This window comes from Lactuca virosa, chromosome 3 (assembly GCF_052849685.1).
Source record: "Lactuca virosa cultivar CGN04683 chromosome 3, Lactuca_virosa_CGN04683_v6, whole genome shotgun sequence".
Taxonomy (NCBI): Eukaryota; Viridiplantae; Streptophyta; class Magnoliopsida; order Asterales; family Asteraceae; genus Lactuca; species Lactuca virosa.
This window is the reverse complement of record NC_136428.1, coordinates 326,438,129-326,510,217: the sequence shown is the minus strand read 5'-3', so window position 1 is coordinate 326,510,217 and position 72,089 is coordinate 326,438,129. Positions and strand designations below refer to the sequence as shown.

At 40.1% G+C, this 72,089-nt stretch overlaps 1 protein-coding gene across 1 annotated transcript; it reads right to left on the bottom strand.

Moving 5' to 3' along the window:
• Positions 1-46,619: 46,619 nt before the first annotated feature.
• LOC145167387 (3beta-hydroxysteroid-dehydrogenase/decarboxylase-like) lies at positions 46,620-54,062 on the bottom strand. The gene is made up of 12 exons (XM_079086581.1): positions 53,540-54,062; positions 51,520-51,609; positions 51,290-51,423; positions 50,631-50,801; positions 50,037-50,153; positions 49,829-49,908; positions 48,708-48,906; positions 48,481-48,598; positions 47,577-47,772; positions 47,329-47,464; positions 47,179-47,245; positions 46,620-47,029 (listed from the first exon to the last, which is right to left on the bottom strand). The coding sequence occupies exons 1-12, from the start codon at positions 53,784-53,786 to the stop codon at positions 46,857-46,859; spliced, it is 1,728 nt and encodes a 575-aa protein (XP_078942707.1). The 5' UTR covers positions 53,787-54,062; the 3' UTR covers positions 46,620-46,856.
• Between the last annotated feature and the right edge of the window lie 18,027 nt (positions 54,063-72,089).

Here is a 72,089-nt window from a genome sequence, read left to right as displayed (position 1 = left end):
CCGGCATTCCCTTCTTGTCCTTTGGATTTTGATTCTTGGCCTTCTGCGCGTTCCAGTCATCATGGTCTGAACGTGACCTTGAGGGGTTTCTTTTGAAGTATCTCCCTCTTGGCGCGTTCTGCCAGCCTTGTGCATAGTAGGGAACGTATGCGCGATTTGGACAATGTATGGCAATGTGTCCAGGTGTTCCACAGTGAAAGCAATTCCTTTTCTTCACTGGGAAATTGTTTCTTCCTGCCCCTGGTGGCGTATCCTTGCCTTGTCTCTTGCTTTTCCCACACGCACAGTTACAACAGACACTCTGTTTCACTTGAATTGGTGGCCTGTATTTCTGAACAGCAGGTTGATCAGAAGCAACTGAGTTCGAAGCAACCGATTCAGAGTTCAAGGAGATGTTGGTTTGTTCAATGGTGTTCTCCTTGTTCTCATCCTCTACTACTTTACCTGCACATGTAACAGAAACATCAGGAGCATCAGGATTATCAACATTAATAATGCCTCCTGATACAAAACCAGCTGGTTTGCCATATTGAAGATTTGCCACCCTGTCAATTTCTTCCTGTGTCGAAGGGATCGATGTGTAGTTATGATTGAAAGGTGGAGGAACACTATCATACCCTAGACCCTTGTTTTGATTATCTTTGAATTTTAATTGGTTTTCAAATAAGGAGTCGACTGTCTTACTTGACGCAGTATAATTTTTGAAACTAACATCAGTTTTTCCACACTTAATTTTCAAGGCGTCAAGTTCTTCGGTTACAGCATCAAGTTGTCTCTTAATATAGTCATAATTTTCACACTTGTTGCTGAATTCTTCCTGAAGCTTCCTAAAGTCCTTTATTTTTGTTTCTAACTGGGCCTTTAGGGGTTTCTGTCCTTTCCTGAGTTGATAACCTTCATATCTCAGGTCCTCAACTTCTCTTTTTAATAAATCATTATGTTCACGAAGAAGTTTAATCGTGGCTTCACATGATTGAGAACATGAAACTTCACATGATTGAGAACAAGAAACTTCATTGACCGGAAGGTTTGTGGAACTCATTGTTTTTCGACAATTCAAAGCGTCAAGTTCTTCAATTACAGCAGCAAGACTAAGACGATTGAGATCTTTTGTCTTCTTGATGTCAGCCACGTTCATATCCCATGATTTCGGAAGTGCATTCAATAGCTTTTTGTTTATCTCAGATTTGGTCAAGAAGATCCCAGCTATATTCATCTCAGTAGTGAGTGTGGTAAAACGCTGCAACTGAGCTTCCAGGGTTTCTCCAGGGATATAATCGAACATGTTGAAATTTTGTCTTAACATCTCCTGACGACTCTCTTTCATGTCTTCAATTCCCTCGTAAACTTCAAAAACTATTAAAAGCACAACTAGAACTTAAAAGTCAAACTTAAATTTAAAAATGTCCTTTGACTATAAACTTCAAAAGTCAACCTTGAAAGTCAAATTTAAAAAGTCAAAATCAAAAGTCAAACTTGAAAAGTCAAACTAAAAAGTCAAACCGAAAAGCTAAATTTGAACATTTAAAAGTCAAACGAGAAAGTCAAAGGTCAAACTTTAAAAGTAAAAAGTCAAAAATAAAAGTCAAAAGTTAAAAATAAAATCAAAAATAAAAACTAAAATTTTTTGGGTTGAAAAAGGAATTTAAAATTAAAGGAAAATCAATTTTGGGCTAAAAGTGTAAAAAATGCGAAAGTGGCTGCGACAGGAAGTGGTTAAGTTTAAAATTTCGAAGAGAAGTCACAAGGGATTGGCTTGCTGAGTTGGTTAAGTACGCTGACTTGATACTAGAGGTCCCGGGTTCGATCCCCGGCACCCCCAACTTCGCGTCCCCCCCTTTTTTTTTATTTGAAGCTGCTGAACGAACCGGATGCGAAGCGAGGACGAGGCTGCGAGGCGAGGCTGCTGCGAGGCGAGGATGAAGCGAGGCCGAGGATCCGAGGCGCGAAGGCGAGGACCTGGTGCGAGGTGCAAGACCGTAAACACTTCTGACCGTAAACGCGAGCCGTAAACTCCGGACCGTAAGCTGGGACCGTAAACTCCGGACCGTAAACACGTTTACGGCCGTAAACTCCGAACCGTAAACTCCGGAAAACCCTAGCCGCCGCCGCCGCCGACCGTAAACACTTCGAAAATCGCTGTTCTTGACGAAAAACAGCGTTTTTTGCCCCTTTTTTGCTCCAAAACTCGATCAAAAACTCGTTTTTAGGAAAAACGCGAAGAAGAAACCCCCCTTATTTTGCCACGATCTATCCAAAAACGCAAAAAACTCTTCAAAATAAGATCACATAAGCTCCAGATCTGAAAAAATTGACCGATACAATCCAAGCTCTGATACCAATTGTAAGTCCCTAATCTGTCTGTGTATCAATCAGATCCGTTTGATGGTGCGGAATCCCAATCAAACGGATGATGTCAGATCAAATAGAAGAGAAGGAGAAGAAGAATAATATGAATCTTGTATAGTATTGATTAGAATGAAGATCCGGATACAAGATTCACACACACTAACACACACTCTCTTCTCTCTCTCTTTCTCTCTCTAGAACACCTTGAGTTTCACACACTTAAGCTCTCCTAGTCTATGTGTTCATCAATCTACTCCTCACACCCCTCACCCCTATATATACTCGACTGGGCCGCAAAATAGGTTTACGGCCGTAAACGTGTTGACGGCCGTAAACTCTGTTTACGGTCGTAAACTCACAACACATTACAGAAAAATACAATTTCTTAGAAAAGCAAAGTATAAACCATATTTTTGACCCAACAAAATCCTCTACTCCTTCTGGAAGGGTGAGAATCGGCGCCTCGCACAATCTCTGCCTGAGGGTCTCAAATGCTGCCTGCTGCTCAGGCCCCCAGTGAAACACCACCGACTTCTTGGTCAGTCGGGTGAGCGGAACTACTATCTCCTGTAGTACCCTGCTAATCCTAGGAAGCTCCGAATCTCAGTTGGAGATCTCGGGACCTCCCATTGCATCACGGCCTCTATCTTGGCCGGATCCACTAGTATACCCTTCTGGTTGACGAGGTGTCTAAGGAACTGCACCTCGCGCAACCAGAACTCGCACTTGGAGAACTTCGCGTAAAGTCTCTCCCTCCTCAGTGTCTCTAGCACCTCTCTCAGGTGCTCCTCGTGCTGCTCCTGAGTCTTGGAATAAACCAAGATGTCATCAATGAACACTATCACAGACCGATCCAGCATCGGTCTGCATACACGGTTAATGAGATCCATGAACGCGGCTGGAGCGTTGGTGAGCCCGAACGGCATCACCACAAACTCATAATGACCATAGCGGGTCCTAAAAGCGGTCTTCTGCACATCCTCATCCCTGACCCGCATCTGGTGATATCCTGACCGTAGATCCATCTTGGAGAACCAAGATGCTCGCTGAAGCTGGTCAAACAAGTCATCTATCCTCGGAAGTGGGTAACGGTTCTTCACTGTTACCTTGTTCAACTCCCGGTAATCTATGCACATACGGTGCGACCCATCCTTCTTCCTCACGAAAAGGATCGGGGCTCCCCATGGTGAACTACTCGGCCTGATGAAACCCTTGTCTAGCAGCTCCTGCAGCTGCGTAGACAACTCCTGCATCTCTGGAGGAGCCAACCGATACGGTGCTTTGGCTATCGGAGCCGCACCCGGGAACCAGGTCAATCCGAAACTCGACCTGTCTCTCCGGAGGTATTCCATGCAAATCCTCTGGGAATACGTCCGGGTACTCTCGTACTACTGGCACATCGTCAACTGTCGCCTTACCCTTCTCCCGGGCATCTATGACATAGGCGACGTACCCTGCGCAACCCTGCTGAACGTAGCGCCTCGCTCTCGCTGCTGAACACAGTATTGGTCCGCATTGTGGCCTCTCGCCCTGAAGCACTAACTCTCCCCCACTGGGAGTGCGAACCCTCACTAACTGCAGCTCACAATCAATCACTGCCCCATTGGGGCTCAGCCAATCCATACCCACTATAACCTTATTCCCTCGCAGGGGAATGGGAACCAAGTCCACTGAAAACTGCTCATCGAATAACTGTAGCGAACACGCCCTATGAACTCTCGCGACCCTGACGGTCCTATCATCAGCTATCTCAACCTCTAGTGGGCAATCCAGCTCCCCCGGAGCTCTGCTAAACCTCTTGCTAAGCGCAAGAGACACAAATGATCGGGTAGCCCCCGAGTCAAACAATATTGTAGCTGAAATGCCGTTCACTAAGAACGACCCTGTCACCACATCAGGAGTCGCTCGCGCCTCCTCTGCTGTCATCTGGAAAGCTCTACTCTTCGCCACTGGCGTCTCACCCCGGCCCTGACGGCGGCCTGTAATCCTCAAAGTAGCAGGGGCAGGTGCTGCCACCTTCCCTGTTGCTGCTAAACTCGGGCACTGGGACTTTTTAGGTCCCCTCTGATTGCAATGAAAGCAAATCAGATCTGATGCTGTGGTGGTGGTAGTAGCTATACAGTCTCTGCTCATATGCCCAGTCCGGCCGCACTTAAAGCAACCGGGACTCCCTGCCTTGCACACCCCATCGTGCACTCTCCCACACTTGCCACACCGACTGTGGCTCTGCTGTCCTCTAGGTCTGTGATCTGATACCTTGGGCTTTTGCCCGAACTCCCTGTACCAGAAGCCACCTCTGGCTTCCTCTTCCTCTCCATCTCTAGATCTATCTCCCTCTCCCGAGCCCTCGCAATCGTATCATCCAGCATCTTACAGCTGGACCGGCTCACAAACTGGCGGATATCACTCCGCAGCATCTCATGATAACGGGCCTTCTTCATTTCCTCATCAGCTGCGTACTGAGGAACAAGAAGAGCCCTCTCCCTAAACTTGGCGGTAATCTCCGCCGCTGTCTCTGACGTCTGAGTGAGATCCTGAAACTCCCTGGCTAACTGTTGCACCTCAATAACCGGTGCAAACTCGGCTCTGAACCTGGTAGAAAAACCAGCCCAAGTCATGGCATCAAGCGTTGCGTCATCTCCGATGACATGTCCGACCTCCTCCCACCAATCTCGTGCCCTGTCCTTCAGAAGACAGGATGCTAGTCTGACCTTGTCCCCCTCGGGACATCTGCATGTGCGGAACCCATTGGCGACATCCGCCAACCACCTAGTACTCGCAATGGGATCCCGTGCCCCATGGTAGTCTGGAGCTCCACAAGCCCGGAACTACCTGAAGGTGAGTGTGCGCGACCCCATCATAGCCGCCACCTCAGCACGGAAGGTGCTCAACCTCTCGTCCATCAGCTCTAAAATACCCTCCTTGATCGAACCGAAGATCACAGGAGTCTGCTCAAGTATAGTGCGAGTAATCTCTGAAGAGAGAAACTCCCTAGTCTGCTCGTCCAACGGCCCAGCCTCCGGGCCTGATCTTGATCCCTCCCCGGCACCTGAACTGTCGACGTCTAGTCTAGGGAGTAAAACCACCATTCTGAAAACACATCATGACAAACGTCAGAAACACTGATATATCTCGAGGGATCGCTACTACTACTAGTTTCCTGGTCTCATCTCAGCTTCCTTGGTTCAAGTACGGATCCTCTGCTTTCAGTAGTACAGGCCCATACTACCTTCCACATCTATCCGTACTTTCCTCAAGTACTGCCTCGACTCCACCAAGTCACTTCTACTGCTACTGATCTCTGCTACTCTCATCCTAGGCTTGCCCTAGGGAAATCTCTGACTCCACCCAATCCAGTCCTCAGCTGCTGAAGGCCTCCTTGTAATGCCAATTAGCCATCACCTGAATACCATCACATGTGGCGAGGCTCAGATAATCCTTCGAGTAAAAGACTCGTTCCTACAACGTTAGACTCAAACAAGAGCTGCGCAATAGGGCCAAATCTAGCACTCTGAGATTATTCAACCCTGTTCATATGTGACGTGGCGTATTCACCTAATGGCTAATTCCCATCACTCCGAGTCCCACAAAGCACGAAGCAAGCAGCATTCAGACACAAGAGACTACTCAAGCAATTCTATCCTCATAACAAGAAACTGTACTAGCATACAATGCTAAGCTCATACTATCAGGCATAACCTAAACAAGCTATCCTACTGCTGTCTACTCAATACTGGCATGCAATTCTCATAAAGTTGAAACACATATAGCAGGCACATAAGGCATCCTCCTAGATCCTTAGTCCTATTCTAGCATGATGTTCTACTGAAACTGGAACTGATATACATAACATAAACTTGTATGGGTAATTTGGGAGTACTTACTTGAGCTCGGCTGATCGCATGCACCACACCCTTATCCTTTTCCCAAAACTCTTTTTCTTTTTAAGTTTCTTTTTCAAAAATTTCTTTCGAAAACATTTTTCTTTTGAAAAATCTTTTACCGTTTCCTTAGTTTGAGTCCAGTCATACCCGAAAGTGTGCCTGAATCCCTCATACCAAGGCTCTGATACCAACTTGAAACATCCCAAAATACGACCCAAAAATTTTTGTTTTAATATTACTAAAATCACATCATCCAATGTCATACATACTAAGAACCATAGAGTGAGTAACTCAAAAGTCAAGTAATTGTGTCAGAACAAATACTGTATCAATCATATCGAAATATCTGAATAAAACTCCCAGGATAAAACTGAAGCTGTGGTGTGTGCCATGCCATCATTCCGAGCTCTTCCCCTTACTTGCGGAAGTACCTGAAACCAAAAAATGAAACTGTAAGCACAAAGCTTAGTGAGTTCCCCAAACTACCACATACCATACAATGACATGTAAGCAAATACTGGGCCCCGCCCACTGTATCGGGCCCCGCCCGGCATCAGACTGAAATCCGGAACTAGCTTTGGGCCCCGCCCACTTCATCGGGCCCCGCCCGGCATCGGACCGAAGTCCGGAACTAACATGGGCCCCGCCCACAACATCGGGCCCCGCCCGGCATCGGACCGAAGTCCGAAACTAGCTTGGGCCCCGCCGACTACATCGGGCCCTGCCCGGCATCAGACCGAAGTCCGGAACTAACTGAGCATAGCATAGCATAATCATAACTACTGGCATAAACACATATACTGCATACTGCATCGGACCGAAGTCCGGAACTCATATCACAAAAACATGCTTGAATCACAAAGACATCAAGCCCACTGAACTACTGCATCAGACCGAGGTCTGGAACTACTGCTAACTAAACGGGCCGGCATTGTGGCCGTAGACCCGTTCCTACTGGAAGGAAACTCACCTCGTAAGCTGGATGCTGAAAAAAGCTACTCGGGAACTGTCTGCTACAGCTCCGGTATCTCCCCGGCTACAATTCCCATAAATATACTCAATCAAATACTGATAACTAAACTGGGGGTGAAATGACTATTTTACCCCCGGTCAAAGTCAACTTCCTGGTCAAAGTCAACCTCCAGTTGACCGGACTCGCCGAGTTGGGCCGCCAACTCGCCGAGTCCCTTTCATCCGTTCTAGTCCTCTACTCGCTTCTACTCGTCGAGTTTGGCGAAGACTCGACGAGTTCTTCTTCGATACATACATCGAGTCTAACTTCATCCGACTCGCCGAGTTGTATGAACACTCGTCGAGCCTGAAGAACAACTCACCGAGTCCCAAGCATGCTATTACTATACAGTCGATTCTAATCGATTTCAGTGCTTCCAAATCATAGATCTAGGCTCTTAGGGTTGGTTTTACACGTAAAGTTTCCAACTTTACGTGCATGCATGAAGAGATGAGGCTAGAACATCAAAATAAGCTAACAATGGGGTCTTAGGGTTTGGAACTCGACCTTGTGTGCATAAAGGCAGCTACTTTGAGCTCCTACAGCTCAAATATACTCAGATCTATGATCCATTTCCTTATAGGAGTCCAAATCTCGAGTTTGGATCCAAAAAGTCCCAAAAAGAAGCACATCTAAGCATACAAGACTATCAAATGGAAATAACAAGCAAGGTACAAGCTTTAGTACCAGAATGTGAGGCTAATGATCAAGAGACTCTGGATCTTCTTCTTCTCCTTTGGATCCTTCCTTCTTTCTTTCTCTTCCAAAACCTCCAAACTAGCACAAACACACTCAAGCTCAACAATGGGGGCTAGGATTTAAGGGGAAATGCTCTAAAGGTGCTGGAGGCTGGGGTGGGAGGCTATAATGACGTTTATATAGGGTACAAACCCTTGAAATTAGGGCTTCATCCAGACAGGCAGACTCGCCGAGTCCTCTCATATGGACTCGCCGAGTAGCCAACTTAAAATGCGTGAACATCCCGTCTCTACTCGACGAGTTGGGCTACAGACTCGTCGAGTATCCCTTAAGAAAATGAAAATTACTTTATTTAAATCACATACCAGAAATGGGGCGTTACAACTCTCCCCCACTTATCTTAGACTTCGTCCTCGAAGTCTGCTGCTGCTGGATCTATAAACAACTCTGGATAATGCTCCCTCATTTCCTCCTCGGCCTCCCATGTCCATTCTGAACCCTTTCGGTGCTGCCACTGCACCTTCACTAGCTGGACTATCTTGTTCCTCAGAGTCTTCATTTTCCGATCCAAGATCGCAACTGGTCTCTCGATATAATTCAGGCTGCTATCAACCTGAATATCCTCCAAGGGTACAACCGCTGACTCTTCCACCAAACACTTCCTCAACTGAGAAACATGGAAAGTGTTGTGGATCTGGCTAAGCTCTGCTGGAAGATCCAACTGATAGGCGACCCGACCTACTCGGGCCAAAACCCTAAAAGGGCCAATGAACCTGGGGCCCAGCTTGCCCCTCTTTCGGAACCTAATAACACCCTTCCAGGGTGATACCTTCAGGAGGACCATATCGCCCACCTGAAACTCCAAATCCGAACGCCTTCTGTCGGCGTAACTCTTCTGCCGACTCTGCGCAGTCTGCAGTCTGCTACGGGCCTGCTGGATCAACTCTGTGGTCTTGAGTACCACATCTGTACTCCCCATGACTCGCTGACCGACCTCACCCCAACAGATTGGGGTTCTGCACTTCCTCCCGTAGAGCATCTCGAAGGGAGGTCGGTCTATACTGGAGTGGTAGCTGTTGTTATACGAAAACTCCGCTAACGGAAGATACGTATCCCAAATGCCACCGAAATCTAGTACACATGACCGAAGCATGTCCTCGAGGGTCTGAATCGTCCTCTCGCTCTTTCCATCCGTATGAGGGTGGAAAGCGGTGCTGAAGTGGAGACGAGTACCCATCTCGTCATGAAACCGCTTCCAAAATCTAGAAGTAAACCGGACATCTCGGTCTGACACCACCGAGACAGGCACTCCATGTCGAGCCACTACCTCGCGCACATAAATATCAGCTAGCTTCTCGGCCGATATACTCTCCTGAATCGGTATGAAATGCGTGCTCTTGGTCAGCCGATCCACTATGACCCAAATCGAATCAACTCCACGTGCGGTCCTGGGAAGCTTAGTGATGAAATCCATGGTGATATCCTCCCATTTCCACACGGGAATGTCTAACGGCTGCATCTTGTCGTGGGGTCTCTGATGCTCCGCCTTGACCTTCCTGCAGGTCAGGCATCTCTCCACGTACCAAGCTACGTCCCGTTCATGCAGGGCCACCAATAGTCGGATCGAAGATCTCTGTACATTTTCGTCGCCCCTGGGTGGATGGAAAACCGAGACTTGTGGGCCTCATCCATCAGTACCTGCCGTACTCCTCCCCAGTACGGTACCCAAACTCTCCCATGAAGGGTCAACAATCCTCGACTGTCATAGTCAAAGGAAACTACTCGGCCCACAATCCTCTCACACTTCTGTCTCTCCTCCTTCAGGCCCTCAACCTGTGCCTCTCTGATCTGCTCCAACAATGGAGTAATCACCGTCATCCTCAAACAAATATCCCTGATTGGGGCGGCTACTGCCTTGCGGCTCAGGGCGTCGGCCACTACATTGGCCTTGCCCGGATGATAAAGGATCTCACAATCGTAGTCCTTTACCACATCTAACCATCGGCGCTGCCTCATGTTCAGACTCGGCTGATCCATAAGGTACCTCAAACTCTTGTGATCCGTGTAAATGATACAGCGGACCCCATAGAGGTAATGTCTCCAAATCTTGAGGGCAAACACTACTGCCCCCAACTCTAAGTCATGTGTCAGATAGTTTGCCTCGTGAGGCTTCAACTGTCTAGAGGCGTAAGCTCTCACATGCCCTCGCTGCATCAACACTGCTCCCATACCTGTGATCGAAGCATCACAGTAGACTACAAAATCCTCTACTCCTTCTGGCAGGGTGAGAATCGGCGCCTCGCACAATCTCTGCCTGAGGGTCTCAAATGCTGCCTGCTGCTCAGGCCCCCAGTGAAACACCACCGATTTCTTGGTCAGTCGTGTGAGCGGAACTGCTATCTTGGAGAAATCCTGAATGAATCTCCTGTAGTACCCTGCTAATCCTAGGAAGCTCCGAATCTCATGGACGACTGGATAACAAAAGACTCAAAATGGCTATGTTAGAAAAGGACTTAGAGTTAGAAAAAGATGTAAGAATGTTGAGTGAAACCCAATTAGAGATAGCTTTGAACCATAGAGATTTAGCTCAGAGTGAAATTGTACGCTTAAATCTCTTAATCGAAAAATTGTTTAATGAAAGTGAAGCTATTGAAAATTTGGTAAATAATGGAACCGTGGACAATACATACAATTGGGGTTGGTCAAATGGATATCCTACCGCAATGGATTCCTCACCCCGGTTCAACAAAGACAGACTGTATGTCCCTCCAGACTGAGAATTTCATTTCCCAGTCAATGACAAGACCTTTCCCGAAGACATCAAAACTCACTTCGGTAGGCTGCATAATCTAAGCAATAATTGTGTCATTGAGGAAATTGTGTCTGAGGTTTCGGGTCACACATGTGATCAAATTCCTATCTGTGGCACCATTTACCCAAATTCTCAAACCTCATCCGTAGTTGATGAAGAAATTGTCATTGAGGGCCCCAAAGTCTCGAAAGACTTTCCATCTCTGCCCTCAGACCGCAGTGTTTCTCACTATAGCCAAAAGTCCCACAAAAGTCCCACTGCAGTCCCAACTAAGACTTACTCTGCGGTAGTCAAGTCATCCCTACCGCAGTCTTCGAATAAAAGTTCTGCCACTCTTCAAACAATTCATCATGAATTACCCATAGAAAACTTTGAAGTAGGTCAATGCTCTCAAATCCCTGAATCTTCAAGTTCTGATGACTCAAGCCCTCGTTTTCACAAATCTTCAAAGGGTTCTAGGAAACCGCAGTTGAACAACAAAGACTGCGGTTCACCAAAATCCTTAGCTAAAAAGGCTTTTAAAGAGGAAATTCGATCCCGTGGCACAAATAGACAAACTTTCTCGAAAAACAAGAGGCATGTCAGATTTCCAAAGTCCAAGAGTCCAGAAAAATTTGTTTTCTCACACTACCTTTCAAAAAACTCTCCTATCAAGAAAACACTCAAAAAGGAATGTCAAGTTTCATCAGTCATTCCTAATTCATCTGACAAAAATCAAAAAAATGTAAAGTCTTTTCAAAACAATGGTTTTCATGTCTATTCCTCAGATGATCCAAAATGGAAGGGTATCTTACCCACTCCAACACTTTTAAAGTCAGATCAAAATTTTGACAAGTGGAAGGGTATCCTACCAAATCCAACAAAAAGAACACAAAGATCTACACGTACTAAACCTTTTTCAAAACAAACTTTTCAGAAACCAAACAACACTCATGTCAGATCTTTTCAACCTCGGTCCCGTCACAAGCCCAACTCATCCTTTAAACCGCTGACCAAACGTGTTGTCAAAACAAAAGACAAAATCACTTTTTGTAAATGTCAGTGTAGCTGTCAAAAGGATTCATCCTATGTCAAATCTAGTCGGAGTCAGAAACCTCATACCTTTTCAAAAACTCACAACACTCCAAATCTACACAAACACCAAGGACTAGGATTAAAAGGTGACAAGAGACCCGTCCCTGCAACCTCGGTCCATGCATCATTTAGAAATTCACAAATTGCCCCAGGCTCCAAACTAGTTTGGATGCCTAAACTAATCGTGTAATTCTCAGGCTTTGTGCAAGGAGGAACAAGAAGAAGAATGGTTAATTGACAGTGCCTGCTCCTTGCACATGACCGGAAGGTTAGAATACCTTCGGGATTTCAGGCCAATATGCAATGGTGGAAATGTTACATTCGGCAACAATGCGAATGGGATCATCCGAGGTTACGGTGTTCTCACTACGGGGAACATCTCTATTCAAAAGGTTGCTTATGTAGAAAGCCTTAAACACAATCTCATCAGTGTTGGCCAACTATGTACGGCAGGCCATCGAGTTGAATTTGATGATCAATTTTGTTATGTAATGACAAGTGATAGGAGCACATGTTTGATCAAATCTCGATCCGAAGGTACCATGTATCCTTTGGATGTCTCTCTGATCATTGGTAGACTGCAGTTGTGCTAACTATCCAAAGCCATATCCGAAGTCAGCTGGCTATGGCACCGCAAGCTAGTTCATCTCAACTTCAGGTACATCAACAATTTGGTCACCGGAGAACTAGTCCGAGGTCTCCCTATTCTCAAATTCAGCAACAATACTCTCTGTCCGGCTTGTGAATGTGGAAAGCAATCCAAAGCAAGTCACCCCATGGTGATTGACTCTTCAATTTCTGAACCACTAGAACTCTTACACATTGATCTCTGCGGTCCATCAACCGTAGCCAGTCTCCATCACAAGAAGTACATACTGGTTATTGTAGATGACTTTACATGTTTCACATGGGTCTTCTTCCTTAGACTCAAGTCATAAACACCGCAGATTCTCATCAATTTCATCAAGGAAATAGAGCTTCAGATCAAGCTTCTAGTAAGACGTATCCGCAGTGATAATGGAACCGAGTTTACTAATCATCTCCTCAATAGTTTCTTGGTTTCCAAAGGCATCACTCACAACTTCTCAGCTCCCTACACACCGCAACAAAATGGAGTAGTAGAGAGAAGGAACCGTACTCTAGTAGAAGCAGCCAGATCCATGCTCAACTTCGAACACCTTCCTCTCTACTTCTGGGCTGAAGCTGTAGCAACTGCATGCTTTGTTCAAAACTGTAGCATTGTGTGCAAACGTCTCAACAAAACACCGTATGAGGGCCTTAACAACCTTAAGCCAAATGTTCGCTTCTTTCATATCTTTGGGTGTAGATGTTTTGTGATCAACTGTGACAACCCGAAATTTATTCCGTCACTGTAACCCTTTCCGTTAATAAAATTTATTTTATTATTAAAAATTGTCCATTAACTTTTAAGTTAAATAATTCATCTAGGGTTACTGTCATAATTTTCTACGTGTAGGAAATCAATAAAATCACATATAATACCCTCGATAATCATTTGGAAAAATTTCTAGTTTACGACTAAGTCGGGTTACGGTCACTTAATCGGGAAAAAAAATCTTAAACTCCGTTTAATGTCGGGATTGGGTGTGTCCCCACCTGGCCACTAACTCAAGGCCTATATAAAGGTAGAGTGGCCACCATTTGAGTCCTTTCCCACCTTAGAACTTTCTCTCTCTACACTCTCTCTCTAAAAATCGGATTTTTGCTCAAGAATCACTCATTCAAGCTCCAAAATCGTAAGTAATCCTTCCTAGCTTGTTGTTTAACTTAACATGCATACACTCTCTCTGCAGTTTGTTTCCCGATTTCCGATTCGTCTGACATAGAACATAAATGAACACATCAATTTAGTTCTGAACAGGCCTGACACATAAGTCAAAACAAATCATCGATGGGCCCAAGATATCGCTTTTAATCCTCTTAGGATAAAAGGAACAAATAAACTTCGACATTATATGCTTGTACTAACTACTCGTTAAATCATGCACAACGATACGTTTTATAACATTAAGTTACTGATGTGTTTTTGTATCATTAATGCACAACCAACTCGTAGTCAACAACTCATATATCTTGGTTTGAAGATTATATGATATTATCGTCTCACAATCACTCGTGATAAATTCCATGAAGTGATTCAGGTGAGTGTGGGTTTAATCCAATACTCAAATCTTATTTCAGGAGCACTCATGAATGGTGTAGCAAACTTTTGCTATGTCTAACACCTTAGACAATCTACAAGCCAACTCATGACATTCTAGCCTCATAACCTACTTCCAAAGTATGATCGACTGTGGATAGTTTGAATAATCTTATTATTCTGGAAGTCAAAACATGCAAAAGTGAAACAATAGTAAATAATTGACACAAGACAGTAACTTTACTTATAAACAAAACTCATTTTATTTAATCATCAAATGTCAATTTCAGTTTAGCTACTACAAGTTTCAAATATTTATCTAATCACTAACACTAATATCGTCCGTTAGCCCAATGCCCCTTGTATGCTGCACGTGCCTAACCCTACTCAGTCCCTTCATGAGGGGATCTGTTGGGTTGTCCTCTGACGATATCCTCTTCACAATGAGGTGTGCTTCTTCTACTTAATGTCTTATAAAGTGGTACTTTATGTCGATATGCCTGCATCTACCATGATCTCTCGGTTCCTTGGTTAAGGCAACCGCCCCTTCATTATCGCAGAAAATCTCCACCGGCTCCTTTATGGATGTCACAACTCCAAGGTCTCTGATGAAGTTCTTCAACCATATCGCCTTTATCGATGCTTTGCTCGCTGCAATGTACTCTGATTCACACGTTGAATCAGCTACAGTCTCTTGCTTGGAACTTTTCCATGTTACTGCTCCACCATTTAGGGTAAACACCCAGCCCGGCTGAGATCGCAAATTATCTATGTCGGTCTGAAAACTGGCGTCACAATTTTTGGATAAGGTGTCTAAGTCCATAACTATATTTGGTATGTACTTGACCCGATTTAGCATGGTCCATTTGGGTTGCACTTCGCCAGAACAATTTGGACTTTTGAGAAGAGGATATGTATGATTTATTAATATATTATAAGTTATAATATATTAATATGAAATCATATTATTTAATTAGTATTGATCAAGAATTAATTTTGTGGTCAAAAAAGACTAATTAAATATATAGGGATTGATTGTGTAAATCATTCATTATTATAACGTGGGCTAATGATCCATAATTCCTTATGTTGGGCTTAACCCATGTGGTGACCCATGGATACTCCATGGAGATTAAAACCCATGGATCATGAGGAATGTGGAAAGTCATGCACATTAGGGTTTACATGGTGTAACCCTAATGTAACCACACTATACAAGAAGCCCTTTGGTTCAAGAAATTGGCACCTAGAGTATTTGCAAGAGTGTGGCCGATTTTTGTGAGCTAGAGAGTCCCCTTCCATGTTTCCAAGTGTTAGTGGTGATTTATGATTCCACTTGAGGCATTCACATTATTGGTGTCAGGCTCTTAAAGCTCCAAGCAACAAGCTACAACAAAAGGTATGTTATCTAACTTGCTTTATTACCCAAGTATCAAAGTTTTGTATGCTAGCTAGGGTAATACCTTGGAAAATTAAAGTTTTCATGTATAATAGAGAAAACATAGATCCAAGGTTTTTAGGGTTGCATGTACACCTTAGTAGTGTTAGAATGCTCAAAACCCTTTAGTGGTATCAGAGCCTAGGCTTGTTTTCAATAATACTTGATGCTACTTGTTGTTTGAAGTTGGAAAAATTGAATTTTATGCATTCTGACTGATGAACTCGCCGAGTCCACTGATGGACTCAACAAGTCCATGTACAAAAGGAGCTACTCGACGAATCCAGTTCATGGACTCGCCGAGTTGGCTGGACAGAGTGCAGAAAGTCGATTTTTTGGCCATAAATAGATAGGATCGTTACCCCAAACTATTTTGAATCATAAAAATATGTTTTTTAAGATATGGTAATGATCATGCTCATCAATCTGAAATTTGATTGTCAAAATTTCATGTTTTGTATTAGTTTATATGATTAATATAATTACATGGAATTTTTTTGATTTGAATTATCTTGTTCATATGAGTTTAATCAATAACTTGAACATGCTTGTTAGTTTAATTGATGATCTTGATGATTTTGAAGGACTCCATAACTTGTCCTCAAGTTATGGAATTCCAAAAGTTTTTCATTTAAATGAATCATTAAAAGTCATAGGTTAGAGAAAAATGAAGAGTCTCATTTTAAAAGACCATTAAACTCATATGTTATGAAATTGAAAAGTTTTGAAGAGTTTCAAAACTTGTCCTCAAGTTTTGGAATTTGTAAAGTCACACGTTAAAACTTTAATTCCAAACCCTAGAATTTTAAAAGTTTAAAATTCAACCCTTATACTATTATAATATTATAAGTTTAACAATAATATATATATATATATATATATATATATATATATATAAGAAAAAGTCAGTCTTACCGTTAGTAGGCCTCATTCACGAAGCCAGTCTATGAGGGGGTATAAGGTTACTGCCTATAAAATGGTGGTTTAATGGGTGTCCACTCTCACCCACCGCTTCCTTGACTGGTGTAGGGTCGTTAGTCGAACGGGTAGGACAAAGACTATAATTCTCATTAAAAGTATAATGATAGATATAAAGTAACTAAATGTTTTATAAATTCCTAATCTTAGTTACTTTAGGAAAATGTGAAATTGATGCTAACCCATGAAATTACACTTTGCACCTTACCAAGTCATTAGTGGAGCGTGTGTGGTTAACCGGTACACTAACATGGACTAGTAAGGGTGGAAAAGGGTAGCTTAATGAGCGTGTGTGATTAACCGGCACATCGATTAGGTGATAAATGACATTAAGAGTACCAAGTATATTTGCATGGTTATTCACACCTTGTTTGTGATCCTCGGTATCCCAGTCACAAACTTGAAGGGCATAATCGAGATTTAAACATGCCATTGAAAAGTTCAATGAATCTCAAAAGAATCTAGGAATTTCAATTCATCTAAAACCTAATAATCAATTTCGTTTTTCATGGTGGAAATTGGTAAATCGTCATTTACCTACCTTCAAATATTTTGCAACTTGGATTACGGCATCCCTCTTCCAAATTGTTAAATATTGTGTTGGGTCCTAGCCTTAATATTTCAATTTGGGTGTTATATTAAGGACTCTATATCAAGTCTAAATTTTGTCTTTCTTCTTTTTCAGATGTCTTCCAACAATGTTGCTTCTGGCTCAAACCCTACCGGCTCCTTCTCTCTCATGAACCTTTGTGGGAGAGTCATCTTTGATAGATCTAATTTCAATGATTGGATTAGGAACATAAGGATGGTCACTCGTTATGAGGACAAGGAATATGTCCTCGACAAGGAGCTGAAGGAAATTGATGAGTCTGATGCCACTCCTCAGGAGATTGCTGATTTCAGGGAACATGAGAAAGATGCCACCAAGGTAGCTTGTATCATGCTTTCCACCATGTCTCCTGAACTCCAAAAGTCCTATGAGGACTTCTACCATTTTGAGATGCACCAGGACCTGATGGAAAGATACCATCAGAGTGCTCGTCAAGAGCGGTATGAAATCATTTGCTCCATGATTACAACAAAGATGAAGGATGGTGAACCCATCACGGGCCACTTGCAGAAAATGCAAAGGTTTATGGACCGTCTGCTCAAATTGAATGTGAACTTTGATGAGGAGCTGGCTATAGATATAATTCTACACTCCTTACCTTCATGTTATGATCAGTTCCGCATGACTTATCATATGAACAAGGAGGAAGTCACTTTGAGCAAGCTTTAGGGCCTGTTGAGGACTGCCGAAAGTGGTCTCAAAGGTAAATCTGTTGTAACCACTCCTACTGCTACTGCCCCAGTCCTGGCAATCGGGAAAGGCAAGGGAAAGAAGAGGAAGACCCCTTCCAAGGGTCACAAGGGAAAGTCTCTTGATGGGTCCTCTTCTAGCAAGACTAAATTCGGTCCTGCTACTCCCACCTCCAACCCAAAAGAAGCAGAGTGCTTCTATTGTCATGATAAGGGGCACTGGAAGCGAAGCTGCCCAAAGTACTTGCAGGATGTGGTGGATGGGAAAGTAAAACCCACCCATGTAGGTATTTACACTATATTGTCTAATAACTCACCGCATACTAATTCTTGGGTCCTTGATACAGGTTGTGGTATTCACATTTGTTCTGATTTGCAGGGTCTAAAAGGAAGTGAGGATGTGGAGCACGGGAAGATAAACTTAATCATGGGGAATAGGAAAGCTTCACCTGTCACCAAGATTGGAGTTTATTCTTTATTGCTTTGTAGTGGGTTAAAGTTAGATTTAAATAATTGTTGTTACTCGTCTGAAATGGCGAGAAATATTATGTCTTTTCATGGTTTGTACAAACAAGGTTTCACATTTTCGTTTGATAATGAAATTGGTGCAATAAATGCTTATTTTAATGGTGTTTCTTATTTAAAAGCATTACCTTGTAATGGTGTATATGAAATTGTGATGATTGTAGACAACTTAGGAAATAATGTATTGCATATTGATTCTTCCACTAGTTTGGATAAAGCATCCTTGTGGCATTGTTGTCTTGGACATGTAAACAAGAACCGCATAGGCCAACTCCAAAAGGCTGGAGTCTTGCAATCATTTGACTTAAAGTCAAATGATAGTTGTGAATCTTGTTTGCTTGGAAAGATGACTAAATCACCCTTCACTGGTTCTTGTGAGAGGGGTGAAGGTTTGTTGGACCTCATACACACAGATGTGTGTGGACCCTTCAGAACTGCCACAAGGGATGCTAACCGCTTCTATGTGACTTTTACTGATGATTATAGTAGATATGGTTATGTCTACTTAATCAAACATAAGTCAGAAACCTTTAACAAATTCAAAGAGTTTAAGCAGGAAGTGGAGAATCAGCTAGACAGGAAGATAAAGATGCTCCGATCCGATCGAGGTGGTGAGTATCTTAGTATCGAGTTCCTAGACTATCTTAAGGAATGTGTAATTGTTTCACAACTGACACCTCCTAGGACACCACAACTTAATGGTGTGGCTGAGAGGCGCAATCGAACCTTGAAGAAGAAGGAGTGGGATTCCAGGCTTTGGATCTGAGCTTATCTAAGTTGGAAGCTTCATGTTGAGGTATAAAGCTCCAAGCTTTCTCACTCTTTTGATTTGTGCATCATTTTAGTGTATTTTAGGGTTTTAGTCCCAAAGTTGGAGACTTTATGAGATATTGAGCTCCAAGGTTTATTATCAGCTACTTTGAGTATCTTAAGTGGTGTAGAGTCATAAAAACCGAAACTTGGACGTTTGAATCAACCCATGCATGAGATATGAGCATTTTGAGATAAGAGGGTGAGAGTTTTGGGTGTTTGTGACTTTATCAGCCATGCAAAGGCTTAAAGTCACAGACTTTATGGAGTAAGAGCCTCTAGGGAGTCCAGATCTGTGATATGAGCTAGGGTCTTAATGCGTTAAGACCAAGAGAGTGAGAAAAGTCATATTGGATGTACGCCGAGCGTAATCCTAGTACGCCCCGCGTACTGGGTTGGTGTCCCCGATCAGGATTCGTGCATGCTTTTGTACGTTGAGCGTACCAAATGAGGTACGCCCCGCGTAACCTCGTTGTAGGCTTTTTGGGCTAAATCTTATATTGGGCCTTCAGGGTTAGGCCTAGATTTTTGGGCTTGTGTACTAGAGATTTTGATCAGAGAAATATTATATATATGTGCCTTGGGTCCTTGTGTTGGGCTTGTCACTTGGACTTGAGAGTTGGGCCATGGGAGAGCTCATTCATTATTGGGCCTTAGTGGGCCCAATGAGTTTTAGGTTATTGATGGGCTAGTTAGTGGACTACCTTTAGACCAAAAGAGTGAGGGTTTGGACTTGGATCTTAATTGGGTAATTGTGGATTTTGGTCCAGTGTTAGAGGCCGGTGTGCAGCAGCAGCATCTTTAGGAGTTGTTCATCATCCGAGGTGAGTCTTCTCACTATACTTTACCTAGAGTGGTAACCTTTGTGTGACCGGAGGGTCTTATGTGCTTATATTGAGTATTTTGATATCATGCATTATGTCTTTGTGATTTATGTTGTGTATTATTCTGAGCTTACTGAGTTAGGACCGGAGGGTCCACCCGAGTTGTGGGACCGGAGGGTCCCACTGAGACACATTGACCGGAGGGTCTTATCTGAGTATAGCCATGAGAGGCTAATGAAATATGTGTGGTATTTTGGGGAACTCACTAAGCTTCATGCTTACCGTGTTATGTAATATGTGTTTCAGGTTCTTCTCAGAATCAGGGGAAGGCGTCGTCTTGATTGTACACACAAGACAAAGAGTTATGTTTTGAGGATCCTGGATTATTAATCAAACAATTATGGAGTTGCGTTTTGTAAATTAAATAATTCGGATTTTTGTGAAATGTGTTATGAGAATTATGTGATTTTAAAATAAAAATTTGGTTTGAAAATATACTGTGTTACATTTTGCAAGTGGGTCGTGATGGACTCTCCATCCATCATTTTGGTTGTGATCATGGAGGCAATGATCTCATACCTCTCCTGCCGAGCACTTTGATGGTACCTTTGTAACGCCCCGTTTTGAAAAGCACTTTGTTGTGGTCTCGGAGGCCCAGGGTATAAGTAATTCGGTCTTTTAGGGTCCCAGGATTTGTTCGGAAGGTTTAAGGCTTGGGTATGTGGTCAGGATCGTAGGGCTTCTCGCCACCTTTTCGTGGATATAAAATTCTTCGGAAATGGACATAGAATGAAGAACTTATAGCACTTTAAATAATTTGGCATAAATGGTCCCTAATGGAAATGTTTGGCAAGCAAGTCCCATTCATGCAAGGGAAGCATGCACGTGTCCGGCTGGGTACGCCTAGTGTAAGCTGGTGTATGCCCAGCGTAGTGGAGTAAATGATCGCGGGTATGGAGAGAAGTACGCCATGCGTACTATCAGAGACCCTAAACCCTAATTTTTGGGGCTAACCTCTATATAAAGAACATTATGGCTCAAACCCTAGCCTCCTTATCAGCCACCCCAACCTCAGAGAAACCCTAAAACGCCTCACTTCTTCATCTTTGGGTGATTTTGACTTCAAGAAGCTCATTTTGGGTGGTGTAAGCTTAGAAGAGGAAAAGAAGAAGTTGGCAAGGAAGAACTTGGGAAGTTGGAGCTCATAGATCTGGAATAGCATCATCATTTGGAACTCTGTGGAGGTATAAAGTTCATAACTTTACCTAAGAATACTTATATTTAGTGTAGTTTGGTTTTGGAGTCATTTTGGTCCCAAGAATGGACCTTTATGATGAAATCTCGTTTTTGAGCTTAGGGTTGCCACCCTCAGAGCTAAAAGGGTCCCATAAGCAGTAAAGTCTTCATCTTGAATGTCTTAATGGGTCCATGCATGAGATCTAGCCCTCTTCATGGAAGTAATGCATCATTTTTGGATTTTGGGCTTGTTTGGGCCAAGTAAGTCACCAAGTCAGTGACTTTATGGATTAAGACGTGGAAAAGGATCAGGATCTGTGATTATAGCTTCTAAAGTGGAGTATTAAGCCCTTAATAGGAAAAGGACTTAAAAGGGGATTTACGTTGAGTGTACGTGCAGGTAGGCCCAGCGTACGCTCCTTCTAGCATGTACGCTTAGCGTACATAGATGTACGCCCCCCGTAATCTGTCAGTATGGACTTTGTGTTATTGGGCCACGATTTGGGCCATGATTGGGTAATTGGGCTTGGATGGGCCATCAAGAGTCTGTTATTATGGGCCAAGAATATGTTTGCGCTTAAGGGGATTGGGCCTAATGTAGCAAATTGAGCCATTAATGTGCCACTAGTGGGCTTGGGAAGCTTACCTAGTGTTGGGCCATTTTATATTGTAGTTTTGGGCCTTGGAAATGGACCAAGATGGACTAGGGGTAAAATGGTCATTTTACCCTAAGGAGGATTATTGTTTTGAACTAAGTGATATTTCGGTATTGATAGCTTTGCGAGTCGAGAGCTCAGTTGTTCGGGATTTTGGTGAGGCAGCGATTCAGGAGTTCGACCCTTCAGTTCAAATCGGCAGTGCGAGGTGAGTTCTCCTCACTATATCAACAGGGTCTACGGCACCAAGGTCGGCCCTTTATGATTTGCATCCTGGTTTTAGGATGGTTGCTATGTGACTGATCTGTTAGATTTCATCCTGTTTTTAGGATGGTTTCTATGCTAGTAATCTGTTAGATTTCATCCTGGTTTTAGGATGGTTGCTATGCTAGTAATCTGTTAAATTGACATCCTGGTAGTTAGGATGGTTGCTATGTTAGTGATCGGTTAGATCGGTATCCTGGTTATAGGATGGTTGCCATGATTAGTGATATGTTAGATCTGTATGTTACTTGTTTATATGTATGTGCACATGTTTGTTGGTTTGGGGGAAAGGGTTGAGGCAGGTCCTGCTGTGTGTAGTAGGCCAAGACACCCTGGGCGGACCGGGTAGACTGCAGGCCCGGGCCGGGCAAATATAGTCTGGTCGAAGGCCCATCGAGCGGTCCGGATAGGCTGAAGGCCCCGAGGAGGGCGGTCCAGACGTGCCGAGGGCTCGGAGAGCGGTCCAGATAGACTGAGGATCGGGATTCGGTCCAGTCAGACTGATGGCTCATTATGCATGATGTTTGCTTATACGTTTATATGATATGGTATTATCTGTACGGCATTGGTATTTTGGGGGTAAGTCAGTAAGCCTTCGAGCTTACAGTTTCAGTTTATTGTTTCAGGTTCAGCGGATGACCGCAGGAAGGCGAAGGCATGACCGTACACTTCCTCGATTGATGATTATGATTTCTAGGAAACTCTGATGTTTAAACTATTTTAAAAACAAATTGTAATAACTGAATGGTTTTATATTATTTAAAAAGTTTTATATGATTTAAAAAGTTTTAAATTGGCTCGAATTTGATGGATGTTACAAGTTGGTATCAGAGCCTTGGTTTGAGTGAATTGGAGGAACACTCGTGTGAATCCAGTCTCAAACTAAGGAAAATGTTTTCAAAATAATTTTCAAATTTTTTTTTCAAAATAATAAAGGAGGATGCAAGTGTACGATAAGCCGGAGCCAGTAAGTAGACCCCAAATATCATACAAGTTATTTGATATTATACGATTTGTTAGAACAGCATGCTAGTAATAAGATAGGGATCCTCAGGAACCGTATAATAGAATTGCCTGATCTTTGATGCCTTATCTTATGTAGAGTACCTCATTGATTGTTGTATGACTCTTTCGTGTGTGAATTAACTATTGGATGAATACTCTAAGTCACATGCTACATGGGTTAAATGGTCTTAGGGTAAGGGATTTGGTCCTGCTGCGCAGCTATTGTCTGAGTCCAACCGTTGTGAGATTAAATCTTTTAGTCTAAGATTGTTTAAGCCGTGCGGTATGTGATTGTATTCATGTAATAGTTAACTGGCACCAATGGAGGGTCGTATGGCAATTGGTGGATGGGTGGGTAGTGAGAGGCCGGGAGGCCAGTTATGAGATATTTAGTATTCCTCTAGGAGTGAGGATTTATCGCTCGCTATGTATATGTATATTTTAGGGTGTTGTGGTGATACTTGAGACAAATATGGGTAGGTGTGGAAGGTAGTATGGGCCCGTACTACTGAAAGCACATGACCCATACGCGTATCAAGGAAGTCACAACCCCTAGGGTTGGTTGGGAGTAGGTTCCCCATCGTGTATGCGGATTATCTAATAGCTTCCTGGTATATGTTCAATATGGTGATGGCGAATCGATTTGAGGCGGGATCCAAATCAGGATCGGGAGCGAGTGGTCAGGATAGGCCGGTATTGTCCGTCGATCAGATACGGGAGATGATTTCCGTGGAGGTTTCTCATATTTTGCGAGAAGAATTGTTCGGTGTCGTGGACCGGGTCACCGGCAGGGTGATCTCCAAATTCGAGGAGCAAGTTGCAGCGTTTCAGTCTGTGAGAGATGTTGTTACCGGAATGGCTACAAGGGGAGTGTCGGTGGCGAGGTCACGACAAGGAAAGAGGAGGAGGGACTTTTCAGCAGAGGACGATGATTTGGAGACAGCCAACCAAAGTACTGGAAGTCAGGAGGGTCCGGAGGTGTGTGGAAAGTGTGGGGGAACCCACGGATTTGCTTGTCACAAATTCAGGTGCTACAAGTGCGGGGAGAGAGGGCATGTGCAATGGGATTGCAAGAAGGATCATATATGATTTCACTGTCACCAGCCAGGTCATTTCAGGTCCAGCTGTTCTGCGTTGAGAACGGAAGGAATTCAGACTCCAGTGGTTATCGTTCTTCAGGAGGTCAAGGTCGAGCCGCAAGAAGTCTCTGGTATGTAATTGGAAAACCCCCATTCTGTATTAATATTGTGGCCAAATTGTCCGTGATCGGTATTTATTTTGTCCTGGAATATTGTTGCGTATGGATAAGCAGTAATTTCGGGTTAGTTGCCTGTTCTGTATGATCTATGTCTTGCGGAATTTCATGAGTTGTTAGGCTATTGGAGGTGTCAGGAGAAATTTAATATCATAGGATTGTAGGTGATTAGAGTTCAAGGATTCATTAGAGGATGGGAAGTAGAGTGGTTGATTAGAATTTTATCATCTATGGCAAGGGTTGTGCCCTTCAGTTCTTTTCTTTCGAGCTCGAAGGAGTGAGCAGGCTTGTGACCCCAGGATCAGGCTGTATTCCAGCTCGGGGTCAGTTGGTTGTAGGGATTGGCGATATTATTTCAGCGCCGGTGAGCGCAGGTGGGTCGATGTGGCATAAGTATTTTGTGAGGTCCGGCTTGCCTTGAACCTCTTGTAACAGGCGGAAAGGATTGATTGTGCGGCCTATTGCACTTTTAGGATTGTAGACTATGTTTGGGGAGTAGTCGTCGCCCGGTTTAGGGCAGAGGTTGCTTCAGCTACTACAGTTCAGCTGTGGACGTTTGAGCGGGTGAGTGAGTCCGGGTGCGAACCCTGAATGGAATAATTTCTAGAGCCCGAGAGCGGGAGACTTGTTTGGAGCACCTTTGGAAAAAGGGGTATTATGTGGGAGGTCTGCGGACAGTATTCCACAGGATGGTTATTCAGCATTGCCAGGAATCAGTGGTTTTAGTAGTCGTTATTGATTGGCGGATGAAGGCGCCAAAGGAAGTAGCTCGTTGCTGAGGTATCAGTTCGGAGTGTCTCAAAGGATTAATCCTCTTGGACCAGGTAATGCTCCAGTTGGGGACTGGGAGTAGATCTGAATGGGTATCCGTCAGCTTTAGGAAGGCTTGGGATTAGAATGTCTTGTCTTTCAGGTTCTGGGAACCGGGTTAGATATTTCTCATGATCATCTATGGCGTTTGGATAGGGTTGAGGCGGTCCTGCTCTATGCAGTAGGCCAAGATACCCGGTACAGGCCAACGGTGAGTCGTAGGGTCAGGGGTTCAGTAGATTATGACCCATGGTTCTATTTCGGGTAGGAACTTCAGGTTCCCAGGGCTGTATAGTTTGTTAGTAGTAATGAGAAGAGAGCTAGCGATGGATAGTATAAGTGGTCGGCCAGGGAGTCAGACCGAATCCAGGTTTCCAGATTGTGGAATCGTCTTCTCTGGAATGAGTGTCCGTGTTCATTAGTGGATTAATCATGTGTGATATTTTGGGAGCTGAAGGACGCTTTATCCTGTCAGCACCAAGGATTTCCAGTCGTATCGAAGCACCATGAGAGGTTGCGGGGTAGTTGGCCATAGCGGACTTCGAGGGCGAAGTCTAATTTAAGTGGGGGAGAGTTGTAACACCCCGTTTTGAAAAGCACTTTGTGGCGGTCTCGGAGGCCCAGGGTATAAGTAATTCGGTCTTTTAGGGTCCCGGGATTTGTTCGGAAGGTTTAAGGCTTAGGTATGTGGTCAGGAGCGTAGGGCTTCTAGCCACCTTTTCATGGATATAAAGTTCGTCAGAAACGGACTTAGAATAAAGACGTTATAGCACTTTAAAGAATTTGGCATAAATGGTCCCTAATGGAAATGTTTGGCAAGCAAGTCCCATGCATGCAAGGGAAGCATGCACGTGTCCGACTGGGTACGCCCAACGTAAGCTGGTGTACGCCCAGTGTAGTGGAGTAAATGATCGCGGGTATGGAGAGGAGTACGCCCAACGTACTATCAGAGACCCTAAACCCTAATTTTTGGGGCTAACCTCTATATAAAGAACATTATGGCTCAAACCCTAGCCTCCTTATCAGCCACCCCAACCTCAGAGAAACCCTAAAACGCCTCACTTCTTCCTCTTTGGGTGATTTTGACTTCAAGAAGCTCATTTTGGGTGGTGTAAGCTTGGAAAAGGAAAAGAAGAAGTTGGCAAGGAGGAACTTGGGAAGTTGGAGCTCATAGATCTGGAATAGCATCATCATTTGGAACTCTTTGGAGGTATGAAGTTCATAACTTTACTTAAGAATACTTAGATTTAGTGTAGTTTGGTTTTGGAGTCATTTTGGTCCCAAGAATGGACCTTTATGATGAAATCTCGTTTTTTAGCTTAGGGTTGCCACCCTCAGAGCTAAAAGGGTCCCATAAGCAGCAAAGTCTTCATCTTGACTGTCTTAATGGGTTCATGCATGAGATCTAGCCCTCTTCATGGAAGTAATGCATCATTTTTGGAGTTTGGGCATGTTTGGGCCAAGTAAAGTCACCAAGTCAGTGACTTTATGGATTAAGACGTGGAAAAGGATCAGGATCTGTGATTATAGCTTCTGAAGTGGAGTATTAAGCCCTTAATGGGAAAAGGACTTAAAAGGGGATTTACGTTGAGCGTACGTGCAGGTGAGTTCTCCTCACTATATCAACAGGGTCTACGGCACCAAGGCCGGCCCTTTATGATTTGCATCCTGGTTTTAGGATGGTTGCTATGTGACTGATCTGTTAGATTTCATCCTGGTTTTAGGATGGTTGCTATGCTAGTAATCTGTTAGATTTCATCCTGGTTTTAGGATGGTTGTTATGCTAGTAATCTGTTAGATTAACATCATGGTAGTTAGGATGGTTGATATGTTAGTGATCGGTTAGATCGGTATCCTGGTTATAGGATGGTTGCCATGATTAGTGAACTGTTAGATCTATATGTTACTTGTTTATATGTATGTGCACATGTTTGTTGGTTTGGGGTAAAGGGTTGAGGCAGGTCTTGCTGTGTGTAGTAGGCCAAGACACCCTGGGCGGACCGGGTAGACTGCAGGCCCGGGCTGGGCAAATCTAGTCAGATCGAAGGCCCATCGAGCGGTCCGGATAGGCTGAAGGCCTCGAGGAGGGCGGTCCAGACGTGCCAAGGGCTCGGAGAGCGGTCCAGATAGAGTGAGGATCGGGATTCGGTCCAGTCAGACTGATGGCTCATTATGCATGCTGTTTGCTTATACGTTTATATGATATGGTTATATCTGTACGGCATTGGTATTTTGGGGGTAAGTCACTAAGCCTTCGAGCTTACAGTTTTAGTTTATTGTTTCAGGTTCAGCGGATGACCGCAGGAAGGCGAAGGCGTGACCGTACACTTCCTCGATTGATGATTATGATTTCTGGGAAACTCTGATGTTTAAACTATTTTGAAAACAAATTGTAATAACTGAATGGTTTTATATGATTTAAAAAGTTTTAGATTGGCTCGAATTTTATGGATGTTACAACCTTTCCATCAAATCTTGGTGCATTTCGAAGGGCCAGAAGTCCTCATAGGACTTTTGAAGCTCAGCATCCATGGTAGCGATCATAATACACGACACCTTTGTCGTGTCCCTCTCATGAAGCATGTATTCCTCGATTTGTTCGGGAGTAGCAGTTTGTTCATCAATCTCCTTCATCTCTTTATCTAGGACATATTCTTTGTCCTCGTAGCGAAGGGCCATACGAATGTTTCTTATCCAATCATAAAAGTTTGACCCATCGAAGATAGTTCTCCCAACCAAATTCATGAAGGAAAATGAGCTAGAAGGGTTTGAGCCTGAAGCATTGTTTGCGATAGACATCTGAAAATAAGAAGAACAAAGTTTAGATTAGATGAGAATCCTTAATATCACACCCAAATGAAATATTAAGGCTAGGACCCAACACAATATTTTACAATTCGGAAGAGGGATGCCGTAATCCAATTGCAAAATATTTGAAGGTAGGTAAATGATGATTTACCAATTTCCATCATGAAAAATGAAATTGAATATTAAGTTTTAATTGGATTGAAATTCCTAGATTCTTTTGAGATTCATTGAACTTTTCAATGGCATGTTTAAATCTCGATTGTGCCCTTCAAGTTTGTGACTGGGATGTCGAGGATCACAAACAAGGTGTGAATAACCATGCAAATGTGCTTGGTACTCTTAATGTTACAGATCACCTAATCAATGTGCCGGTTAACCACACACGCTCCATTGATCTATGATTAACATCAAGCTACCCTTTGCCACCCTTGTTAGTCCCAGATTAGTGTGTCGGTTAACCATACACGCTCCACTAACGACTTAGCAAGGTGCAAAGTGCAATTTCATGGAATAGCACCATTTTCACATTTTACCTAAAGTAACTAAGATTGGGAATTTAATAAAAGTTTAGCTACTATGTAATTATCATTATACTTATAACGAGAATTAATGTCCTATCCTACCGGTTCGGCTAACGACCCTCCACCAGTAGCTTGAAACTCACTCACACCATATCATCCTTCAAACCTCCAAATAATAGTAATCAAAGTTAATTTATAGCTACTCTTTTACCCTTAATATACAATGAGTCCTACAGGTTAAATTTTCATATTTTAATCCAAAATAGCAGCATGTTCAAGGCATGTTTTTTCCCACTTAAACCCAATCAAACCATCAATGATCATGAATTTCAGGTCAATACCTTTTTAGGGACTACTTACACGTGTACAGACGATTTTTCTACAATTTATGGTGAATTTTACAAAACTGCATATCATTGCAGCTGAATGCGGAACAGTCTGGAAAAATAGGCACTTTCATCCTATTTAGGATCCATATAAGGTCAGGAAAAAATGAGGGACAAGGTAGACTCAATCTTTAAACTTTGAGGCTTTACGGATCCTAATTCCGACTCTCGATGATTTTTCTATAATTTTTCTAAAACAGTGATAGATTGGTCAATTTCATAGCATTTCCAGCTTTGGTTATTACGGGTTAAATGGATTCTCAACCCAATAAGTCCCAACCAAAACAATTTATAATTCTGGAAATCAATTTCTTAATAGTAGGAACATTCCGTTGAGTCAAAAAGACGACATACACTTCAAACCATACCCAAAGTATGTTGTTAAATATGGAAAATCCAAAGTATGATGGTATATGGGAAATTCATGGGCTAGGGTTTTTAGCTTGCATTCATTTGAAACCCAAAGCACACCAAGAACCCAAAAAATATTATTTGAAATAACACCACCCACTGCCATCATGGCAGTGGCTGCCACCACCAAACGGTGGTGGTGGTTTTTAGACTAAGAAAAGAAGAAAAAGGCAAGGGAAAACGAGTATTAACGTACCTCCAAGGAATGTTATTCCCCAAATTAGGGGTATTGATCAGGTAATTTTTTCGGGTTTCGGTTAATTCGGGTCAGGTAATTCGGGTTCATGTTAAAAAAAATACTCGTTACCTGACCCAAATTAAATTCGGGTAATTCGGGTTTGGGTAATTCGGGTAGTGGGTCGGGTTTGGGTAATTCGGGTATTACCCGAAATATATAATTTTTTTGAATGACACCTGAAAATAAATTTAATGAAATAAATATGTCGTGCTCTATTAGTCTTGTTTATATAAACAAACGAGGCATAAACAAAGTTACTCAAACTTTGAACATCGAGATTTTTTAGTCAATAATACTTGAGATATCAAATAATCTTTTAACAGCTTAATATAATCTAATAAGATGTTAAAAACAAATACTTAAAGATCTTAATTTAAAAGTTTAAAATGTTTAAGATAATTATAGCCATAAGTTTTTCCATGTTCTGAAGTTTCGTCAAGATAATGAGTTTGTTAGTTGCAATAAAAACGAGTACAAGCTCTACGAAAAAAAAAGGAATTTTTAAAATAATTTGAGTAATTCGGGTACCCGAAACCCAACAAACGTACCCTATACCCGCCCTGAAAAAAAAATCGGGTTACCCAATTACCCGAAAATTTTTACCCGATACCCGATTTACCCGTTACCCGAAAAATCGGGCGGGTAATTCGGTTATCGGGTATTATCGATAGGGCTACCCCAAATAGCCCAAAATCGGCCTACCCTTACACCCCACCTTCTTTTCCGTCAAACTCATGAACTCCGGCAAGCCTCTTCGACCAAACAACACCTCCCTCCCTCTTTTTCTCGATTACAGCCGAAAACCAAATGGGATACGGATTAGGGTTTTAGGATTTAATAAACGTGTTCAAAGCATCGAGAATGAGTACGAATTGATCCTACATGTCTTCCCGATCGAGATCGCACCAAAGGGGGGATTTGATTTTTAGATTCTTCACCCAGCACCCTCCAGTTAGCATGTTGACCTTAAAGCACCCTCCCAACAAAAACTCTTGCACTAAAGGTTTCGAAATTTTCAACTCCCCCCCCCCCTGTGACAACCCGAAATTTCTATTTTGTACAACCATTCACTTCAATAGAAGTCAGAACTGTTTCTGCTAACTTTTAAGCTTTTTGGAGTCAGTTTGAGTGTTTTAAAGCTTAGTACTTCAAGAGATAACTGGAGAGAGGATACTCTAGGGTTTATTATGCATCAATAAAGTCTCAAAACTCCAAGATTTTGGAGTTTACGGCCCAAACATGGTGTTTACGGCCGTAAACTCTAAGGAGTATAAATATGACACTTAGTCATTTTATACACTTTTTTACCATTTTCAAGTCTAGGAACTCATTTCTCTCTCAAGTAGCATCCGATTTTCCTTCTTGATCTTCAACTTTGTAAGTGTTTCTTGCCTTAATTAGTTGATATCCTTCATCATCTAGTAATCTTACATGATTTCATCCATGAAATCATTCCAGTTGTTTAGATCTTCAAGCATTCTTCATTTCACCAAGAACACCAAGAACACACACTAGTGTTCTTGGGCCGTGAACACCCTTTCAAGCTCCTTTATTGTAAGTATTCTTACCCTAGAGTGTTATAAAGCTTGTTTCACTTCTTATTCAACTAGAAAACACAAAGAAACACAAGATCAAACGTGTTTACGGTCAAGACATGTTCTTGAACCATAAACCCTAATGAAAGGGCCATTGTGAGCCCTAGTCCCTTAATAAGCCTTGGATACTAGTCTAGATCACTACCTTGGAGTGTTTAGGACCTTAAACATCAAAAAGACCAAGAACCCATAGAGTTTACGGCCGTAAACTCATGAGAAATGGTCCATGGGTCGTAAACTCTATAAATTGGTGCCATTGTGCCACCATGACTTCCTAAGGCTTGGACTTGACTACAAGATGCTTAACCTTGACTTGGAAGACCTTAAAACACCAAATGGTAGAAGTTACCATGGGTTTACAGCCGTAAACCCATTGGGACCGTAAACCCAAAATCGTAAACTCATGAAGAGTTTACCCTTGGACCGTAAACTCAAAAGCAAAGCCCTACAACCCTTAGATGTAATCCTTGGTACTTATAGCACTTGAATCAAAGTGTTTTTCATATCCTAGGGTGTCTTAACTTGGTTAATTAGTTGTTTAATGACTAATTGGATACATATATGTTTTATTATATGTTAACTAGGATCCGTGTGTGTGTTCAAGTCTTCACTTGACACTTAGCATCCTATACCATCCGTTCATCCAAACCACTCACAACAGGTGAGTTCATACCCCTTAATCAACCTTTTAAATGATTTTTAAATGCTTTTATGGGGGGGAATACAAGTTGAACTATTATAGTTATTATATCAATCACATGTGATTAATAACTACCAAACAAGTGGATTTCTTACTTTTCAAACTGTGTTATCAAACAAACTACTTCAAACTCTTTTACATGTTAAATACTTTTATTAAACTCTTTTAAACATATATTTTGTTAAATGTGTATCTATATAGATATAGTTATATAAGTAGGATTGAAAGGACTTAGGACTGATAGCTCACCTTACCTCCTGTTCCTTGTTTGGTTGTGGACTTAGGGTATCGGTTGTTTGTCCGAAGGTCGTTTGAATCCTAGTTATATATTATGTATATGTATATAGATATAAAAGTTCCTTCTTTCTATTCAATACCTTTGGGTAGCAAAGGTATACAAACATGTTCATTCATACAAACAACATTACTAGTAAATTATAATAGGTATAGTTTAGGAAGTTACTAATGTTATTACTAGAACAATGAAACATACAATGAGTCAGTTCATACATGAGTCAACACATACTATTATGAGAAACAGAGAGAACATACATACATACTAGACAGAGAGAGAACATACAATACAGCTAGTACATACTATACATTATACAAGAGAACATACTATTATGAGAAACAGAGAGAACATACATACATACTAGACAGAGAGAGAACATACAATACAGCTAGTACACACAATACATATACAAGAACACTACTACAGTTATATGAGCCACGTAACGGGGCATGACATCACCTGTCATGGCTCATTTTGTATCCAGAATCTCCTTAAGTGGGGAGCGTTGAGTTTGTGTATAGATCTATACTGGATTGACTATCCTACACCTTGCTGCTAGCTACAGTGGGACTTGCAAGTCTACGGGTGCCAAACGTCATTCCTTCCGACGTCTTACATCGTCGTGTTTCTAGTTGGTAGTATGGTACAGGCCGATCACATGGTACTTTAAATAACAATTAGTTTAAGGTAGTTAATACAGCAGTAGTTACTTAATACAACACTACAGTACTATTTTATTTCCCATTGCATTCACTTTGTGATCTTCACACGATGAACAGTAATGTAAAAACTATATTTTTGGTTAATGATAGTCATATTTGGGAAAATACATACTCTTACAAGAGACACACATACAAACACTTGATGCCTTGGTAGAAGGCTACTTTTAGTAGAAAAACATAGGGTTTTCTAGGAGAATCAAACATTTTACAAACATTTACAAACGTATACATCACATACTTACAAACACTTTCTTACAAACAATGACACTAAAATACTTATGATCTCACCAGCTTTAAAGCTGATAAACTCTTTCAAAATAACTTGTATTCTCAGGTCACCAGTAGACAGGTTCCGGTGCCAGATTTTGAGGAGATGGAGCTTGTTCAAGACTCATCTTTTATTTTGATTTACATTTTTAGTGTCTATTACACTTCACAGAACACACTTGTATTAAATTATATTATTAATGCAATGGATGATGTTGTTGCTTGTTTACTACTATTCATTGTTGTGATACTACACATGACGTCCTCCACCCCCGAACATTTCCGCCGTTCCGGTTTTGGGGTGTGACAGATTGGTATCAGAGCATTGTTTATAGTGAATCGAGTATATCAACCCATAAAAGATATACAAACTATAAACACAACGGGATTAAAATACTCTGAACAAGAGTTTATACTTTTAAATAATAAAATATTTAACCAAGTATACCTACCTGCATTCATACTAAAATCAGTGTCACTAGGACAGAACAAAAGTATTACGATTGTTGGACAGCACAATTAAACTTAGAGACATATAGTCAAGTCTGGGAAGATATAGCCTGATCAACTATATTATCCGAGGAGTGACTAGCATGTGCCTAAGGATGGTTGTGAGGTTGCAACAAGTCTAAAAACTTACCAACACTACTACAATGAAAACAATAGAACAGAACATAAACTTATAATACTATAGGAGTATTTTGTGTTACTATAATTACTTATCTGAGAATTAAAGATCTTTATCAGTATGTCAATAATTGCTAAGTGGATACGCTAAGGTTATATGTAACTAGGATGTCATAGACTTAGAATCTGTGATCTTTGCTTTACTTCCTGTTCCTTGTTTGGTTGTGGACTTAGAGTTAGGGTCACTTATTCGAAGGTCTATCCTGTTTTGAGTACATATAACTAGTATGCACTAAACAAGTATTGAAGTAACTGATAAAGATCATCTTATAATTATCTAATTAGTTCGTCTAGTTAGTTATTTCTTATACCCCTTTTCTCGCGTATATATCATGGTTGGATTCCATATCCCCGGAGACCCGTACTATCCCAACAACGGCAATGCAGGATGGCTGGGAGAAGAACCAGAAGATAATCACCCAATCCCTTTGGATGATCACCAAGCTGAAGGCTTTTCTGATGGTTCTGACTCAGAGCCGGAAGTCAACAACTTACCCCCAGTAGCTCAAAACCCAAACCCAAATCCTAACCCTCGTCCAGCTTTTCAAGGCCCCACACCTCTGTGGGCAACAAACTTGAACAGATGGAGTCACGAGCAAGGTCAGCTGTTACCTTACAACGGAGACCGAAGCTTCTATGACTTAAGCGAGGGAGGTTCAGCTGACCAAGTCCTGCCCATCATGGTCCGTAGGATTTCTCGGAACGCCGAACAAGGTCGAGCATCTATTGACCGAATCATGGAGATTGACGCCAACTCTGGCATTAACACGGTCCGCATTCGCCAACTCGAGGTAGCTATGGAAAGGACTAGGATAACCAATGGGACTCTGCAGCAGCAGCTAGCTGCATCCCAAGCTGAAGTTAGGGAACTTCGGGCTAGGCAGTCAATGTATGAAAGGCGCATGCGAGACATAGAGCGCCGTCTGTCTGAATCAAGGACTCATTCGAGTGGTTCTCGTCGTAGATAGAGCCTACTCAACCTTCTCTTTTGGATATAACTTAGTTATGTAGAACTCTAGTCTAATTTCCTATCTTTGTTAAAACTTGGACCTGTTAGGTCTTGATTAGGTCATTGTTCTGTCAAAATTTTCCCATCTTGGTTGATGTAAGACCTACTTCTAGGTCATTTTTCCCGAACTCGTTACATCTGTAATTCCAGTATTATTGACAGATATCTAATCTCATGGAAATTATTATCCAACTGCTATCATCTGTTAGTACTAGATCTACATTCAATCATACTATTCAATTGTGTTATTGGGCTATGGAGAGTTAGTCCATGAGTCACTCTCATCAATTTCTCTATTCTTACCAGTATCGTCATCTTTATAAACTTTTAGCTAGAAGATGCCTCCGCGTCGATCAACGAGACGCGATCCTCCATCAACTGCAATGCCACCTACTCCTCAAATTGATACGGCAGCACTAAATGTTGCAGTAGTTGCGGCTGTGGCAACAGCCATGGCTCAATATCATTCTTCCGGTTCCACTGGAGGAGGAACCCCTGTTCAATCTACTCATGGTGAAATCCCTGTGCGCTTAAGAGAGTGCTCATACAAAGACTTCACCAACTGTAAGCCACTGTCCTTTAAAGGGACTGGCGGATTCATTGCCCTCTCGCAATGGTTCGACAAGACGGAGTCGATCTTCGAGATCTGATCATGCCCGGAAGGAAGCAAAGTTAAATTTGCTGCATGCACCTTCGAGGCAAAAGCCCTGACATGGTGGAATAGCCATGTCAAGTCACTATCTCTTATAGTGGCTAATGCTATGGGCTGGGAAGCTCTGAGAGAGCTAATGATTGAGGAATACTGCCCGAGGGGCGAAATCCAGAAATTGGAAGAGGAACTGTGGAGCCTGACCATGAAGGGTTCCGACATCGAGACCTATACCGCCAAGTTCTGCGAACTGGTGGCCCTCTGTCCCAACATGGTTCATACAGAGGGAAAGAAAATCGAAAGGTACATATGGGGGCTGGTGCCTCCATTTCAGGGGAATGTTTTAGCTTCAAACCCCACTACATTCGATAGTGCCAAGAGGTTGGCACAGAGGCTCATTGACCATGGGGTCCGTACCCCAGCAGCAACAACAACCCTAGCCATCTCAGAACCCTCCAAAGCCGCTGACAACAAGCGGAAGTTCTGGGATGACAAGAAGAAGAAGAAGAAGGCTGCCAAGAAGCAGCAGGTCGTGGCAGTTCATGCTGCGATAGCACCTGCCGCTGCTGCTCCGGTCAAGCAGTACGCTGGAAGTTTGCCGAAGTGCAACAAATGCAACTTCCACCACATCGGAGCCTGCCGGGAAATGCAGTGTTCAAACTGCAACAGGAAGGGGCACACTGCCCGTTTCTGCAAAACTCCGGTGAGGCCAATCAACCAAGTCCCCGGCGCTGCAGTGGGACAAGCTTGCTACAATTGTGGCGAAGTGGGCCACTACAAAAGGAACTGCCCGAAGGCAGGGATCGCCGGCGGAGTGGGAAGAGTTCTGGCTATAGGCCATGGGGAAGCGGTTGCCGACCCCACAGTGGTCACTGGTACGTTTCTCCTCGATAACTCTTATGCATGCATGCTATTTGATAGTAGAGCGGAGAGGAGTTTCGTGAACCAAAAATTTGCTCATTTACTTAAGCAAAAATCACGAGCACTTAAAGAACTGTTCACTGTAGAAATGGCTAATGGGAAGACAGAGAGCACTAGCAGTATATACATAGGATGTACATTAACTCTAGATAGCCATTCATTTTCGATCGACCTCATGCCGGTCTCAATTAAAAGTTTTGACGTCATTATGGGCATGGATTGGTTGAGTTTACATCGTGTCGACATCATGTGTTACGAAAAGGCTGTTCGCCTTAAATCTGCCGTCTGGCGAAACTCTGGTAATTTATGGCGACAAACCCGGCACGAACCTTCGTATCATCTAGAGTATTCAAGCCTAGAAATTCTTGCGAAAGGAATGACGCGCATTCCTTGCTCATGTGGTAGATGTGAGCCAAGAAACGAAAGACATTAAGAACATTCCAGTAGTACGCGACTTTCCCGATATCTTTCCAGAAGAACTCCCATGATTACTTCCGCAACGTCAAGTCGAGTTCAGAATCGACTTAGTTCCAGGGGCTACCCCCTTAGCCAAATCGCCCTATCGTCTAGCACCTGCAGAGATGCAAGAACTGTCCTGTCAACTTAACGAACTGCTCAGCAAGGGCTTTATAAGACCAAGCTTCTCACCCTGGGGAGCTCCAGTCTTGTTCGTGAAGAAGAAAGACGGATCGTTTCGTATGTGCATCGACTACAGGGAGCTCAACAAGCTAACCGTCAAAAATCGTTATCCTCTGCCTCGTATTGACGATTTATTTGATCAACTGCAAGGGGCGAACTTCTTTTCAAAAATCGACTTAAGATCCGGATATCGCCAGCTACGAGTGCTAGGGGAGGATGTTCCGAAGACAGCCTTCCGAACTCGTTATGGGCACTACGAATTCGTAGTGATGCCGTTCGCATTAACAAACGCGCCCGCAGTATTCTTGGATTTAATGAATAGGGTGTGTCGTTCTTACTTGGATCAGTTCGTCATCGTCTTCATCGAAGACATACTTATCTACTCTCGTAGTAAGGAAGAGCATAGTCAACATCTACGACTAGTCTTAGAAACGCTGCGTTCGGAGAAGCTCTATGCGTCTCGAAATGCGAATTTTGGATCCGACGAGTTGAATTCTTAGGGCACGTGGTTAGCGAAGAAGGAATACACGTGGACCCTTCCAAAATCAAAGCCATTGAGATTTGTTCAGCACCGAAGACGCCTACCGAAATTCGTCAATTTCTAGGCCTCGCTGGCTACTATCGCAGGTTCATTCAGAACTTCTCCCGAATTGCGAAACCTCTTACAACACTGACCCAGAAGGGTGTAGCCTTTGACTGGGAAGAGAAGCAGGAGAGAGCGTTCCAAACGCTCAAGCGAGCCTTGTGCACCGCACCAATACTATCCCTCCCCGAAGGGATAGAAGACTTCGTTGTCTATTGCGATGCGTCAAATCAAGGGCTCGGTTGTGTTCTTATGCAACAAAGTAAGGTCATCGCCTATGCCTCGAGACAGCTGAAGACACACGAGGTCAACTAAACCACTCACGATCTTGAGCTAGGGGCAGTTGTGTTTGCTCTGAAGATCTGGAGACACTACTTGTATGGTACAAAAAGCACTATCTTTACAGACCACAAAAGCCTACAACATATATTCAACCAGAAGGAGCTCAACATGAGACAACGACGATGGGTCGAGCTACTCAGTGATTACGAATGCGAAATTCGTTATCATCCGGGTAAAGCCAACGTAGTAGCTGACGCCCTAAGTCGGAAAGAATACTCTGGTCGTAGAGTCAAATCATTGACTATGACTATCCATTCACACTTGTCCACGCAAATTAAGGAGGCTCAGCTCGACGCTTTGAAACCTGAAAATGTGGCGGGTGAATCCCTGAGAGTGATGGATAAAAACTTGGAAGTCAAGGGTGGCGGAGCCTTATATCTCATGGATCGGATCTGGACACCGAAACACGGTGGTTTCAGAGACTTGGTCATGACCGAGGCGCACAACACTCATTATTCCGTCCACCCGGGTTCAGATAAGATGTATATGGATCTTAAAAAGCTATACTGGTGGCCTAACATGAAAGCAGAGATTGCTACCTTCGTGAGTAAATGCCTTACTTACGCCAAGGTCAAGGTCGAATACCAGAAACCCTCAGGTCTTCTACAACAGCGTGAGATACCAGAATGGAAGTGGGAGCGGATCACTATGGACTTCATAACCAAGTTGCCCAAGACAACGGGTGGACTTGATATCATATGGGTCATCGTCGACAGATTGACCAAGTGCGCACACTTCCTGCCTATCAAAGAAACAGACAAGATGGAGAAGCTTACAAGAACCTACATTCGGGAGATTGTACGACTGCACGGTGTTCCCATATCCATTATCTCGGACAGAGATAGTAGATTCACTTCGAGGTTCTAGCAGTCGCTACAAAGTTCCCTAGGAACTAGGCTGGACATGAGTACAGCCTATCATCCACAGACCGACGGACAAAGTGAGAGGACTATACAAACCTTGGAAGATATGTTGCGAGCCTGTGTGATCGACTTTGGGAAAGCATGGGATACTCATTTACCCCTTGTCGAATTTTCCTACAACAACAGTTATCACACGAGCATAAAGGCTGCTCCATTCGAGGCCCTCTATGTCCGAAAGTGCAGATCCCCTCTGTGATGGGCTGAGGTGGGTGATACCCAGTTAGCTAAAGGACGAGTTCCTGACAGGACTCTCACGGGTCCGGAAATCATTCGGGAAACGACAGAGAAGATCGTTCAAATTCGTGAACGATTGAAAGCCTCTAGAGACCAACAGAAAAGCTACGCAGATAAACGAAGGAAACCCTTGGAATTCCAGGTGGGCGACTATGTTCTATTAAAGGTCTCACCCTGGAAGGGCTTGATACGCTTCGGAAAGCATGGAAAGCTAAATCCAAGATACATAGGGCCTTTCGAGATTCTCGCTAGAATCGGCCCTGTAGCTTACAAACTTAACTTACCTCGTGAACTCAGTAACGTACATTCTACTTTCCACGTCTCGAACTTGAAAAAGTGTCTGTCCGACGAGACTCTTGTAATCCCACTCGACGAGATCGAGATCAACGAGAGCCTCAACTTCGTGGAAGAACCTGTGGAGATCATGGACCGGGAGGTCAAGCAAACGAAACAAAGTCGTATCCCGATAGTGAAGGTTCGCTGGAACGCCAAGCGAGGACCTGAATTCACTTGGGAGCGAGAGGATCAGATGAAACTGAAATATCCTCGTCTTTTTACTTAGTTATTTGTAACTACTTGTTTGCTTAAACTCTAATTTCGGGACGACATTCCTTCTAACGGGGGAATGATGTGACAACCCGAAATTTCTATTTTGTACAACCATTCACTTCAATAGAAGTCAGAACTATTTATGCTAACTTTTAAGCTTTTTGGAGTCAGTTTGAGTGTTTTAAAGCTTAGTACTTCAAGAGATAACTGGAGAGAGGATACTCTAGGGTTTATTGTGCATCAATAAAGTCTCAAAACTCCAAGATTTTGGAGTTTACGGCCCAAACATGGTGTTTACGGCCGTAAACTCTAAGGAGTATAAATATGACACTTAGTTATTTTATACACTTTTTTACCATTTTCAAGTCTAGGAACTCATTTCTCTCTCAAGTAGCATCCGATTTTCCTTCTTGATCTTCAACTTTGTAAGTGTTTCTTGCCTTAATTAGTTGATATCCTTCATCATCTAGTGATCTTACATGATTTCATCCATGAAATCATTCCATTTGTTTAGATCTTCAAGCATTCTTCATTTCACCAAGAACACCAAGAACACACACTAGTGTTCTTGGGCCGTGAACACCCTTTCAAGCTCCTTTATTGTAAGTATTCTTACCCTAGAGTGTTATAAGGCTTGTTTCACTTCTTATTCAACTAGAAAACACAAAGAAACACAAGATCAAAGGTGTTTACGGTCAAGACATGTTCTTGAACCGTAAACCCTAATGAAAGGGCCATTGTGAGCCCTAGTCCCTTACTAAGCCTTGGATACTAGTCTAGATCACTACCTTGAAGTGTTTAGGACCTTAAACATCAAAAAGACCAAGAACCCATAGAGTTTACGGTCGTAAACTCATGAGAAATGGTCCATGGGCCGTAAACTCTATAAATTGGTGCCATTATGCCACCATGACTTCCTAAGGCTTGGACTTGACTAGAAGATGCTTAACCTTGATTTGGAAGACCTTAAAACACCAAATGGTAGAAGTTACCATGGGTTTACGGTCGTAAACCCATTGGGACCGTAAACCCAAAACCGTAAACTCATGAAGAGTTTACCCTTGGACCGTAAACTCATGAAGAGTTTACCCTTGGACCGTAAACTCAAAAGCAAAGCCCTACAACCCTTAGATGCAATCTCTGGTACTTATAGCAATTGAATCAAAGTGTTTTTCATATCCTAGCGTGTCTTAACTTGGTTAATTAGTTGTTTAATGACTAATTGGATACATATATGTTTTATTATATGTTAACTAGGATCCGTGTGTGTGTTTAAGTCTTCACTTGAAACTTAGCATCCTATACCATCCGTTCATCCAAACCACTCACAACAGGTGAGTTCATACCCCTTAATCAACCTTTTAAATGATTTTTAAATGCTTTTATGGGGGGAATACAAGTTGAACTATTATATTTATTATATCAATCACATGTGATTAATAACTACCAAACAAGTGGATTTCTTACTTTTCAAACTGTGTTATCAAACAAACTACTTCAAACTCTTTTACATGTTAAATACTTTTATTAAACTCTTTTAAACATATATTTTGTTAAATGTGTATCTATATAGATATAGTTATATAAGTAGGATTGAAAGGACTTAGGACTGATAGCTCACCTTACCTCCTGTTCCTTGTTTGGTTGTGGACTTAGGGTATCGGTTGTTTGTCCGAAGGTCGTTTGAATCCTAGTTATATATTATGTATATGTATATAGATATAAAATTTCCTTCTTTCTATTCAATACCTTTGGGTAGCAAAGGTATACAAACATGTTCATTCATACAAACAACATTACTAGTAAACTATAATAGGTATAGTTTAGGAAGTTACTAATGCTATTACTAGAACAATGAAACATACAATGAGTCAGTTCATACATGAGTCAACACATACTATTATGAGAAACAGAGAGAACATACATACATACTAGACAGAGAGAACATACAATACAGCTAGTACACACAATACATATACAAGAACACTACTACAGTTATGTGAGCCACGTAATGGGGCATGACATCACCTGTCATGGCTCGTTTTGTATCCAGAATCTCCTTAAGTGGGGAGCGTTGAGTTTGTGTATAGATCTATATTGGATTGACTATCCTACACCTTGCTGCTAGCTACAGTGGGACTTGCAAGTCTACGGGTGCCAAACGTCATTCCTTCCGACGTCTTACATCGTCGTGTTTCTAGTTGGTAGTATGGTACAGGCCGATCACATGGTACTTTAAATAACAATTGGTTTAAGGTAGTTAGTACAGCAGTAGTTACTTAATACAACACTACAGTACTATTTTATTTCCCATTGCATTCACTTTGTGATCTTCACACGATGAACAGTAATGTAAAAACTATATTTTTGGTTAATGATAGTCAGATTTGGGAAAATACATACTCTTACAAGAGACACACATACAAACACTTGATGCCTTGGTAGAAGGCTACTGTTAGTAGAAAAACATAGGGTTTTCTAGGAGAATCAAACATTTTACAAACATTTACAAACGTATACATCACATACTTACAAACACTTTCTTACAAACAATGACACTAAAATACTTATGATCTCACCAGCTTTAAAGTTGATAAACTCTTTCAAAATAACTTGTATTCTCAGGTCACCAGTAGACAGGTTCCGGTGCCAGATTTTGAGGAGATGGAGCTCGTTCAAGACTCATCTTTTATTTTGATTTACATTTTTAGTGTCTATTACACTTCACATAACACACTTGTATTAAATTATATTATTAATGCAATGGATGATGTTGTTGCTTGTTTACTACTATTCATTGTTGTGATACTACACATGACGTCCTCCACCCCCGAATGTTTCCACCGTTCCGGTTTTGGGGTGTGACACCCCCCCCCCCCCCCGAGAAAATGTTTATAAAAATCTTTAATTACTCATTGCTTAATTATTTTTAGTATTAATTGATTATTAAAATTATTTATTTAATTATTAATTCATTTTTAATTATTATATAATCACTTAAAAGAGCCTTTTATTTAATTTTATTTATACTTATATTCTTTTATTAAAATAACTAACGGAAAACGGAGTGTTACAACTCTCTTTCACTTGAATCGGACTTCGTCTTCGAAGTCACTGCTAGCAAACGATAGGTATCATGCACCTGCAACTCCACTTTCAGTTCTCAGATCCACCTGGGACATTTCTAATGTCTTTATTTTTCTTTTACTAACTCAATTCCTTGTGCACGATGTCTTCATATCTCCTTCAAGGATAGCAACCGGCTTCTCTACATGTTTGAGTTGCTTGCCAAACTGAAACATGTCATTTGTCTTAAGAACAATATTTGTGCTCCCTAATACTCGATGAGCGATCTTACCCCACACATAGACGTCTTGTACTTCTTACTACATAAAAGGATGAATGGGGACATGCCAAATCGCAACTGAGTACCCATTTCCTCCTAAAACCTTTCATAAAACTGATACATGGACTGCATATCCTTATTAGAGACCATAAAAAATGGCATCCCGTGCCTAGCTATAACCTCCATGGTGTAGATATTTACTCGTTACCTCCAGTGCAGGAACACATACCAGAACTTGATATGTCAAATAACCTTGAATGTCCATAACAACAGTTTCTTGATCCCATGTGCAATTGGCGTTCTCGTCCTGAAAAGCCACTCCATATCGCTTTTCATCAACTCAAATAGAGGATTAAACATCGACATTCATAGAAACAACTCACGAAGTGGCCCACTACCCGACTTCCAACTAAGGTCATCAATAACTACATTTACCTTACTGGGATAGTAAGTATCTCGCCATCAAAATCCTTAACCATGCCTAGAAACACAGCCCAACTCTTTGCAAAACTCCCATAACTCTAAAACCTAGGCTCTGAAATTTCTAATACCGACTCTCTAATGCTGACAATCATTCCTGCTTCTTCAGGCACAAAACTGACCATTCCTTTAACAAGGAACTCCACCACTTGCAAATGAAGCAATGTCTTGATTAAAACCTCCCCAACACCTCGACAGAGACAATGGTTATGTCACTCATCCATATAACTCCTAGTACTCAAGCTATCTTTCTGACAAATCATATGTATGATGGGCGTACCATTTGGTACGCTACGCGTACGTAGGTCAAGACTCGAATCCTCATACAGTGAGTAAGCCCCATATGTTTGATTGTCTTAATGGGTTAAGAGGATGGGGTTTTTAGCATTTAGCACTTATTGGCCATGCAAGACCATAAAGTTGGAAACTTTATGGTCAATGAGGATATTTAGGACTTGGATCTGCAATTTGGTCGTAATAGCTTAAGTATTAAGCTCTTAATTCATTAAGTGGAAGTCTAGTTGCGTACGTTGGGCATACTATTTGGTATGTTGCGCATACGCAGTTCAAGCCCTGACTCCTCAGACAGTGAGTACGCCCTACGTACATCTGAAGTACACCCCGCGTATGAGGTCTGAGTTGACTCGGCTGAGTTGACTTGGTTGGGTTGACTTGGCTGATTTCGTTGATTTTGACTGATTTTAACCAAGGGTATTTTGGGAAATTGTTACTAATTTAGAATGGGAAATTTTTTGATTATTAGGAGTCGGGTAGAGCCGGTTGTCGGAGCAGAGATTCATTCACACTGTATTCGGACTAAGAGGTGAGTTTTCCTCACTGTACTTCTGGGTCGAAGGCACCAAGGCCGGTCCATTGGATTAGATATCCAGGTTATTTTATGTTGTTATGTTGAGATATGAGCTTACTGGTTATGTGATTAGACTGGTAGATCTATAGGACTACATGTGTTGCTGATTATTGTGATAATGTTTATATCGATATATTATGGTTATGGTTTACTGGGTTGAGACGGGCCAGCTGATACTGAAGGCCAAGATACCCAGGGAGGTCCAGCTAGACTGAAGGCCTGCGAGGCAGTCCGGTCAGGCCAAAGGCCCAGAGAGCGGTCCAGGTAGGCTGAAGGCCAGGTGAGGCGGTTTAGTCATGTTGAAGGCTTTGTATGCATGTTGTTGTTTGTTATGTTATGTGGTGGTACTTTGGTGGAACTCACTAAGTGTTGGCTTATAGTTTTAGTTTTGTTTCAGGTACTTCTGAGGACCGTGGCAAGGCGAAGGTGTGACCGTACACATCCTTGGTTTTATGTTGTTGGATCGTGGGAGACTCTGATTTTAAATAATGTTTTTGGGAACAATGGTTATGTAAACACTTTTTGAGTAAATGAGTTGTTTTTGAAAAGTTTAAATTTGTTGTGATTTTTGAGATGTTACAATATGATTAAGAATAAGTTAGACACTTTGAAAAGGTTTCAAAGAATATCGGTACAAAGTAGGGAATTGATTGGGCATGGAGATACAGGGTCTTCAATCCAAAAGGAAAGGAGAATGCCTTAGTATCAAGTTAAATGATCATCATATGGATTGAGGAATAGTTTCCCAATTGGATCCTCTAAGAACATCATAGTATAATGGTGTTGCTAAAAGGAGATCCAATGCTATATGGTTTGATCTATGATGAGTTATGCTTCGCTACCATTTACGATATAATTGGTGAGTAATGTATATATTCACTAAGTTTTTTGTTTACCCGTTGTTTAATTAATATTTTTGAGGAACATAGACTCAGCTTGACTACATCGTGCTCGACAAGATTGCCTAAAACTGTTATGACTATTAAGGGCGTGTTTGGGATTGCTTCTCAAACTCGTTATTGGTTTTTTAGAAAAACCAAAAATTTGTGGCTTTTTGAAAAAATCAATTTTTTCACTGAAAATTAGTGTTTACCTAACAACTTTTTAACTTATTGACTTTTTGAAAGACCAATAAGTCAATAGATCATTTTAAAAAACACTCTCAAATACCCCTAAAACTTCCACTTTAAATATAATAAGAGTTTTTTGGGTTTTGTTTTAAGAAAATATTTAATTCATTTATAATAATAATAATAATAATAATAATAATAATAATAATACATCACGGTCTGATTTTGTGATAAAATCTCCAGCACCAACTTCAAGTCCTCCATGTGGTGGTCCATGTAGCAATATAAATCAATATATCGTAAAAAATAATCACCACTTTCATGCGTAACAAATGTCTAAAAACCTCGTTCATAACCGTTTGGAATGCCAAGGGCACGTTTGTCAGACGGAACGACATCACTAAATATCCGTAGTGTCCGTCATGTGTTCTAAAAGCGGTCTTCTCTATATTTTCGGGTTTCATTCGAATTTAATTATAGCCGACTTCAGATTGGCCCCGTGTAACTCATCTAACACACGGGAATCAGAAAATTATCAAGGATTGTTGCTTTGTTTGAAGCCATGTAATCCACAAATTGTCTTTCTTCCGAACCAAAATGAAGGGACTAGAGTATGCACTCTTACTGGGATGAGTCATGCCTAAGTCCAAAAGCTCATTAACTTGTCTTTTGCACATGAGGGTACCAGTATGGACATGTGAATTTGAATTGACTAGTGTGATGGGGCTCAAAATACTTCAGAAAACAAGATCAACACTTGTTGGGGATAAAATCATAATTATTGGGTTGAAAGGGTTGAGCCAACCCTATACATGTTTAGTATTTATATTATTTTCTCCTTTTTCTTTTTGTGTTAGATCAGTACAATAAATAAAAGAGGAGTATAGTTTTCTCTTCATCTCTCGTATTCTTTTGTATCAAATATCATGAGTAACACACTAACATAAAAACGTACTTATGATACATATATTTAACATCAGCACCCCAAATGTTCAAAAGTTTACCTTGGTAATTTACAGAAGCTGCATAACCTAAAATGAGAGACTAATGCTATAGCTAAAAAAAAGTATGTTACTATTAATTATAGTCTATAGTTTCGATGTCAGATACAAATGGATGATATAACCCAATTTGATAAAATGAAAATCTCATTATGTATCATGTGTATTTGTATAGTATGTTTATACAACACATAAATTCATTAGGCCATTTAGCTTCATGTACCTCTTATATGCAAAATCAAGTTCTGACAAATAAGTTAAATTTAAGGAGGGGAATGCACAAGTAAGCAAGACAACAAAATATTCAGACAATATATGAAATTCAAAGAAAACAATTGTTATGCAAAGTCAAGTTTTGTCAGCACTTCTAACCTATCATGTTATCCAACCAGTTCAATTTAACACAATTCTCATATTTGCAAGAAACTTGAAGAAAAAAAAAAGGTCTAGAGATTGATTATTTGTTGCTAAAATATCTCATAATCTTCCAAACTTTGGATAATTTGAAAGAGGTAATACATTTATCTCATTGAAGATCTAGTGGTGGTTTTATGTAGAGCAGATATCAAGGGTAGATGACTCATCACAAATACCATTAATTGTCTCACAAGCTCCATTAAAATCCCTATTATGCCATCAATTTCCTCTTCGTATTGCTCGTAAACAAAGAACATAATAAACGAAAAAGCCAACGCTGCATTGGGGTTACATAAAAAGATTAAAGAATAAATAGCAACATACTTTATTTTTATTTTTTTGTGTATTATAAAAAAAAAAAAGTGAAAGTAGAATGTTGTAATAGAGAGAAATAAAAAAAAATAAGATATGATTAGAGATGCATACCTACTCCCAATGAGTTGGGGAAAGAGTTGACAATAAGCAACTTGAAAAGATAAAGCGAAGCTACTACCTGCACCAGTTGAGTATAAGAAATGAAAGTAGAATGGTTTAATAAACAAATAAATGAAAGTATCTTAAAATATAGTAAAGTACCTTTGAAAACAAATTCCAGTCTTTTCCTTGTGCCAATGATCTAGTAACACGACCTACTTCATTCCAAATGTTTGCTATAACTTTCACACAACTCTTCATACCAGTTTCAGAGACCTCAAAACGTAAATACCTAGAACTGTAGGAACCCAAGTTGCAGAAAAATTTGAACTAGGAAATATGGAAATACCTAAAAATAAAAGAAGTAGGTGTTTAATGCTAAAAAAAAATTGGGCAAGGTTACTACTTACAGTTGAGTAGACATTTGGGGATTTGCATCAGAGAATGAAGCATATCCATATAGAAAAATTGTGATAACCAACAGCATCAGAGCAATAGATGAGACAATTGTTCTTTCAGAAAGAAAAAACCAGTAGAACACAGAAACCACTCCACAAAAGCATACGAATGATTTCCTCTCATCTCTCCATAACAAAATCGCTGCAACTGCATCCATGACAAAACAAAGGGAAGTAAAATTACTCATATAAAAAAACTAATATTTTTTTTGCTCAAAACATAGAAATTAAGAATTTTGAAACGTAAATGACAAGGTTACTATTAGTAAGATGCTTATTATGCTTCTGTATATTTTACATAGAATAGTAGATTATTCCGAAAGTATAATTGAAGACCACACCAAACACATGTAATTCTCTTTCTCATGTAAATCAAAAACAAATTTTAGTCTTCTTACAAAAGAATGCAAACTCCCTTTTGATAGATGTTCCATTAAGAAAACTATATATATTATCAGTCCACAGATAATATTTCCCCAAGAAAAAAAATATTTGCACTATATTAGAAACTAGGGGTAAATACAAGATATGGCAATCTACTTTCATACATTACTCTATTATAGCATCCTAGTTTTCATTTATTTCATTGTATATTGAAAAATCTGCACAATAATAGCAATGTCAACTAAATACAAAGCAACTTTCATTGCTATAATTGGTAGATTTTTTAATAGTGTCAAAAAAAATGATGTCTTAATAAAAAAAATATATTTTAGCTCAGTGTGGTATAAATATAATACTAAAGCAATCAGAAATAAACATTGTATAAATTTTCACAAAATAAACAGAATTCAAATTATGCAAAACTAGATTTATTATCTTTTTAAACTATTTATAAAAATGTATGGATATTTACCTTCCCCGCCACCTAGTAGTTCCTCCATTTTTGATTGTTCATTAAGTACATCATAAATTGTGGAAGCTGAGCCTTTTGCTAAATGAGAGAATGATTCAATGGTTGATGTGATACCTTCCTGTACATTAACAATTAATAAAAATCTATAAAATCCAAATAAATATTTTGGAAAGAATTTAGAATTTAGAATTTAGAAAAATAATAAACTACAAAATCAGAAAACTTACATCCAGTGAGACAACAGGTGAGTATTCAAGGTGTTGTTGGGCTGCAGAGCAATCGAAGGTTGTAGTGTGTGACATTAATTGGACAACATTGTGAACTGAGACAGATTTACTTATGTTTCTTGAGTTTGTATTTGAATGCATCCATTTAATGAGATAAACAATCAAATTGACAACCACAGGAGGAAGTTTGACCATTGGCCTGCAATTTATTAAAAAAAAAAAGTACAATGTTCATTGAGTTCCACTACACATGATAACTAATCAGAAAAAGTGAATTAAAATAAAAAGCATGGATAGAGTCAACACATCATAAATAATGTATAAGTTATTACATTTGATAATTATGTTTGGTTGGTTTATAAGATGGGAATGAATTTTTTATGTTGTTTCTAAATACAGTGTATAGTTTTAACTCTATTCTATATATTCTTTAATTATAACAAATGAATCTTTTGTTTACTTAAGTATAAAATTAAACATAAAAAATAAAATCATTAAAACTTGAAGATTATAAGTTGTAACAGACGACTAGTTATTTCTAGAAACTAAATATACAATTAACAAAATCGCAAAAAAAAGGAAAAATGCTTGGAATGAAAAGAAAGAGAGTGCCTTTCCTCTTATGACATTTGATTACAAATAAGAAAGCAATACCAATTGCTTAGCTTACATGATTAAGATAATTTATGTGAAACTATAGTGTTGTTTCTTTTTAACTTGATGAGAAAAGAACTTAATTCTGTAAGCTATATATGAGTGTTTCTTTTTTCGCTTAATGCTGAAAGAATGACTTTATAGAGAAAAAGTCAAGGAAATGAGGCTTTTCCCACAAAGCCCTAACTTTTTACAAATCTGCCCTCGTTTATATTTTCCTTCCAATTTCAAAGTATAATCTCCAAACGAGAAAAAAATGTGAGTATAATACTACAATTGATAGATTTTTTCAAAGTACAATGCCATAATAAGAAGAAAAAAAGTGCATTGATGTATAAATTAAATGGACATAGGATGCTACAATATTAGAACAAACGAACATATGTTGCTATGTCTTACATTTAGCCATTTTTATAATCATATAATGTACAACCGAATTTATTAACTGGAAATGATGCATTTATTACCTGAAATAACCTAACCCCTCCAGTATGCGTAAGGAAAATTCCCAAGAGCCCATTGGCTCAAGATTAGTGATGAAAAATACCTAAGAAAAATTGGATAACTTTATATCATGAAATAAACTAAAGGTGTAAGGTAAGTGATTTGCATGAAAGTAGGAAGCCTAAAAAAAACAAATGAAAATGAAAGTACATTGTTATTATTAGAAGCTACCTTTCCAGAAACAACAACCATACGAGAGCACAAAGCAGCTTCTGCACAGATAAGGGCATGGGCGACATTTTCCACATAGGTGTAGTCAGACATGCTTCCATCACTTCCTATAATAAACTGGAATGAGAGACTTTATTACTTATAAAAACTATATCCAAGACAATTTTATTAAAACAGAAAAACTTAAACCTCTCAACAAACGTATTATAAATAAATGGTACTACTACTTTTCATGTCAACTATAACTGTTAGAGAGAGAGAGGGAGTAAAGTGCATTTAGGAGACAAATTTGTTGTCAAATATGTTTGTATTTTCCGATTACCATGTTTAGAAGTAAACTAAGGGGGCGTTTGGTTTGTGTAATGTGTTTTGGAAGGAATTTTCCATTAAATTCCATCCACTTGACAACCAAACACACCATGGAATGGAATCTCGAATTCTATTTCTACCAGATTCCACAAACCAAACAAGCCCTGATTTTGTTGCACCAAATTTTCAGATTTGACTGATGATAAATAGGAACAAAAAAAGATATATGTTGATGAAGTAGTTAAATTGCAAAACTGGATTATAGTTACAGTGTTAAACACACACCTTAGCCCAAGTAGATTTTGCAACATCAACCAGAGATGGCAAAAGGTGATTGTCTCCAGGTCCAAAAACATTGGTAGGGCGAAGAGCACATGTAACAAGGCCATCCATATCATTAGCATGCAAAACAAGTGCCTCTGCTTGAGCCTTAAGTTCACTATATACATTCTTAAACTGTCACATAGCAAACAAAGTTATCATGTAAGAAGCTTTGCATAAGAATAAATGAATAATGAATTCCCACCTTTTCTGCATTAACACAGAAAACTAATCCATCTTAAAATTAGTTTCGTTTTGATTTTATGGAATCAATGCAAGAAATAGCAACATAGTTTCATTATATTTATAGCAGCATTATACTTAAACTACAAACTTTTTTTCTTTAACTTGCCTTGTTACCTTTGAGCTTCAATGGAATGGCAATAATTTGGTAGATTTTTCAAGTAGAATTCCATGACAAGAAGAAATGAAAGCAGGATGATAACAAACTAATTAATGATGATGCAAACCCATCTTCAAACTTGTAGTTTAAAATAGTATGAAGTCGATATTAAATTTTGTTCTTCCAATTTTTTTATTAAAAAAAGTTCACAATATGTAGAAGGAAGGAAGGAAGTGGAATAATCTTTCACAAATAAGGGAGAAACTATTTAGAGACATACTTTTGTAGCATATAAAAGTCTCTCATTTCCATTATGTATATCATGTAAACCATCCAACACTACGTCTGCAGTACTTTGGTATATTAATCGTTTAACTTTGCGTTCCCGACAAGCACTGATGACGTTTTTCACACCTAAATTAAATAAAAATTTGTAAGATATGAGAATTTTTACAAATACCTTAATGTAACACTCTAGAGGTTAAATAATTTAGGGGTGATAAGATTGACCTTGAACAATTACCGTGTACCCAGAATAGAAATCAAGATTGCAGGAATCATCTTCATCCATGTAGAACACAACTGATGAACCTTCAATAGCTGCAAAAAGAAAACATTTTCTGAAAGAGCTCTCAATCAAGCATTGAATTACCATGATAGAAAACAAGGTTCTTTGACTTATGTGTCACCCTTTAAAAAAAGGTATGTGAAATCAAAATTACCAACATCATACAAATATTGCATACATCAGCTACATACAATGACAAAATTAAAGAGAAATCATGGAAAGAAATACAAACCATAGGCAAGATCAAACTAAAATTCACTATTTGGAGGACTAAGTTTTATAAAGAAGAAAAGATACCAAAAAATTTGCTAATTCTTTTATGGTGATAAAGATATAAAGAGCACTAATAAGAGATGACTTCCACATCAAAAAAACAAATATATTTTAACTCCATGTCACTTGCAGATATATAAATGGACCACAACACATTATGTCTCTCTATCTACCCCATCAGAATTCACCTCTGTTAGTTGACTCACTTAGAATAACTAGTTAGCTAGTGGATTGTTATAACTACATAGTTAGTGTAGTCTTTAGTATTTCTCTACTGTTTTCACAAACTCTAGTTATAATCTGTAAACTGTACTCCACATTTTCTTAATGCAGTAAAACATAATTTCCTTCTTCTACAGCAGTGGCATCAGGACCTTTACAAAATAGCCAAAAAAGATTAGGTTTCAATCCACTCTTTCTCTCCAGCATAATAAAAGAGTAAACTGAGTCGAACACATTAAAGAAAAAACACAATTCTCACCCATGCAAGCAAAAGTACTAATCCTTCATCTTAGCCTCTAATTGCAATCTTCAAAAAAGTCTCAACATGAACTACCCTCTATCTAATTCCTTACTTGGTGGGGCACCAAGGGATGTCATATACCCTTTTTTTTATTGTTCAACCAATTGGGATTGGGTGAAAAGATGTTTCCCAAGAAAAGGAATCAGTGCAATATCTTTGTCATGGATTTGAGACACTGTTCATCAAAGAACCTAAAAGGAATCACTGTATGTTTTTCTCTCTAGAGTGTGTCGACTTTTTAGTCAGATGAAAACATGCAGAGAAAATATTAGCAATGAAATTATCATAAGCAAAGTTTTGATGAGTTCAACTAAGAAAATCAATCATGTTCTTGTTGTGTATGATTCTAAGGCACATCAGTTTATACTTTTGATGGACACAAATGAGCTCTTAATTGTGAAGAGTCGTTAAATAGGTCTAGTTGAAAAAAGGAGCCACACAACCACAAGAAAACACACACACACAGAATGTGACAAGTGTGTGCACTGTTTTGTGCCTAGATGAGATGCCATGCCATCTGATTTGGTTCAATTGTTGTTTCTTTTTCAGTTCCTTGGCTAAATTATTGTACCACTCTTATTTTGTAAGTATTTAGTTCTATTGTCAATGCAAAATCCAACACCTGGTATGCATCTCACCCAATACAGAAACCAGCTCTTCTCTGTCCTATGGGCTTAGTTTTCCAGTTTTAATCTAAATTTTTAAAGTAGCTTTTCCCTAAGGGTAACCCTTGCACCAACCCCTTTGCTTTGCAATACTTTGGAGAAGAAAGTTTTTGTATGTGGCCTTCCACATAGGCTATCACTGAATTCCTAGAAACTAAATCGAGAAATGTGAGAACTACGTATGTGAAAGTAAGTCACACCTAATAGTTACAATTAGAAGCAGTGGCATGTTATTAATTACACCAAATTGCATGTGATTAATTACAACATTCACTTTTGCCATAAATCTTCTTGAGCTTCTCACCACATCTATTTGACAGAATCGGAAGAAATTCTGCTACAAACTGTGAGAAACTTGAAGTACGCATATACATTCAAGGAAAAATCTCACTAGCAATAACTGATGCAATTTTTATGGTAAAGGAAGTAAAACATAAAAATGAAAAGAGAAGGAAACAAAAGGAAATCATCATACATATATAAATATAAACTATAAAGTACCATTGATGACGGATCTTCTGCTGCGCACATCAACATGGAAATAGGCAGCATGACCAGTAGAGAGAGCACGGTTCAAAGGCAAGTCGTAATCGTAATCGGAAGGATCAAGCTGAAGGGAGTGAGCGGAACCGGCAACTCGAACGATCCAATTACCTAGCTTCAATAACCTCACAACAAGACATCTCCCAGCAAAGCTTCTACCTCCCAGAACAACGCAGGTTTTGGATTGATGATCAACCATCGCCATTTCCTCCCTCTCTCTCCACTTTCTCCCTCTAGAGCAAAGAGAAGAAGTTACAGAGAGAAAACTGTTTAGATATGCATCGATTTGAAGATCGAAAAGGGGAAAGGGGAATCGATTTGTTGTTTTCTTTGCCTAGGTTTTATCTAGAAACAGGGAGAAGAAGAGGAGGTACGTGCGCGTGTAAATGGGATTTGGCGCCGAAACACCAAAACGCACAATGGATTAGAGCATCAAAACCGTTTCGAGGTTCATCAGTCTATGAAAATGGTTGATCACAAAAATTAATCATGATTTTTACATCTCCTACAAAATAATTACTTAATTCCTAAAAACATCAAGAATTAGCAAATTAGTCCTTATGATTTAGCAAAATTCATTAAAAAAAATTCACGAATTGACATTATAAATCGGATTTTGACTAATTTTGCATTTTGTTTTACTATATTTTATGACTTTGTACACTATCCTATATTTATCACCATCTTTCATTTTTTTGTATGACCTTCATGACCTATTTTCGAGTTTTTAAGTGGTTAATGTTTGCATTTTTGTTATTATGGTGCTATTGTTCAATACGATAATGGATAAATTATGTTGGGTCCACTAATTCCACCTTTCACCGTTCAATACGGTAGGATGATTTTATTCCTATCATTTATTTAATCGCATAGATTAATATCTTTAAATATTATTAAAAGAGAACCCTTAATTCACGAATGAAGAAATCAGGACTCTTGATTGTATTTCAATCATATGTTTTCCACTCATAGATCAAATTGTTGACATCATTTTCCCCAAATAAAAATCAAATACAATTACATTTAATTATAGAATCTGTAATAATTATAGAATCTTTAAATTGAGTAATTATTTTATCAATTGAAACATATCATTCTATTTATATACATGATATAAGTTTCTCTAATTAATATTGTTCCTAATTTAACTCCTTTATTTATAGCTTTTGATTTCCAAATTCAAACGCGTTTATATTTTATTTTTTATTTATTTATTGTATTAAAAAACTCATAAACAAGCATATCAATAATTAAGTTATTAACCTATAAAATCTAATCTAATCCCATTAAATCAACAAAATATTTAAAAGTCAATATTATTAATAATTTATCTCCCAGTATATCCCACATAAAATGAATCAGTTTGGGATAATTGTTTGAATTTTAAAACTGATTAAATAAGAAAGTTAATTAATTTGAAGTTTTGAATTAATATAGCTGATATCTTTCTTTTTTTCCAGATGAATAGCCGAAAATCTCCAAGATGATATCTTAGGATCCCAATTTTTTTAGAAGATAATGATTTCCTTATTCAAAAACACCTTATATATACGATTACACTGAAGTGGTTATTCTTACGATTTTGGATTGAGTCCTATGATTTACAGTGTTCTTCTTGAGCAATCTTCTTCTCCAATTCTTTTTTCCAAGCTCTTACTTTACTCTCTCCTTATTCTTCTTCAATTTCTTGCATTTGCTATGTTCTTATTATTTGTTATTATTGTGTTCTTGTTGAGAGGTCATGAAAAAAATTAATCAATCTACTTTAAGCATATTAGTTCATTCATTTAGTTATAGAAACAAAATTATACCCTTTATATCGATTTTTTAATGTGTTGACCTATGTTTGTGAAGAGAAAGCCATAAAAGTCGTTTTAATGCATAATGACAAAGCTAGTGGAACGGACCAATGGTTTTAGTTTCAAAATCTTCGATTAAATTTTCTAATTTTATATTATTGAATTTGTTTATATCAATGGTTTTAGTTTCAAAATCACCATTATAGTACAAGACTTTACCGGCGTTGTGTCACTTACGTTATTTGATCGTGACTTTAAGAAACTTCTGGAAAAAAAAACACACAAGAGTTGCTTCAAAAGTTTAATGAGGTTATCGATATTAACTTCATTTACATAAAACTAATTTTTACTTTTTGTTTGTCTATTTTTATAACCGTTAATTTTTTTCATTTTTAGGAGGGTAATATGAAGATTTATCCGTCTGCTTTGAAATTGCTTTTGGATAAAAAGTTGGCGTTCACAATTCAAATTTCTCATTATAATTTGAAGAACAATGTTGATGGTTATGCAATCTCAAACTTCAATGTTGATAGTAAAACCACTGTTGAATTGGAAAAAAGAATTTAACATTGAACAGGTAACATTCTTTTACGAAACATACTACAAACACTACACTTATTAGATTCGTTTTTTATATTTTTGTTGATCAACTAACATATTTCTATGTACTACAAATATAGGCGACGTAATCCGATTCATTTAACGTTTTATCGGCGAAATTCGGATGTCAAGACACACTAAATTTAAAGGTTTTAAATATAATATAACTAAATCTAATATTTTAAATACTTTAAAATATTATTAACTTTTAGATTGACATATGAATTTATTTTCTATATTTAGGATGTAGTTTCGTTTACTGGTGATAACGTCACACCCGCTTCGAATTTTGATAAAAGTATTGCAACAAGTCCACTGACCCTTTAAAAAAAGTGTCTATACATGAAGAATTAAAACACAACTTGGAAGATGTTTACAATGTTGATAATCTGGAAACAATGTCCTCAACCAAACGATCATTAACATCAATGACAGATCGTACTTCTGGAGAATTCAAGCCAAAACTGTTAATTCCAAAGAAAGAAAAATAATATATGATTTTCATGATTTTATATGAGTAGTTGGGTGATTTGAGTACGGTTGATTTTATATTATGTTTACATACTATTTGGTTTTTGGGTTTGGTTTTTTATTACTTTGTTTCATACTATTCGTTTTTTGGGTTAGAATTTTGATCATTTAAATACATTTTTGGTTTTATGAAATGTTGAATTATTCATCTATTTGCCTTTTGAGTTTAAACTCATATGAATTTAGAATTTTAATCATTTTTTACTCTATAATGCTGTTTGAATGTGAATTTTTCAGCATTGTTACAATGTTATTCATTACAACTTCAATATAAATATTAGCAAACTACAACTTTTTATAAAATTATAAACTTTTATAAATCTTTTAAAACAATTATTTATAGTTCCTTGTGAATTTATTGATAAATTTATTAGTAAACATCTACCATTGAAATATTATTATTTTTTAGATATTAATGATATCCACAATTTTACAGATTTAAATAGTAAAACTCATTACAATGACGTTAGAGCGAGGCGAAGACTAAGACGTTTATATATATATATATTTTTTGGAAAGGGAACGTCCCTAACGAGGGTTTCCGGGCCAACTTTCGCGCACTGACTAATCCCACGCTGCGAACATGAGGTTATGTCTCACGCCTTGGAGTCACTATAGACGAACCTCCATGGCCACAGAGGCTGAGTAGTGTCAGGATTTTAACATGGGTCAATAGGTTATCCATCATATCTTCCACATGTCTTACTAAGTCAACACAACCCAAGTGTAAGACATTTACATTTACAAAATAGAAGATTGAATTCTATGTCTAAAAGAGAATTTTTTTTCATCATCTAAAGCAATAAATATTTTTGATTTTGTTTCACTTATACTTTTTTCACCCTTAGATCAAATTGTTTACGTCATCTTGACCAATGTGCAACATCCCAAAAATATGGTCCAAAAATTTCTTTTTAAAAATGATTTACGAAAACCATAATCCAACGATATCATAATAAAATCACAAGTCATGTATCCAAAACATCATATCCAAGTATTGTATCAAAATCATATATCAAAATATCAGAGTAAATCCTCCCATGATAAAAAAATAATAAAAATAAAAAAACCTATGGTGTGTCATGCAGTCATCCCGAGCTCTTCCCCTTGCTAGTGGAAGTACCTGAAACCAAAACTGAAAATTGTAAGCACAAAGCTTAGTGAGTCTCCCCAACTACCACATACCATATACATATCACATAAACATATCTTGGGCCCCGCCCCTGCTACATCGAACCCTATTCGGCATCGAGCCCCGCCCGGCATCGAGCACACCTCGGAATACATGTGAGCATAATCAAATAATACACATAAACCTAAGCATATATCATTAACATTTAAACATTCCTCGGGCCCCGCCCGGCATCGGACAGTAATCCAGAATTATACTAACATTCCTCGGGACCGCCCTAGCATCGGACCAAAGTCCGGAAACATACAAGTACAAACACATGCAAGAATTACAATGACATCAAGCATACAAGCATTCCTCGGGACCGCCCCGGCATCGGATCGAAATCCAGAAAAACATATAAACCTACATTGGGCCCCACCCGGCATCGAACCGTAGTCCGAAACTACTACTAACTAAACGGGACGGCCTTGGTGCCTTAGACCCGTTCTTACTGGAGGAAACTCACCTCGTATGCTAGCTGTGAAATCTTGTGTGAGGAATCTCTAACGGCTGCTCCAACGACTCATCGGCTATCAATTTCACAATAACACTTAATCAAAATCTGATAATCCTTCTTAGGGTAAAATGACCATTTTACCCCTGGTCAAAGTCAACATCCTGGCCAAAGTCAAAGTCAAGGTCAACTCCCAGTCGACTCAACTCGTCGAGTTACCTCCTAACTCGACGAGTTCCTGTACTACTCAGACTCGTGATCAACCGAATCAACTCGTCGAGTCCCTTCACAGACTCGTCGAGTTCTACCTAGCATAGAATCCGGACAACCCAACTTAACTCGTCGAGTCCCTTTTTGGACTCGTCGAGTCCCTTTTTGGACTCGCCGAGTTCCCCTGTCTGTTTGGGCTATCTTAAAGGATTAAGCCCTACACTTCAGATCTAAGCTTCATACTTCACATAAACCCTGAAATGTCCTTTTGAGGGTAAAATTTCTAACTTTACCCATTAATACCTCTTCTTAAAGGGTTTAGCTCAAACCTTAATTCCTTGGGACCTAGAACTTGGTCCTTAAGCCATTCATACATCAAACTAAAGCTTGCAACCTCAGATCTAAACCCCTAACATTGCTTAGTCATGTAAAGTTCCCACCTTTTTCCACATGCATGGCCTTTTGGGGCTAAAAAGACCAATATGACATTCTATGGCTTACATGGGGGCTCCAATGACATAAAGTTTGCACCTTTATGTCATATCAGCCCCTCTAGGCCCTAGATCTGGAAGAATACCCACTTGGGTCGATCATTCTCCGAAAGCTATCCTACTTGGACCAAAACCCTCATAAAAATGGACATAAATAGATCTAATGAACTAGTAGCCAATATAGAAACTTGATTACCAGAAAATGTAGCAAATGGTGTGTAGTTCCTGGATCTACTCTTTCCCTCTTGAGCCCTCTACCTTCTTCTTCTTCCACGAGCTTCAAAAGTACACAAAGATCACTCAAAATGGCTCACACTCTTAAATAAAGCTCTAGGGTTTCGTGGATTAGGGTTTGGGACATGGAGGCTGGAAATGAGGCCAAGGGGTGGGGTTAAGGAGCTTAAATAGGGTGCAAAACCCCGAAATTAGGGTTTCACTCTGGCTGATCTACTCACCGAGTCGTGGGCTCTTGACTCGTCGAGTAGATAGCTTAAACCCCACGTATATTCTCCCCTCTACTCGACGAGTTAGGGCCACCAACTCGTCGAGTTACCCTTTCAAAATAAATAATTTAATGAGCTAAATGCATACCAGGAACCAGACGTTACAATTCTCCCCCACTTGTCTTAGACTTCGTCCTCGAATTCTGTTGTGTCTGAAAACAACTCCGGGTAGTGCTCCCTCATCTCCTCTTCGGGCTCCCACGTCCACTCTGAACCCTTGCGGTGCTGCCACTGCACCTTCACTAACTGTACCACCTTTGTTCCTCAAGGTCTTCGTCTTGCGATCCAGAATCGCCACTGGCCTCTTAATGTAGTTCAGGCTGTCGTCAACCTGAATATCCTCCAAAGGCACAATCGATGAATCATTCACTAAGCACTTCCGCAACTAGGAAACATGGAAAGTGTTGTGGATCTGACTGAGTTCTGCTGGAAGATCCAACCGATACGCCACCTTGACCACCCGGGCTATAACCCTGAAAGGACCAATGTAACTGGGGCCCAGCTTGCCCCGTTTCTGGAACCGAATGACACCTTTCCAAGGTGACACCTTCAGGAGGACCATATCGCCCACCTGAAACTCCAAGTCTGAACGCCGCTTGTCGGCGTAGCTCTTTTGCCGACTCTGAGCAATCTGGAGCCTGCTCTGGACTGCTCAGAGTCGGCAGAAGAGCTACGCCGACCTGCTGAAACTGCTTTGCAGTCTTGAGTACTACCTCAGTACTCCCCATGACTCTCTGACCGACCTCTCCCCAACAGATTGGGGTTCTACACTTCCTCCCGTAGAGCATCTCAAAGGGATGTCGGTCTATGTTGGCATGGTAACTGTTGTTATACGAAAATTCCGCTAACGGAAGATACGTATCCCAACTGCCTCCGAAATCCAAAACATATGCGCGTAGCATGTCCTCGAGAGTCTGTATTGTCCTCTCGCTCTGTCCGTCTGCCTGAGGGTGGAAAGCGGTGCTGAAGTGGAGACGAGTACCCATCTCCTCGTGAAACCGCTTCCAAAACCTGGAAGTGAAACGGACATCTCGGTCTGACACCACTAAGACAGGCACTCCATGTCGTGCCACTATCTCTCGCACGTATATCTCGGCCAGCTTCTCGGCCGATATGCTCTCCTGGATTGGGATAAAATGAGCACTCTTGGTCAACTGATCCACGATGATGCATATCAAATCCACTCCACGTGCGGTCCTGGGAAGCTTGGTAATGAAATCCATAGTGATATCTTCCCATTTCCACACGGAAATGTCCAACGACTGCATCTTGTCATGGGCGCGCTGATGTTTGGCATTGACCTTCCTGCAGGTCAAGCATCGCTCTACGTACCAAGCAACGTCCCGCTTCATGCAGGGCCACCAGTAATCAGGGTGAAGATACCGATACATCTCCGTCGCCCCGGGATGGATGGAGAACCTCGACATGTGGGCCTCATCCATCAGAACATGTCGTACTCTGCCCCAGTATGGAACCCAGACCCTCCCATTCAGGGTCAATGTCACACCCCCGAACCAGACGGTGGAAACGTCTGGGGGCTCGTGTGACTTTGAATTGAAATATCATCACAATGAATATATATGAAACATAACAACATCATCACCATGCATTACAATATTACAACTGACATTGTTCACATCAACTATTATGTTTGAATATTACATGCCAAAACTTCTAAGTATGATGAGACATAAATATAACAAAACGTCCATTAAATTGATCCACCGAACCTGCTTCAACGGTTCCCTGAGAATACAATTTAATTTAAAAAGGTCAACATAAAAATGTTGGTGAGTTCATAAGCATGTTTGTGAAAATGATTTGGATTATTCGTAAAACCCAAAAAATTCGATATTTTCTGTAAACTGTTTAGCATGTTTGTGTCAGATCTCGTATTAATGCATGTGTGTTATTGTTTATTAGAATGTATAAAGATAATGCAGAAAACATGAAGACAATGCCCCCAGACAACCCAATGTTGTCTGTAATAGAGAATGCTGCCGTACCAACCCTCGAGGTTGAGTACCAGTACATCTATGTTCCTGAGTAATCTAAAGAGAAAAGAAAAGAATGGTATTCCGTAAATTTATAACCTTAATTCCTATAAATGAGCTGTTACAACCATACCTGATAATGACACTTTCGCCTGTCTTGACATCTGGAAGACGCCGACTTGTTTAAGGTACGGTTTGTCACCCTAGACTGGACTAATCTAACTGTAGCGAACAGCTCAGGTGTGGGGCGTCACCCCCATATAGATCTATACACAAATTCGCGCTCTCCCTCCAAGAGACTCTGGTTATAACTACAGACTACGATCGTACACTCAATAGGTGTCAACCGACAAAGCTCACTAGATCCTTAATCGAATTTACGCGAAGAAAAAAATGTATAAAACTCATTCCAGGCCCAATGAACCATGTAAGCGAGCCACTAGGGCATCACTAAACATGTGAGTCATTTCAAGACCTAAAAGGAGTGAGATTCATATAACATGGACCCAAAATATATGTAAAAGGACAACTAAGGCCCATTTCACATGTAATGTATTTACAGGCCCAAATAGCACGCAAATAGTATCCAAGGTTCGTCGCACATGTTAATGGGTCAGTGAGGCCCAATAAACAAATAAATAGTATTCAGGACCTATCAAGCATATTAAAGGGTCTCTAAGGCCCAATATTATACAAATGGCAAAATTAGTCCGTTTGTTATTTTATTGCTAGTATTAGTCAATTTATTTACCAACATAACATAAAAAGCCCACTTTTTGTAAAAATGACATTCTTGGCCCAATAAGCCAAAAATTTACAATTAAGGCTTAATCTTAATAAAAAATAACACTTTTGTCCCCATTTTGCTCAAAACTTGTATTTATAGCTAGTTTTTGGTAAAAATAACATTTCTAACCCATTTTTGTCAAAAATATCATTTTTGGCTTGATTTTTGTGAAAATACACATTTTTATGGTTTTTGACTTTTCTGACCCGGTTGTTGGAAAATTTGTAGAACAATCATCATAAGTCGAAATTTGGATCCGTAAACTCTGGAAGTTTGGAAATTTTGTCTACTTTGTTCATAATGTTTCTCATAATTTTTAATGGTCTCTAACAAGTGTGAAATTTTTCACCTTCACAGGCTGGTCCGAAATTATTTCAAATATGATAGGCAGTTTTGTAAAATTCGCCAAAAATGGTAGAAAAATTGTATGAAAACGTGAGAGTAGTCATTTTAAAGGTATAAACCTGAAATTTTTTCATGTAAAATAATTTTGAAAAATATTATCATTAAGGTGGTCAAAAAAGTTCTAGATTGGACCAAAACTTTTCTGTCAAGGGCTGATTTTTTAGTTTAGTTTATAGATCTTTGAACACAACACTCATTTTTGCTATTGTAAGTGTATAAATCCCAGATCTACAAGTTTACATGTATTATATGTGATAAAACATACTTTTCTCAAGGTTTTCATGTAGACCAAAGTGATAAACTTAATATTCTTAACATATTTTTAGATTTATGAAGTAAATAAAACATAACCACCAAATAAATCATGAAAAACACACATATTCATGCATACACACATAGATCTACACAACACAACTTGTATTCTCCCCCAAAACAAAGTAAAAATCGAAAATAGGGGGCATGAACTCACTTTGCTTGTTGTTCTCGGTTTTTGGTGAAGATGTGGAGAGATTTTGGTCCTAGCAAGCTTCTTGAAGAACTTTAGAACTTAGATGGCTCTAAGATGCATGATTCATGAAATGGTATGAGTTAGGAGGAGATTTTGAATAAATCAAGAAGCTACGTCATAGATCTAAGTAAGAACTTACCAAAGTTGATGATCTTGAAGAAGAATCTCTTGAAGCTACACCCAAAATCTAGAAAATTTTGGAGGAAAAAGGGAGGTGTTCTAGAGAGTGTTTTGAAGATGTTTGAAAGGAAAATGAGAGAGGTGAAGGGAGGGGTTTTGGCTGATAATAAGAGAAGAGAGAGAGAGAGAGAGAGAGAGAGAGAGAGAGATGGTGAGGTGATGTTTGCATGGAAGACCACCATGCAAACATGATGTGTTTAATGCCCAAAATTCCTCCTTTTTCAAATTTTTTTGTCTAATAAGCATAATGGGACGAGAATTTGGGCTTAAGAGAGATGAGGATGAAATGATTTGGCCCATTATTAGTCTTGTTCGAATTTTTATGAAGCTTCAAGCATTTTTCGGCCCATTGGGCCCTTAAGAAGGTTCACGGCCCAAAATGGTAAAATGAATGGGTTTATGGCCCATTAAGGTTAATTAAATCATGTATGACCCATCATGGTCCATTGGAGGTAGAATGAATCATTCTAGGCCCAAATGGCCCAAAATGTTATAGATTGATGAATTGATGATTTATTGGTCCCTTAGGCCCAATAAGAGAATCCTAGTCCATAATGAACTTGAGCCGAGATTTCTAGGGTTTTCAACCCTTATTTGAACATATGAGATGTATTTGAACGAGCATAGAGTATAGTATTCACTTAGAGTATAAGATTTTACAATGTATGATGTTTACATGAGAATAGACTTTCCTAGCAAAATGCCAGTTGTGACATCATCCCCCTGTTAGAGGGAATTTCGTCCCGAAATTCTTTTGAAAGATAGGTTCATGAATGAGAGAATAGGTGAGGGTACTTCTGCTTCATCTGGTCTTCGCGTTCCCATGTGAATTCCGATCTACGCTTGGCGTTCCATCGAACCTTCACAATTGGAATGCGGCTCTGCTTCGTACGCTTTACTTCCCTATCCAATATCTCGACTGGTTCTTCGACGAACAGGAGATTCTCGTTTATCTCGATATCTTCCAAATGAATGACAAGAGTTTTGTCTGATAGGCATTTTTTTCAAATTTGAGACATGGAACACGGGGTGTACATTGCTGAGCTCCAAAGGTGGCTACAGCTTATAGGCTACCGGACCAATTCGGGCAAGAGTCTCGAACGGTCTGATGTATCGCGGGTTCAGTTTTCCCCGTTTCCCAAAGCGGATCGTTCCTTTCCAGGGAGAGACTTTCAATAGCACCCGATCTCTGACTTGAAATTCCAGAGGCTTTCGCCGTTTGTCAGCATAACTCTTTTGTCGGTCTCGTGATGCTTGAAGTCGGGCTCTGATTTGGATTATCTTTTCTGTCGTTTCCCAAATTATTTCTGGTCCTGTGAGAGTACTGGCTGGGGATTGCCCTTTTGCTAGTTGGGTGTCACCCACCTCAGCCCATCATAGAGGCGATCGACATTTACGACCATAAAGAGCCTCAAAAGGAGCAACCAAGGGCAAGTGGGTATCCCATGACTTGCCGAAATCAATCACACCAGCTCGGAACATGTCTTCGAGCGTTTGGATGGTCCGTTCGCTTTGGCTATCGGTTTGAGGGTGGTAAACAGTGCTCATGTCTAGCTGTGTTCCCATAGCCTTCTGGAGTGACTGCCAAAACCGTGAGGTAAATCTTCTATCCCGATCTGAGATTATAGACACTAGCACTCCGTGTGAGTCTCACGATTTCTTTGATATAGATCTGTGTTAATCTTTCCATCTTGTATGATTCTTTTATTGGCGGGAAATGAGTAGATTTGGTTAACCTATCGACTATCACCCAGATAGTGCCCAATCCAACTCTTGTAAAAATAAGCTTCATCTTTTTGACTTTGAGAGTTTTATCCAGTCTACGAAGTGCTTCCTTCGCGATATTCTCTGGCTTCGATGCCTCCAAAGTCGGTCGTAGGTGTTGACAGTGTTTGTTCTTGTTTCGTGAGCCGTCGAGTATATTATCGATGAAAATAATTAAAAGGTTGACTAGGAATGAGTGGAAAACTCGGTTCGTGGGGTCCATGAATACCACGGGGCATTCGTCAGACCAAAAGGGCATAACAACGAATTCGTAATGACCGTATCGACTTCGGAAAGCAGTTTTTGGAACGTCCCCTTCTCGGACTCGAAGTTGATGATAACCGGTTCTTAGATCTATTTTAGAGAAATAACTAGCTCCTTGAAGCTGGTCAATAGATCGTCAATCTGAGGGAGTGGGTATCGGTTTTTGACTGTGAGCTTACTCAGTTCCCTATAATCGATGCACGTATTGAAGGATTCGTCCTTCTTCTTGACAAACAAGACCGGAGCTCCCCAGGGTGAGAAGCTTGATTGGATGAATCCTTTGCTTATCAACTCGCTTAGTTGGCTGGATAACTCCTGCATTTCGGTGGGAACTAACCTGTAGGGTGAATTGGCAATTGATGTGGCTCCTGGTACTAGGTCAATTCATAATTTGATCTGACTTTCTGGGGTATTCCCGGAAGGTGTTCTAGAATGACATCCAGGAAGTCACATGCCACTAGGATGTCTTTAATGTTGATTTTCTTGTTTGGCTTTATATACAACATGAGCGAGGAACGCATAGTTCTTCTTGTGCAGGCACTTCTGTGCCTTGATGCACGAAATAAGACGAAGATTAGCGCCAGGTTTATCACCATAGATTATTAGGGTTTCATGATTGGGGAGGTGAAGGCGAACGGCCTTCTCGCGACACATAATATCAGTATGGTGGGGGCTTAACCAATCCATGTCGATTATTACATCAAAACTCCTAATATTGACTGGCATCAAATCTATTTGAAATGAATGGTTGTTTAGTGTTAAGGTACACCCTACATAAATATCTTTGGGTAATTTGTTTTTCTCATTATCCATCTCCACCGTGAAGGCTTCGTTTAGCTTCTGGGGTTGTTTTTTTAGTAAGTGTTTGAATTTGTTACTAACGAAGCTTCGCTCAGCTTCACTACCAAATAAAATGTCAGTGAAAGTGTTGTTAAGTGGGAACATACCAGTAACAACCGTCAGGTCTTGAATTGTCTCGCCCTGACCCAAAGTCAAGATTCTTCCTGATCCTCCTGCCCCCTGGTTGTTGGCTTTGGGGCAGTTGCGTCTGAAATGACCGGTTCTTCCACATCCGTAGCAAGTGTAACTAACCCCAACGTTATTGTTGTTGTTGTTGTTGTTGTTTGGCTGTTGGTTCTGTTGTGGTTAAGATCTGCAGTATCGAATGATGTGTCTTTTCTTGTTGCATCTACTACAATACAGCTTCTGGCAGGCTTCCTTATGATGGAAATTGCACTTGTTACATTTTGGAAGGCTTCCAGGATATGGTCTCGCTGGTGTTGATGTAGTAGGTGTCATGGTCGCATGGACAGCAACAACATGTTGCTTCTTCGAGGACCCTTGAGTTGGTTGTCCCTTTCTCTTACTCCCAGACTTTCGCTTCCTGCTCTTAAGCTTGGGGTTTGGAGTGCCTTGATAAGCGGTCACTCGTTGGTTTCTGTGCTCGTTTCTTCGGCTGGAGTTGTCGATGTTATTTCCACCTCTGTTGGTGTTATTTGCGTTGAGTTGTGCCATAGCAGCGGTTACGGCAACTGTTACAGCAGCTTAGAATGTAGCAGAGTCCATATGCAGGATTGGTGTCTCACGGGTGTGCTTGTCATTTCTATGGGATGACATTTTCTGCTGCATGATGATAAGCAAGATCGTAAGTGTCACACCCCCGGACCAGACGGCGGAAACGTCCGGAGGCGGGTGACTTCATTGTGCAGTATCATAACAATTGAATATAAATGAAACAGAGCAATCCAAACATCATACATTGAGATAACAAACTTACATTGTTTACATATTGTATTTGTTCTTCGAGTTACATAAAAGAGACATAAGTAGAAATTCCAAACTACAACTAAATAGTCTTGCATCCGCGTCCCTTGTTACCTGCTTACTAGATACCTGAGAATGTAAGTCGTTTTGAAAAGTGTCAACTAAAAAGTTGGTGAGTTCATAAGCAGTTTTGTGTATAAAATCGTTTACACTTGTTTAGAATCGTTCTTGTTGTATTTTCAGAAAATCCGATATTTTCTATGAAATCGTTTGAAGTCTTGCCTTGAAAATCATGAATATGTATGTGCATGACATTACTTTTGTTCATCCTTATAAGGAGTGATTTTGAAAAGTAGTGTGATTTGTAAAAGCAAGCTATGTCCGAGAATAGTTCTTTTGGATAGTAACAATCAACCGTTTCAAGAAAAATCCCTTATTTTCAAAAAGGAAATATGGTTGAAAATCTTGTTCCTCTTATCGAGTAAAATTGAGTGTGTGCTTTCTAGTTTATCGTTATCGAAATCGTAGAAAAATCGTTTTCCCTAAAAAATCCTATATTTTCTGCTATAAAATAATCATAAGTTCTAGTTTCCAACTATGTATATGTGTGGGTTAGTTTATCGTTATCAAAATCGTTTACAAACGTTTTCCATAGAGTCCTACGCTTCTTAATTTGTAAAAATAGCAGTATTACGACTCTATACTTGTAGGAGAAAGAATCAACATGGCTATTGTGGACATTCTACGCGATGAAGAAGGACAGTCAACACAACAAATGCGGACCATCACCTATCACGTGTAGGACAATCAACACAATGTGCCAAAGTTTATTTATGAGGTTTTCCTTACATAAATTTCTAGTTAATATAACATATTCTAGTGAGTCGTTATAAACATACTAATCTGATGAAGTGCCTGTTTTGGCGTTTCTCAGGCGCCCTCGGTTTGGATAAGACATTTGTCACCCTAGACTGGCCTGTCTAGCTGTAGCGAACAGCGAAGGTGCGGGGTGTCAACCCCGTATAGATCTATACACAAATTCCCGCTCTCCCTCCAGGAGACTCTGGCTATAACTCCTTACAGGACTTAGACGTACACTAATATTTTTACATTTAGGTACTTTTGAGATTTGTCTAACTAGAATATTAACAACCTTTTGAGCAATCGTTAGAGATCCATTATTTGTTAGATAAATAATGAAATTCGTACTTGTTGAATAAAAATATCGTTCTCGTTCCATATCGTTGATTGTGCTCGTTAACTAGGTGCTCGTGTTCGTTCCTTTTCGTTTATTGAAAAATAAGTCATTTTAGTCAAGAGAAAAAGTGTCAAGTTATAATTTGTATAAATTTATAACTGCCGGTTATGACACGCATTTTCTGTTTTATGACATATAGAACATTACTTATGTTCTTGGAGGTTCTATGACAGTAGCTTATGACATGCAAATGTTTCTGTCATAAAGTCTCTATTTGTATATTTTCTTGACGCAAACTTTTATGTTGAATATTTATAAAATACTCCCTGATAGTTTGCAAAATAGTCACAAAGTTTCTATTTTCGAAGAATCACTAGAAATGGTGTCCACTTAGTAAGGTCCCTTTTTATAACTTTTATCTTTAGACATGAAAGCATAGATAAATGGGTTAAGTTGGACACACTCAATAGTTGGGAGGCTCTTTTTGCACAAAGTGTCCTCTGTTCTTTATGAAAATGAGGAATCCTACGTTCATGAGTTTATTACTAAAATATTAATTTAATAATATTTCACACGCACATACAAACATACGTATATATGCAATCATTTAAGAGTTTAGGCAAGATTTGACTTGTACTCTCCCCAAAAACATTAAAACATTGAAAAAGGTGGGTATGAAGCTCACCTTGAGTTAGGTTCCGAAGGCGCTTGACAAGTTCCGAAGCAAACAGTATTTTCCGGAGTCATCAGGCGGAGTTCCGAAGTCGGAGGCGATCAGGGGCGAAGCGGGTAAGTCCGGACCGAGGCATTCCGAGATGCGAAGTTGTCCGGTGCAAGGCCCTTCCGGAGCAAGCCTTAGACTTCCGGAGTCACTTCAGAGGTTCCGAAGATGCTTCCTCTTGGCCCTTAGAAGACATTCCGGACTAAGAGGTTCCGGACCAGGAGGGTTCCAGACCAAGAGGGTTCCGGCCAAGAGGATTCCGGACCAAGAGGTTCAGGACCAAGAGGAGTCCGGACCAAGAGGGTTCCGGACCAAGAGGTTCCAAACCAAGAGGTTCCGGACCAAAAGGGTCCTTTTTGGGGTTTCCTCTTCCGGTTTTGAGCTGTTCTCGACTAAGGAAGGCACTTAGGGAGATTTGAGAGAGATTTGAGATACGTGGAGAGATTTCACATACTTGGAGAGATTTGGGAGAGATTTCACATGCATGGAGAGATTTGAGAGAGATTCACTATACTTGGAGAGATTTAGGAGAGATTCACTATTCTTGGAGATTTTTGAGAGAGATTCACTATACTTGGAGAGATTTCGCATACTTGGAGAGATTTGGGAGAGATTCACTATTCTTGGAGAGATTTAGCATACTTGGAGAGATTTGGGAGGGATTCACTATTCTTGGAGAGATTTCGCATACTTAGAGAGATTTGGGAGAGATTCACTATTCTTGGAGAGATTTGAGAGAGATTCACTATACTTGGAGAGATTCTGCATACTTGGAGAGATTTGGGAGAGATTCACTATTCTTGGAGAGATTTAGCATACTTGGAGAGATTTAGGAGAGATTCACTATGCTTGGAGAGATTTGGGAGAGGTTCACTATACTTGGAGAGATTTGCATTCTAATACTATATGGCTCCTTAGGAACTCATATTGTACACTTAGAAGTGTTAGCAAAAGTCTCACAATAGTACTTACTTACCTGAGGACAGAATTTCCTAGCCAAAAGTGCTAGTTGTGACAGTAAGTAACGACGGTCATTTCTGGTTGTACTCTATAAATTTCGCGTTTTGTCTCATGATTCACAATGTTTCAATCTACATCCCTATGATGTATTTATGGTAGTAGGTAATCGTGGATTTGGCACGAATATTAAGTCTATCCATAGAGTTCATAGATTATTTTGGTTTCGATATCCTTTAGTATCTAGCGGTTTCGGGGGTTCGGTTGTGCATATAAGTGAACTCATGCAATAACACGAAATAAGAAGAACAAATAGTTGTTTCATTGGTGAGAACCATCTTATTACACGAAAGAGAGTCATAATAGATAGTAGTGGGGGAAAAGTTGATCCTAATTGTGGCGGAAAGTGTCAGGTGGTGGTGTTGATGAAGTGGATGCACCTCGGAGACGAGCTACTTGTCGCTCGGTATCTCGTAGTCGTACCTCCCAAACTAACTATCTTGCTCGGGGGTCTCCGTTCACTTCCTGTGTTTGTCTCTCATCTCTCTCAACAGCAACCGCATTTGGTACGTTTGATTTGGGGTGTCCTGAGCTTGGTTGCCAATGTCTCGGGTGCGCCGGACCATGACTGGGAGGGCCCGGTCAGCTGGTCCTCTATGACTAAGATCGAAGAAACCTCGGTTCCTACCGCAGTGTAACATACACGTTCAGTTATCGTGTTATGTAATTTTAAAAGTGAATAATATAAAGAAATATTATGTAATTTGAGCGTTGATTTCTAACAGATAGTTTTTACTAGAAATGAAATAAAACTATGTTTAGAATCGCTCGGAAAATATTGGAAGTCTTATGAGATTCCAATCATAAGTCAAATATTGAAATTTAACGAAAATATAAAATTTGAAATAAGTAAAATTTTATTATTGAAAGTTGTAAAGAATCTCGTTAGAAACGTTTAGGTGAAAACCTCATCAAAATCCGAGTTATAACGAAGAAGTTATGAACCCTTGAAGTTTCGCGACAGAACCGGCACGACGCCGTATGACGTAAAAAATGAGTTTTCGATAAACTACTTTTTAGCTTTAGTAATCTAAACGAAAGTCGTAGTATTCATTAAACCGAGAATTTTCATAGAAAGAACGTCCAAATCTGACTTCGTATGAGGAAGTTATGATTTTTCTAAGTTTCGGAATAGCAATAGACAGCTAAAAACTCGAAATAAAGATCGAGTGATTTTTAGCCGAGACAACCTAAACGAGAATCGAAGATATCGTCGATTGTAGTTCAACGGTAAAAAGACAGAAGAAAACGGACGTCAGATGAATAAGTTATGAATTTTTAACGAACTTTTCCTATCCCGGCCCGTTAAAAATATAATATTAAAAATGAAGTCAAAATTAGCCGACAGAGTCTAAATGAAAATTGTAGAGCATAATCTTACCTACGCGTGGATATAAAGAACGTCAAAAACGGAGCTCGTACGCAAAAGATATGAATTTTTGAAGTTTTTAATAAATATAAATGAAAATTCGAAGCCTTATCCGAAGGGTACGCCCAACGTACTTAGTTTCGTACGCCCAACGTACTTCGCACTTGCAGGGCCTCGGATCAGCCACGTCGCCGGTCTTCGCTCGGATTCCACGTATCGGATAAGATTGCCACGTCCGAGACCCGGGTTCCGATTAGAGGACACGCCTCGCATGTACGGCCCGCGTACGAAGGCTACGCCCCGCATAGATGGCCGCCTCGCAGTACGCCCAGTGTACCGAGGACTACGTCCAACGTAGTCAGCAGCTTCGCACCCTATAAATAGAGACCGAGGGTTTCCGGATTTATGTTACATTTTCATATATCTTTCACCCTCTTTCATCCTTTTAGTCTACTTTTAACACCCTGAAGCTCCAGTATCATTCCCGACACCCGAAGCAAGCCCCGTCGCTCCGAAGTTCCCGAGAAAATTATATTTACAAGCCGAAACTCTGCCCGTGTAAGGCCGGTTTTCAACTCAAATTCTCGGTTTCGTCACAGAAAGTCATATTTAGAGCCGTAGTGCTGCCTGAATCGTCATATCATTATTCGGTTAAATCACGGCAAGTTCAATATATATGAACAATTGTATGTTATGTATTATATCTTCAATGTGCTTTCCAGTGTTATTCTGGTTTTATACCTTTGGCTATGTAAAACATGATTTGTATACTAAC

Excerpts from the sequence above, each read along its gene's own strand:
- LOC145167387 (XM_079086581.1), bottom strand. The coding sequence starts at position 53,786 with ATGGCGATGGTTGATCATCAATCCAAAACCTGCGTTGTTCTGGGAGGT. Across the intron at positions 50,802-51,289 it reads GACTTTTATATGCTACAAAA|TTTAAGAATGTATATAGTGA; the intron begins GTATGTCTCTAA and ends GCTATGTGACAG. Across the intron at positions 48,907-49,828 it reads GAGGGGTTAGGTTATTTCAG|GCCAATGGTCAAACTTCCTC; the intron begins GTAATAAATGCA and ends AATAAATTGCAG.